Source organism: Sapajus apella, unplaced genomic scaffold (assembly GCF_009761245.1).
Source record: "Sapajus apella isolate SASKATOON/1434 unplaced genomic scaffold, GSC_monkey_1.0 scaffold6, whole genome shotgun sequence".
NCBI lineage: Eukaryota > Metazoa > Chordata > Mammalia > Primates > Cebidae > Sapajus > Sapajus apella.
The window spans coordinates 70939510-71011598 of NW_022436946.1; the positions used below are offsets into that span (position 1 = coordinate 70939510).

The 72089-nt window shown below is 37.0% G+C and overlaps 1 protein-coding gene and 1 long non-coding RNA gene across 2 annotated transcripts; both read right to left on the reverse strand.

The window, feature by feature from the left end:
• Positions 1-34496: 34496 nt before the first annotated feature.
• MEI4 (meiotic double-stranded break formation protein 4) lies at positions 34497-38392 on the reverse strand. The gene is made up of 3 exons (XM_032274476.1): positions 38389-38392; positions 34672-35207; positions 34497-34544 (listed from the first exon to the last, which is right to left on the reverse strand). The coding sequence occupies exons 1-3, from the start codon at positions 38390-38392 to the stop codon at positions 34497-34499; spliced, it is 588 nt and encodes a 195-aa protein (XP_032130367.1).
• A 3291-nt stretch (positions 38393-41683) lies between these two features.
• Positions 41684-51381, reverse strand: LOC116549703. The gene is made up of 3 exons (XR_004268017.1): positions 51367-51381; positions 46449-46453; positions 41684-41759 (listed from the first exon to the last, which is right to left on the reverse strand). It is a non-coding gene; the product is annotated as an uncharacterized LOC116549703 (long non-coding RNA).
• Between the last annotated feature and the right edge of the window lie 20708 nt (positions 51382-72089).

Genomic DNA, 72089 nt, shown 5'->3' on the forward strand with positions numbered 1-72089 from the left:
AACAAATATTTCACAAGTATTTAATTATTTGAATAATCAAAATGTTAGGATTTAGACCTGCCATTTTGCTTTTTTCTCATTTATTTTTTATTCCACTTTTCCTTCTTTACTACCTTCTTTGCATCAAATGTATACATTTTATGTTAACCTGTTGATTTTTTAGTTATAAAGTTTAACTTTAATGGTTGCAATGAGTATTACAATATGAATCTTAAGACTTAAAATAATCTCCTTCAAGTAAGTACTACCTTATTGTCAGTAAAACAAAGCAAACTTCTTCCAGTTTAATTACCCCCACCTTTTGTTATTAGTTATATTATAAACCCAATAGTGTAATATTTCAGACATACATATGCTTGTGTGTGTGAGATTCTTACTTTACTAAGTGTGATGATTAATATTAGGTGTCAACTTGATGGAAGGATGCCTAAATAGCTGGTAAAGTATTGTTTCTGGGTGTGTCTGTGAGGGTGCTGCCAAAGGAGATTAACATTCCAGTCAGTGGACTAGGAGAGGAAGACCCATCCTTCATGCAGGTGGGCACCATCTGATCCGCTAACAATGTGGCTAGAACAAAGGAAGTGTAAGCAGATGGGATAAGTTGCTTGCTAAGTCTTCCGTCTTTCAACTTTCTCCTATGCTGGATGCTTCCATCCATCATTCCTCCTGCTCTTGGACATCAGACTCCAGATTCTTCCATCTTTGGATTCCTGGATTTATATCAGTGGTTTGCCGGGGGCTCTTGGGCCTTTGGCTACAAACTGAAGGCTGTTGGCTTCCCTACTTTTGAGGCTCTGGACTCACACTGAGCCACTACTGGCTTCCTTCTTCCTCAGCTTGCAGATGGCCCATCATGGAACTTTGCCTTGTGATCGTGTAAGCCAATTTGCCTTAATAAATTCCCTCCCATATATACATATATACTATTAGTTCTGTCCCTCTGAAGAAACCTAACACACTAAAGATTATTTTTTAAAAAATAATTAATAGAAGAAAAAAGAGAACAAAATATTTTTCGTATATTTGCCACTTCCAGCATTCTTCATTACTCCTTTGGATCCAGGTTACATTTGTAGCCATTTCCTTTCAGCCTAAAGAATTTCCTTTAGTATTTCACGAAGTGCTGGCCTGCTGACAACAAATTGTCCTCATTTTTCTTTATCTAGAATGCCTTATTTTACCATCATTTTAGAGTGGATCTGCTGGATACAGAATTTTTGTCAGTTTCTGTTTCTTTCAATGCTTTGAATAATCTAGACAAGTGCCTTCTTGTCTCAACTGTTTTGATGAGAAGCCAAATATTCTTACTATGATGCCTTTCTGTTGTCTATGTGTGTTGCTACTTGTGTATATCCTATTTATGGTTCACTGATCTGCATGAATGCATAGGTTTATGTTTCTTCATCAAATTTAGGCTTATTTTCTGCAGAGAAGAGTTGTTTGCCTTTCTTTAGCCACCATTACCAGGAGTAGGCTTTAGCTTCCAACTTTTTAACTGGTATTATTTATAAATTTATTAAACTAAATTCATAGAACACAAATGGTTAATTGATATAACTTAGATATATAGTTTATATATATAAATTATAAATGTTAAAATGTTAATACTCTAGAACGAGCAATTTAAAGAATGACAGTTCTAAAATAACTGTAACAGCTAAAGATTTGTTAATATGGCAATGAGGTATATCACTATCAGCTGGTGGAAAGGCTCTTTCCCAACATTGGATATATTATGTAAGGTCCAAGCAACTGGTCTAGCATTCAAGGACTAGTATCTAAACATCAGGGCAATAACAAAGACAAATTTAAAAAGAGCCCCTTTGAGCCAAAGACAGTGGTATAGGAACGTAATAAATAGGCATTACAATTGAAACAGATTTGGGAATAACAGAAGAGGGGGTGGGTAAAAAAAAGTCATAAAGAAGTTAAAACCTTTGTTGATCCTGAAAATTCTACCTTTTTGTATAATCATCAATACTACAAAGTAAGAATAAAACACCAAAGACATGACTGCCGCTGAATCTAACTCTGCAGATTAGTTGCCTCAGAAAACTACCTCATAGATCATACTACTTTTACTACTATATTATCACTTTGGCAAGGGAAACAAACTCTAACAGAGAAAATACACGAAAAGAAAATGTTCGAACAAATGCATTGCCTTCAATAAAGCCAGAAAAGCTGTGTTAATTTGAGAGAAAATGCAATAAAGGACATGTTTTGCTACTAAAATATAAGAATTTATTATTCAGCAATAAATATCAAAATGTAGAAAATGTATATAATACAATCTTAACTACAAACTTTTGTAGACAAAGTCTTGCCATGATGCAGTAAAATTCTCAACTTGTCCTTCAGCATTGATTGCGTATTCTTGGCTATTTGTTTTTCTACAAAAATGTTAGGATCAGCTCTAAAATCACTCTCCCATGCCCCAAAATGGAAAAGCTACTCTGTTTGAATTGCTTGAAGTAATGGATCAATCTAGAAAAAACTGACATACTTACTACTCTTTTCCTTATTTCAAACTATGTATTTGATAAATAAAAATTGTATATATTCATACTGTACAATGTGATTATTATACATATAGATTCTATACTGACTACCGCTCAAATTAATTAACACATCCATCCCCAAATATAGTTACCAAGATGTGTGGGGAATGATTGTGAAGAAGCTTAAAGACTGCTCTCATAAAATTTCAAGTAAATAATACGTAATATTAACTCTCTAGTCACATGCTGTACATTATATCCAGATAATTTATTTTGTAGCTGAAATTTTATACCTTTTGACCAACATCTCTCCATTTCCCCCATCTCCAGGCCCCAACAACCACCAGTTTACTCTCTCCTTTTATCATTTATATTATTTTAGATTCCATATATAAAATCATACAATATTTATCTTTATTTCCAGTCTGCCCTATACCACATGCAATTATGTCTTCCAGGTTTATCCATGTTTCAGAAAATGACAAGATTTTCTTCTTTCTTATAGCTGAAAAATACTCTGTGTGTGTGTGTGTGTGTGTGTGTGTGTGTGTGTGTGTGTGTGTGTGTGTGTTGACATTCCATTTACGCATTCATATCTTGGCTATTGTGAATTAGGCTGCAATGAACATGGGGGTGCACATACCTCTCTAAGATACTGATTTCATTCTGTTGGATACATGCCCAAGAAAATAAATTGTTGGATTATATTGTAGTTCTATTTTTTTACTTTTCAAGTAATTTCCATACAATTTTCCATAATGATTATATCAATTTATTTTCCCCAAAACAGTGTACAAATGTCCCCCTTCCTCCATATCCTCACAAACATTTGTTACCTCCTGTATTTTAGATAATAATCGTAACCGTTGTGAAATAATAACTTATTATTTTGATTTGTGTTTCCCTCATGACTAGTGAAATTGAGCACCTTTATATATATATCTGTTGGTCATTTATATATCATCTTCTTTTGAGGAATGTCTATTCAGGTCCATTGCCCAAATAACGCAGGTTATTTGGTTTTGTTTTTTTGCTATTAAGTTGTATGAGTTACCTTATCAGATATGTGTTAGTTCCCTTATCATATATATATACTTTTCAGATGAACAGTTTGCAAATTTTTTCCTCATTTTAAAAGGTGCCTTTTCGCTCTATTGATTGTCTCCCTGGCTGTGCAAAAACACTTTAGGTTGATGCGGTCCCACTTGTTTCTGTTTCCGTTTTTATTGTCTGTGCTTTGGTATCATATCCAAAAAATTTACTGTCAGGAAAAATGTCAAAGAACTTTTCCCCTATGCTTTCTTATACAAGTTTTGTTGTTTCAGTTCTTAAAAGTCTTTAAAACTTTTGGAGTTAATTTATGAGTATGGTATGAGATAAGAATCCAATTTCATTATTTTACATGTGGATATCCAATTTCCCCAACACCGTTTATTAAAGAGACTATTCTTTAACTATTTTGTTTTCTTGGCCTCCTGATAAAAAAATCAGTTAATCATACACGTGTGAGTTTATTTTGGGGATATCTATTCTGTTCTATTGGTCTACATGTCTGTTTTTAGCAAGTATTATCCTGTTTATATTACTATAGCTTTTTATAATATGGGTTTCAAAACAGGAAATGTAAATGCTTAAGCTTTGAGATTCATTATTCAGATTGTTTCTGCTACTTGGGGTCTTTTGAGGTGCCATAGAGGTTTTAGCATTTCTTTTATATTTCAGTGAACACAGCCTTTGGAATTTTAATGGGGATGGCGCTAAATCTGTAGATCACTTTGGTGGTATGGACAACACAAATTATTGCAATTCATAAACAAGAGATATGTTTAAATTCTTGTCTTTCAGTTTCTTTCACAAACATCTTATAGTATTCATTGCACAGATTTTACACCTCCTTCATCAAACTTATTCCTATTTTTGATGCTATTATAAACGGGATTGCTTCCTTGATTTATTTTTCAGATAGTTTGCTGTTAGTGTGTAGAAGCACAACTGAGTTTTTAAATGTTGATTTTGCAATCTGCTACTTTACTGAATTCATTTACTAATTATAACAGTTTTCTGATGGCATTTTTAGGGTGTTCTATATACAATTATATCACCTGTGAACAGAAATAAAGTCACTAACTCCTTTCCAATTTGAATATTTTATTTCTTTTTCTTGCCTAATTGCTCTAGCTAGAACCTCCACTGATAAGGTGAATAGAACTGTTCTGAGTGAACACCCTTGTTAAGTTCCTGATGTAGAGGGAAACCTTCAACTTTTCACCACTGAGTATGATGTTAGCTGTGGATCTGTTATACATGGTCTTTATAATGTTGAAGTCCATTCCTTCTAAATCTAATTTGTTGAAAGATGTTATCATAAAAGAATATTGAATTTTCTCAAATGGTTTTCTGCACGTGTTCAATCATAATTTTTACCCTTCATTCTGTTAATGTGGTTATGATGAAAGTATGATTAGCATACTTTACACCTAAAAGTATGATTCATCCATATGATAAATCCTACCCTATCATAGCATAAGATCCTTTTAATATGCTGCTGAAATTGGTTTGCTATTATTTTGTTGTACACTTTACATATATGTTCATCAGGGATATTGACCAGTAACTTACTTTTCTTGTACTATCCTTGTCTGGCTTTGGTATCAGAGTAATGCTGTCCTCTTAAAATGAGAGTTTGGAAGTGTTCCCTTCTCTTCAAATTTTGGAAAAACAACTGGAATTAATTTGACTTTAAATGTTTGGTAGAATTCACCTATAAAGCCATCTGGGCCTCAGTTTTTATTTGTGGCAGTTGGTTTTGTTTGTCTTTTCTGATGTAATCTCTTTTTTCATTGTTGCCATATTAACATTTTCCATATCTTCAGGATTCAGTCTTGGTAGGTTGTATATTTCTAAGAACTTATCCATTTCTTCTAGGTTATCCAATATGTTGGCATATAACTAACTGTTCACAGTAGTCTCTTACGATATTTTGCATTTTTGTGGTACCAATAGTAATGTCTCCTCTTTCTTTATAATACTATTTATATGAATCTCTGTCTTTTGTTACTATTCTAGCTGAAGGCTTGTCAATTTTGTTTATCTTTTCAAAAAAACAACTCTTAGTTTTGTTTACCTTTTCTACTGTCGTGTGTGAGAGAGAGAGAGAGTGTGTGTGTGTGTGTGTGTGTGTGTCTGTTTTCTAAGCTAGGTCAAGAGTAGGTAGAACAAAAGGATTGTATTCTGCTGTGAGTGTATGCATGCCTATAGTTAGACTGCCTCTAACAGAAGAAAAAGCATGTCTTTTTAATAATTTTGGATCTCTAAACTCCATGAAGCATAACCAAGGAGTAAGATTGCTGGTAACAGCGAAGTCAGGGAATTGTTGTATTTAAGTCTATCATCTTTCTAGTTTCATTTATTTCTTTCATTTATTTCTAATTATTATTTCCTTTATTATGCTGCCTTTGGGCTTATTCTTCTTTTTCTAGTTCTTTTAGATGTAAAGTTAGGTTGTTTAAGGTCTTTCATTTTTGAGGTAGTCATTTACTGCTATGAACTTCAGCCTTAAAAGTGTTTTCACTACAACCCATAAGTTACGCTATGTTGTGTTTCTATTTTTCTTCATCTTAATACATTTTTTATTTCCATTTTTATTTCTTCTTTCATCCACTGGTTGTTCAAAATGCATATCCTTGTGAATTTTACAAGATTCCTCCAGGAATTGATTTCAGCTTTATACTGTTGTGGTCAAACTATGTATACATGAGATGATTTCAACGTTCTTAAATTTGTTAAGTCTTACTTTGTGGACCAACGTATAACTTATCCTGAAGAAAGCTCTCTAAGGACTTGAAAAAAATGTGTATTCTGCTGCTGTTAGATAAAATGTTATGTGTATGTCTGTTTGGGTCATTTAAACTACAATGTTATTCAAGTACAGTATTTTTTTTCTGTCTGGATGATCTAACTATTGTTAAAAGTGGGGTTCTGATGTCCCTTACTATTATTAAATGGTATCTTTCTCTTCAGTTCTGTTAATATTTGTACCTAAAACAGGTACTTTGATGTTGGGTTCATAGATGTTAACAACTATCATTTCCTTTTGGAGGAACTAACCTCTTTAATATTATACAGTGACATTTTTGCATCTATGACAGTTTCTGAATAAAATACTATTTTGTCTGATATAGGTATAGCCCTCCTGCACTCCTTTACTTACTATATGAATGGAACATCTTTTCCTATCCCTTCACTTTCATCTCAGCTGTGTTGTTAACACTGAAGTGAGCTCTTTGTAGGCATCCATGTGGTTAAATATTCTTCTCGTTATTTTATTTTAATCTATTCATCTACTCTGTGTCTTTTGATTGAAAAATTTAATCCATTTACTTTTAAAGTAATTATTGACAGGTAAGGGTTTACTACTTCTATTTTGTTAATTATTTTCTGACTGTTTTGTAATTCCTTTTTAACTATCTTCTTCTCTTGCCGTGTTCCTTTTTGAGTCATTAATCTCTTCTTGTGGTATGCTTTCATTTTTTTCTCTTAATCTTTTCTGTATCAATGAGAGGCTTTTTCTTTGCGGATATCAAGAGCTTACATAAAGCATCTTATTTATAACATTCTAGTTGAATCTAATAACTTTAATCATACACAAAAATTACACTTTAACTTCTAACCTCTTCTTTCTCCCTTCCGTCAATAACATGCTTTTGATATCCTACTTTACATTATTTCATACTGTGTATCCATTAACACATTATTGTAGCTATAATTGTATTTAAAAATTTTGTCTTTTAATTTTTATAACAGAGTTAAAATGACTTAGAATTTTCTGATCTTCACTTTATATTTACCTTTTCCAGTGAGTTTTATTATTTCCTGTATTTTCATGTTGTTATTTAGTGTCCTTTCATTTCAACTCAAAGAACTCCCTATAGCATTTCTTGTAAGACAGGTCTTGTTATGAAGTACCTCAGCTTTTCTTCAGGAATATCTTTATCTCTTACTCATTTATGAAGGGCAGCTTTGCTGGATAGAGTATTCCTGGTTGCCTTTCTTTCTTTCAGCACTTGGAACATATACTACTACTCCTTTGCGGCTTGTAAGATTTCTATTGTGAAATATACTGATAACCTTATGGAGGGTTACTTCTATGTCATCAGTCTCCTTTTCCTTACCACTTTCAAGAGTCTCTCTTTAATAGCAAGCTCAGAAAAAAAAATCCATGCACTATGGTCAACTAATTTTCAATAAAGTTGCCATGAACACACACTGGGGAAAAAACATTCTCTTCAATGAATAGTGTTGAGAAAACTGGATATATATATATATGCAAAACAATAAAATTAGATCCTTACACCATATACAAAAATCAACTCAAAATTATTTAAAGACTTAAGTATAAGACAAAAAAAAATTCTAAAACTACTAGCAGAAAACATAGGAGAAATGTTCCATAGCATTAATCCAAGCAATATTTTTTGTATATTGTCCAAAAGGACAGGCAATAAAAGCAAAAATGAACTAGTAGAATTATGTTGAACTGAAAAGGTTATGCATAGCCAAGGAAATTATGAAAAGAGTTAAAAGACAATCTCTGGGATGGAAGAAAATATTTGCAAGCCCTGTATAAGATGAGGGATAAAATCCAAAATACATAAGTACTTAAATGATAGAAAGAAAACAAATGATATGATTTACAAATGAGCAAAAATATGAATAGAAATTACTCAAAAGATGACACATTAATGGCCACCAGGCATGAACAAAAATCTGCTCAAAATCACTATTAGAGAAATGCAAATCAAAACCACAATGAGATATCGCCTCATATCTTTTAGAATGGTTACCATCAAAAAAACAAAAGATAAGTGGTGGCAAGAATTTGCAGGAAAAGAAACTCTTATACACTGCTGGCGTGAGTGTAAATCAGTGCTTTCATTATGGAAAACATTATAAAGGTTCCTTAAAAAAGTAAAAATACAACTATCACATGATCTAGACATTCCACACCTGGGAATATATCCAAAATAAATAAATATTTTGAAAAAACATATATTCTTCCATGTTTGCTGCAAGCCTACTCACTCACAATAGCTAAGATATAGAATCAACCCAAGTGTGCATCAACACTCTCTTTATCTGAATAAAGAAAATGTGGTGGGTACCTGGAAAGATGGCCCAATAGAAACAACTCTGGTCTGCAGCTCCCAGCAAGATCAATGCAGAGGGCAGGCGATTTCTGCATTTCCAACTGAGGTACCCGGTTCATCTCATTGGCACTGGTTAGACAGTGGGTACAGCCCATGGAGGGTAAGGTAAAGCAGAGTGGGCCATCGCATCACCCGGGAAGCACAAGGGGTCAGGGAACCCTCTCCCCTAGCCAAAGGAAGCCGCAAGGGACAGTACCATGAGGAATGGTGCACTCCAGGCCAGATACTATGCTTTTCCCACGGTCTTCACAATCTGTAGACCAGAAGATCACCTCGGATGCCTATGCCACCAGGGTCCTGGATTTCAAACACAAAACTGGGTGGCCATTTGGGCAGACACCAAACTAGTGGCAGAAGCTTTTTTTTTTTCATACCCCCGTGGCACTTGGAATGCCAGGGAGACAGAACCATTCAGTCCCCTGGAAAAGGGTCTGAAGCCAAAGAGCTGAATGGGTTTACCTCGTGGATCCCACTCCCAGGGAACCCAGCAAGCTAATATCTACTGGCTTGAAATTCTCACTGCCAGCACTGCAGTCTGAAGTCAACCTGGCACACTCAAGCTTGAGTGGGGTGTCCGCCATTACTGAGGCTTGGGAGGCGGTTTTCCCCTCACAATGTAAACAAAGATGTGGGAAATCCCAACTAGGCAGAGCCCTCCACAGCTCAATAAAGCCACTGTAGCCAGGCTGCCTCTCTAGATTCCTCCTCTCTGGGCAGGGCATCTCTGAAAATAAGGCAGCAACCCCAGTCAGGAGCTTATAGATAAAACTCCCATCTTTCTGGCACAGAGCATCTGGGGAAAGGGGTGACTATGGGCACAGCTTCAGCAGACTTAAACATCTCTGCCTGCTGGTTCTGTGCAGCAGATCTCCCAGCACAGTGTTTGAGCTCTGCTAAGGGTCAGAATGCCTCCTCAAGTGGGTCCGTGACCCCCATGTCTCCTGACTGGGAGACACCTCCCAGCAGAGGCTGACAGACACCTCATACAGGAGAGCTTCAGCTGATACCTGGTGGGTGCCTCTCTGGGATGAAAGTTCCAAAGGAGGGAATAGGCAGCAATCTTTGCTGTTCTGCAGCAAAGACAATAAAGCATGAAGACAAGATTAGAGAAAAAAGAAAAGGAATGAACAAAGCCTCCAAGAAATATGAGAATATGTGAAAATACCAAACCTACATTTCATTGGTGTACCTGAAAGTGATGGGGAGAATGGAACCAAGTTGGAAACAGTCTTCAGTATATTATCCAGGAGAACTTCCCAAACTAGCAAGATAGGCTAACATTCAAATAAAGGAAATACAGAGAATACCACAAAGAAACTCCTTGAGAAAAGCAACCCCAAGAAACATAATCGTCATATTCACCAAGGTTGAAATTAAGAAAAAAGTGTTAAGGGTAACCAGAGAGGAAGGTCGGGTTATACCCACAAAGGGAAGCCCATCAGACTAAGTGTATCTCTCTGCAGAAACCTTATAAGCTAGAAGAGTGTGGGGGCCAAGATTCAACATTCTTAAAGAAAATAATTTTCAACCCAGAATTTCATGTCCAAACTAAGCTTCATAAGTGAAGGAGAAATAAAATCTTTTACAGAAAAGCAAATGCTAGAGATTTTGTCACCACCAGGCCTGCCTTATAAGAGGTCCTAAAGAAAGCACTAAACATGGAAAAAAACAACTGATAACAGCCACTGCAAAACATACCAAATTGTAAAGACCATCCATCAACAGTAGGAAGAAACTGCATCAATTAATGCACAAATAAATAGCATCATAATGACAAGATCAAATTCACACATAACAATTTTATCCTTAAATGTAAATGAGCTAAATGACCCAATTAAAATATAGAGACAGCAAGTTGGGTAAGCAGTCAAAAGTCATTGGTGTGCTGTATTCAGGAGACCCATTTCATAAGCAAAAACACACAAAGGCTCAAAATAAAGGGATGGAGCAATATTTAGCTATGGAAAGCAAAGCAGGGGTTGTAATCCTAGTCTCTGATAAAACAGACTTTAAATCAACAATGCTTAAAAGAGACAACGAAGGTCATTACATAATGGTAAGGAAATCAATGTAATAAGAAGAGCTAACTATCCTAAATACATATGCACCTAATAAAGAAGCATCCAGATTCATAAAGCAAGCTCTTAGAGACATACAAAGAGACTTACACTCTCACATAGTAATAGTGGTCCCTCCGCCCTCCACCGATGCCTTTATAGGGCTCAGCCTGCCTGCACCCAGCTGAAAAAACAGCCATGTTGCTCACAAAAAGCCTGGTTGGGATTCTCTTCATTCAGAGCACACATTCCCAGGTTCTGGCACCAAATGTTAAAATGCACGATCTGAATGAAACCCCTCCTCCAACAGGCTTTGTGTGAGCAACATGGCTGTTTATTTACCTGGACGCAGGGCTGGCTGAGGCTTAAAAGGGCATCAGTGGAGGGCAGAGAGATAGGAGTTCATTTTACAGGTTTGGGGTAAACAGTGAAAAGTTACAGAAGTTACAGTTGGCGGTTTTTTGCAAGTTGGGAGGGGTTCATAGGTGGCAAGCTGGGGGCGGGGAGGTTGTAGTATGTAGACTCATGAGGTTGGTCAAGCTGGGAGGGGATTGTAGGGTGTGGAGTCACAAGGTTGGCCAAGGTCGGTTACAAAATCCAATGGCCTTGTCAATAGAGGCCAGAATAAGAAACAATAGAAGAATGTCTCAGGTTAGTTAGGCATTGCAAGTGTTGATCATTTCTTCCAGCAACTCATCTGGGGTGTACATGCAGGTCAGAGAGATTTCCATGCCGTTTCATGGTGAGGTCAGATCTGAGAAGTGGGAGACTTTAACACCCCAGGGTCAATATTAGACAGATCAACAGACAGAAAATTAACAAGGATATTGAAGACTTGAACTCAGCTCTGGACCAAGCAGACCTAACAGACATCTACAGAACTCTCCACCCCAACTCAACAGAATACACATTCTTCTCAGCACTACATCACACTTATTCTAAAATTTACCACATAATTGGAAGTAAAACAATCCTCAGCAAATGCAAAAGATAGAAATCATAACAACCCATCTCTCAGACCACAGTGCAATCAAATTAGAACTCAGGATTAAGACTGACTCAAAACCACTCAACTACATAGAAACTGAACAACCTGCTCCTGAATGACTACTAGGTAAATAACGAAATGAATGCAGAAATAAGTAAGTTCTTTGAAACCAGTGAAAACAAAGACAAAATGTACCAGAATCTCTGGGACACAGCTAAAGCACTGTTTAGAGGGAAATTTATAGCACTAAATGCTCATAAGAGAAAGGAAAAAAAAAAAAAAAGACTAAAATCGACACATTAACATCACAATTAAAAGAACTAGAGAAGCAAGAGCAACAAATTCAAAAGCCAGAAGACAAGAAATAATTAAGATCAGAGCAGAACTGAAGGAAACAGAGACATGAAAAACCCTTCAAAAAAATCAATAAATCCAGGAGCTGATTTTTTGGAAAAGATCAGCAAAATAGATAGACTGCTAGCCATACTACTAAAGAAGAAAAGAGAGACGAATCAAACAGATTAAATTAAAAAAATGTTAAACAGGATATCACCACTGATCCCACAGAAACATATACTACCTTTGGAGAGTACTATAAACACCTCTATACAAATAAAGTAGAAAATCCATAAGAAGTGGTAAATTTCTAGAAACATACAACCTCCCAAGTCTAAACCAGAAAGAAATCAAATCCCTGAATAGACCAATAATAAGTTCTGAAACTGAGGCAATAATTAATAGCCTACCAACCAAAAAAAGTCCAGGACCAGATGGATTCACAGCCGAATTGTACCAGAGGTACAAAGAGGAGCTAGCACCATTCCTTCTGAAACTATTCCAAACAATAGAAAAAGAGGGAATCCTCCCTAACTCATTTGATGACGCCAGCATCATCATAATACCAAAACCTGGCAGAGACACAACTAAAGAAGACAATTGCAGGCCAATATCCCTGATGAACACTGACGCAAAAATCCTCAATAAAATACTGGCAAACCAAATACAGCAGCACATCGAAAAGCTTATCCATCAAGATCAAGTCGGCTTTATCCCTGGGATGCAGGCCTAGTTCAACATATGCAAATCAACAAACATAATCCGTCACATAAACAAAACCAATGACAAAAACCACAACTGTCCCAATAGATGCAGAAAGCACCCTGGATAAAATTCAACACCCCTTCATGCTAAACACTCTCAATAAACAAGGTATTGATGGAACATATCTCAAAATAATAAGAGCTATTTATGACAAATACACAGCCAATATCATATTGAATGGACAAAAACTGGAAGCATTCCCTTTGAAAACCCGTACAATACAAGGATGCCCTCTATCACCACTTCTATTCAACACAGTACTCAAAGTTCTGCCCAGGGATGCCCTCTCTCAACACTCCTATGTAACACAGTATTGAAAGTTCTTCCCAGGGCAATCTGGCAAGAGAAAGAAATAAAGGGTATTCAAACAAGAAGAGAAGTCAAATTGTCTCTGTTTGCAGATAACATGATTATATATTTAGAAAACCCCAGCGTCTCACTCCAAAGCTTCCTTAATCTGATAAGCAACTTCAGCAAAGTCTCAGGACACAAAATCAATGTGCAGAAATCACAAGTATTCCTAAACACCAATAACAGACAAACAGAGAGCCCAATCATGAGCGAACTCCCATTCACAATTGCTACAAAGAAAATAATATACCTGGGAATACAACTTACAAGGGATGTGAAGGACCTCTTCAAGGAAAACTACAAACCACTACTCAAGAAAATAAGAGAGAACACAAACAAATGAAAAACATTCCATGTTCATAGGCAGGAAGATTCAATATCATGAATATGGCCATACTGCCCAAAGCAATTTTTAGTTTCAGTGCTATCCTCATCAAGCTACCACTGGCTTTATTCACAGAATGAGAAAAAAACACTTTAAATTTCATGTGGAACCCATATAGCCACGACAACCCTACAATCCTAACCAAAAACAACAAAGCTGGAGGCATCATGCTACCTGACTTCAAGCTATACTACAAGGCTACAGTAACCTAAACAGCAAGGTACTGGTACCAAAACAGATATACAGACCAATGGAACACAACAGAGGTCTCAGAAATAACACCACAAATATAGAACCATCTGATCTTTGACAAATCTGACAAAAACAAGCCATGGGGAAAGGACTCCCTATTTAATAAATGGTGTTGGGAAAACTGGCTAGCCATATGCAAAAAACTGAAACTGGACCCCTTCCTTACACCTTATACAAAAATTAACTCAAGATGGATTAAAGACTTAAACATAAGGCCTAAAACCATAAAAACCCTAGAAGAAAACCTGGGCAATACCAAAGACAAAAACTTCATGACTAGAAAAAGCAATGGCAAAAAAAGCCAAAATTGAAAAATTGGATCTAATTAATCTAAAGAGTCTCTGCACAGCAAAGGAAACCATCATCAGAGTGAACAGGCAACCTACAGAATGGGAAAGAATTTTTCAATACACCCATCTGACAAAGGGCTAATATCCACAATCTGTAAAGAACTTAAACAAATTTACAAAAAAAAAATCAAAAAGTGGGTGAACGATAAGAACAGACATTTCTCAAAAGGAGACATTCATGCAGCCAACAAACGTATTTTAAAAAGCTCATAATCACTGGTCATTAGAGAAAGGCAAATCAAAACCACAACGAGATACCATCTCACACGAGTTAGAATGGCAATCATTAAAAAGTCCGGAAGGGAGACGGTCCAAGATGGCCGTTTAGGAACAGCTCAGGATTGCAGCTCCCAGTGAAAGTGCAGAGGGTGAGTGGACGCCGCGTTTTTATTGCCCACAAACTAGGAAATTCCCGGGCAGAGGAGCTCCACGGTCGCCAGCGCGGCTGTTTCGGCCAGCGTGGCTGTGCCGGCCAGCGCGGCTGCTTGGCCCCACGCGGCTGCTTTGTCGGCGCCCCGGAGCCGCGGTTCTCCATACAAAATACACCAGTCCGGGGGCCCTTTAGGCTGGCGACTGGAGCCACGGGAAGTCGCCCATACGCCGGTTCAAAAAGGGGACTGAGCAGAGAACCAGGACAGTAGATTCCAGGGCAAAAAAAGACAAAAAAGCGCCACAAACCTCAGTGCCGCTGTTTAAGCCAGCGCAGTGAGTGGCCGCAGGGGAAAACAAACAGACCCTGGCGCCTCTTCAACAGGCGACTGGAAAACCAACTTTAAAAAGGCTCTGAGGCTGGGAGCCAGGCGATCAGGATCGGCTGGCCCCACCCCCGCAAAAGAACAGCAACCAGAAACTCTGGATTGAGACTTTCACAGCAAGCGCAGCTGAACCCAGGACGGTCCAGCTCTGTGGGGGAGGGGCGTCCGCCATTACCGAGGCAGCCCGCCGTTCCCAAGGCAACCCGCCATTGCTGAGGCAGCCCGCCATTGCCAAGGCAACCCGCCACAGCAGAGACTCCGCCCCAACAGAGGCAGGCCACCATCGCCAAAGCAGTTCTAACTACACCCATATAAACAGGACTGCAGGGAAGTTCACTCCGCAGCGGGGCGGAGCCCACAGCAGCTCAGCAAAGATGCTATAGGCCGACAGTGACTAGGCTGCCTCCTTGCTGGGCTGGGCAGGTCTGAAGGAAAAAAAAAAAAAAAAAAAAAGAAGGCGGCAGCATAACGGAAACTCATAAATAAAGCCCTAAATCCCTGGGACAGATCACCTGGGAACAAAAAGCAGTTTATGAGTTCTGCTGCAGCAGACCTAAAAGTACCTGCCCAGCAGCTCTGAATGAACAACAACAGAGCTCACAGCTCACCATTTGAGCTCCTATAAAGAAGAGACCGTCACCTCAAGCAGCTCCCTGACCCCTATATATCCAAAAAGACCCCTCATAAAAGAGAGATCAGATTGACACTAGGCGGGTATCCTTCTGGGACAAAGATAGCAGAAGAAGAAAACTGGTAACAACCCTTGCTGTTCAGCAGCTGCTGCAGGTGAACCCCAGGCAAGCAGGGCCTGGAGTGAACCTCAGCAGACCTACAGCAGAGGGGCCAGACTGTCAGAAGGAAAACCAAGAAACAGAAATAACCTCATCATCAACAAACAGAACGTCAATCTGAAAGATTTGAGACCCAATCTGAAAGCCAGCAACTACAAAGTCGACAGGTGGATAAATCCTTAAAGATGGGAAGAAACCAGCGCAAAAAGGATGAAAACACCCGAAACCAGAACACCTCTCCTCCTAAAAGGGATCGCAACTACTCACCAGCAAGGGAACAAGGTTGGAAGGAGAACGAGTGTGATGAAATGACAGAATCAGACTTCAGAAGGTGGGTAGTAAGAAACTTCTGTGAACTTAAAGAACATGTTCTAACCAAATGCAAAGAAACTAAGAACCTTAAAAAAGATTTGACGAAATGCTAACAAGAATGGACAAAATAGAAAGGAATATAAGTGAATTGATGGAGCTGAAAAACGCAACACGAGAACTTCGTGAAGCATGCACAAGTATCAACAGCCGAATTGACCAAGCAGAAGAAAGGATATCAGAGGTCGAAGATCAACTCAATGAAATAAAACGGGAAGGCAAGTCTGGAGAAAAAAGGGTAAAAAGGAATGAACAAAGTCTCCAAGAAATGTGGGACTATGTGAAAAGACCTAATCTACGTTTGATAGGCATACATGAATGCGACAAAGAGAATGAATCCAAGCTGGAAAATACTCTTCAGGATATTATCCAGGAAAACTTCCTCAACCTAGCAAGGCAGGCAAACGTTCAAGTCCAGGAAATACAGAGAACACCACAAAGATATTCGTCAAGAAGAGCAACCCCAAGGCATATAATCGTCAGATTCACCAGGGTCAAAATGAAGGAGAAAATACTAAGGGCAGCCAGAGACAAAGGTCGGGTTACCCATAAAGGGAAGCCCATCAGACTCACAGCAGATCTCTCAGCAGAAACCCTACAAGCCAGAAGAGAATGGGGGCCAATATTCAACATCCTTAAAGAAAAGAATTTTCAACCCAGAATCTCCTATCCAGCCAAACTAAGCTTCATAAGTGAAGGAAAAATAAAATCCTTTGGGAACATGCAAGTACTCAGAGATTTCGTCACCACCAGGCCAGCTCTACAAGAGCTCCTGAAAGAGGCTCTACACATATAAAGGAACAACAAGTACCAGCTCAACCAAAGGGCAAAACAGCCAGTTAGCACCAAAATGGCAGTATCAAATTCACACATAACAATATTAACCCTAAATGTAAATGGACTAAATGCCCCAATCAAAAGACACAGACTGGCAAATTGGATAAAAAGACAAAACCCATCGGTGTGCTGTATTCAGGAAACCCATCTCACATGCAAGGATACACAAAGGCTCAAAATAAAGGGATGGAGGAAGATTTACCAAGCAAATGGAGAGCAAAAAAAAGCAGGAGTTGCAATTCTCATCTCTGATAAATTAGACTTTAAAGCAACAAAGATCATAAGAGACAAAGAGGGACATTACATAATGGTAAAAGGATCAATGCAACAAGAAGAGCTAACGATCCTAAATATATACGCACCCAATACAGGAGCACCCAGATACATAAGGCAAGTTCTTAATGACTTACAAAGGGACTTAGACTCCCACACAATAATAGTGGGAGACCTTAACACCCCATTGTCAACATTAGACAGATCAACCAGACAGAAAATTAACAAGGATATCCAGGACTTGAACTCAGACCTGGACCAAGCAAACCTAATAGACATTTACAGAACTCTCCACCCCAAAGCCACAGAATATACATTCTTCTCAGCACCACATCACACCTACTCTAAAATTGACCACATCATTGGGAGTAAATCACTCCTCAGCAAATGCAAAAGAACGGAAATTGTAACAAACAGTCTCTCAGACCATAGTGCAATCAAGTTAGAACTCAGAATTCAAAAACTAACTCAGAACCGCACAGCTTCATGGAAACTGAACAACTTGCTCCTGAATGTTGACTGGATAAACAATGAAATGAAGGCAGAAATAAAGATGTTCTTCGAAACCAACGAGAATGAAGACACAACATACCAGAATCTCTGGGACACATTTAAAGCAGTCTCTAGAGGAAAATATATAGCAATAAGTGCCCACATGAGAAGCAAGGAGAGATCAAAAATTGACACCCTATCGTCAAAACTGAATGAGTTAGAGGAGCAAGATCAAAAAAACTCAAAGTCTAGCAGAAGACAAGAAATAGCTAAGATCAGAGCAGAACTGAAGGAGATAGAGACACAAAAAACCCTTAAAAAAATCAATAAATCCAGGAGCTGGTTTTTTGAAAAGATCAACAAAATAGACCACTAGCCAGATTAATAAAAAAGAAAAGAGAGAATAAACAAATTGATGCAATAAAAAACAATAAAGGGGATATCACCACAGATTCCACAGAAATTCAAACCATCATCAGAGATTATTACAAACAACTCTATGCACACAAACTAATATACCTGGAAGAAATGGATAAATTCCTGGACACTTGCCTCCTGCCAAGCCTAAACCAGGAAGAAGCCGAAACCCTGAACAGACCCATAACAAGGTCTGAAGTTGAGGCAGCAATTAAGAGCTTACCACCCAAAAAAAGCCCAGGTCCAGATGGGTTCACAGCTGAATTCTACCAGACGTACAAAGAGGAGCTGGTACCATTTCTTCTGAAACTATTCCAAACAATACAAAAAGAGGGAATTCTTCCCAAATCATTTTATGACACCAACATCATCCTGATTCCAAAACCCCCCAGAGACTCAACAAGAAAAGAAAACTACAGGCCAATATCCATGATGAACATAGATGCAAAAATCTTCAATAAAATACTGACAAGCCGATTGCAACAGCACATCAAAAAGCTTATCCACCATGATCAAGTAGGCTTCATCCCGGGGATGCAAGGCTGGTTCAACATACGCAAGTCTATAAATGTAATTCACCACATAAACAGAACCAAAGACAAAAACCACATGATTATCTCAACTGATGCAGAGAAGGCCTTTGACAAAATTCAACAGCCCTTTATGCTAAAAACACTCAATAAGCTAGGTATCAATGGAACGTATCTCAAAATAATAAAAGCTATTTATGACAAACCAACAGCCAATATTATACTGAATGGGCAAAAACTGAAAGCATTCCCCTTGAAATGTGGCACCAGACAAGGATGCCCACTCTCACCACTGCTATTCAATATAGTATTAGAAGTTCTAGCCAGAGCAATCAGGCAAGAAAAAGAAATAAAGGGCATTCAAATAGGAAAGGAGGAAGTCAAAGTGTCTCTATTTGCAGACGACATGATTGTATATCTAGAAGACCCCATTGTCTCAGCCCCAAATCTCCTGAAACTGATAAGCAAGTTCAGCAAAGTCTCAGGATATAAAAATCAATGTGCAAAAATCACATGCATTCCTATACACCAATAACAGACTTAAAGAGAGCCAAATCAAGAACAAACTTCCATTCACAATTGCCACAAAGAGAATAAAATACCTAGGAATACAACTAACAAGGAATGTAAAGGACCTCTTCAAGGAGAACTACAAGCCACTGCTCAACGAAATAAGAGAGAACACAAACAGATGGAGAAACATTCCATGTTCATGGTTAGGAAGAATCAATATCGTGAAAATGGCCAAACTGCCCAAAGTAATTTACAGATTCAATGCTATCCACATCAAGCTACCAATGACCTTCTTTGCAGAAATGGAAAAAACCACCTTAAACTTCATATGGAACCAAAAGAGAGCCCGCATAGCCAAGTCAATTCTAAGCAAAAAGAACAAAGTGGGGGGCATCACACTACCAGACTTCAAACTATACTACAAGGCTACGGTAATCAAAACAGCATGGTACTGGTACCAAAACAGAGATATAGACCAATGGAACAGAACAGAGGTCTCGGAGGCAACACAGCATATCTACAACCATCTGATCTTTGACAAACGAGACAAAAACAAGCAATGGGAAAAGGATTCCCTGTTCAATAAATGGTGTTGGGAAAGCTGGCTAGCCATGTGCAGAAAGCAGAAACTGGACCCCTTCCTGACACCTTACACTAAAATTAACTCCAGATGGATTAAAGACTTAAACATAAGACCTAACACCATAAAAACCCTAGAAGAAAATCTAGGCAAGACCATTCAGGACGTAGGTGTAGGCAAGGACTTCATGACCAAAACACCAGAAGCATTGACAACAAAAGCCAAAATAGACAAATGGGACCTGATCAAACTCCAGAGCTTCTGCACAGCAAAGGAAACAATCATTAGAGTGAATCAGCAACCAACCGATTGGGAAAAAATTTTTGCAGTTTACCCGTCTGACAAAGGGCTGATAATCCAAAATTTACAAAGAACTAAAGCAGATTTACAAGAAAAAAACTAACAAGCCCATTCAAAAGTGGGCAAAGGATATGAACAGACACTTTACAAAAGAAGACATACGTGAGGCCAACAAACATATGAAAAAATGGTCATCATCACTGGTCATCAGAGAAATGCAAATCAAAACAACATTGAGATACCATCTCACGCCAGTAAGAATGGCGAACATTAAAAAATCTGGAGACAACAGATGCTGGAGAGGATGTGGAGAAATAGGAACACTTTTGCACTGTTGGTGGGAGTGTAAATTAGTTCAACCATTGTGGAAGACAGTGTGGCGATTCCTCAAGGACACAGAAATAGAAATTCCATTTGACCCAGCAATCCCATTACTGGGTATATATCCAAAGGATTACAAATCGTTCTACTATAAGGACACGTGTACACGAATGTTCATTGCAGCACTGTTTACAATAGCAAAGACTTGGAACCAACCCAAATGCCCATCGACGATAGACTGGATAGGGAAAATGTGGCACATATACACCATGGAATATTATGCAGCCATCAGAAACGATGAGTTTGGGTCCTTTGTAGGGACATGGATGAACCTGGAAACCATCATTCTCAGCAAACTGACAGAAGAGCAGAAGATCAAACACCGCATGTTCTCACTCATAGGCGGGTGTTGAACGATGAGAACACATGGACACAGGGAGGGGAGCACTACACACTGGGGTCAGTTGGGGGAAATAGGGGAGGGACGGTGGGTGGTGGGAAGCTGGGGAGAGATAGCAAGGGGAGAAATGCCAGATGTAGGTGATGGGGAGGAAGGCAGCAAATCACACTGCCACGTGTGTTCCTATGCAACAATTTTGCATGTTCTTCACATGTACCCCAAAACCTAAAATGCAATAAAATAAATGGGAAAAAAAAATAAAATAAAACTAAGTATGTGACGGGTACCATCCAAGACTGTAATACTATAAATTTGATGGGAGCAATCTAGGTTATTTTATTATCCAGGGAGGACTGGGGGCTCTGATCAAGCCAACAAAGCTGATGAGTATTTATATCCAATTGCAGTTAAAAAAAAAATGGCAGTTCCTTCCTCAATTTCCTGCTATCTAGCTCTCAAAGTAAGAGCTTGCAGCCAAAAGCTCTCTAACAAAGAAATGTAAATTTAAATCTCTACTCATCTCTACTCTTCCCAAATTAAGTACTAGTAATTTCTCCCACCTTCTCATGAAAATAAACTAGCAAATTGGCATGTGTGCATGCACGCGTGCACACACACACACACACACACACACACACACACACAGTATCCTTACTTTGCTTTTTCATTCTTGGTAACTGCTTTGCAGAATCGTATTCTAGAGTCAAATAGAATTGAAGGAAAAAGTAGTGAGACATGAGAAATGTCTAGTCTGTGTCCTACCATTGCCTTCACTGAAGGCCCTCCCTCTTACTCTTCCTGCTATGTCTTTCTCTGTTCCAAAGAGTTTACTGCAAATATGGAAAATATGATACTTCTAGATACCAAATTAGGCCTTTTATCTCCAAGTACTAATATATACTTGAGAACTGCTTGAAACAAATATTTGCAAGGATGTTAATGATAAATATGGCCTTTATGGATCATCTGTTACTCCAGAGAGCTGCATTTAACAATAAAATAATAGTATTTGCATAAAGTTTTACAAATTTACAGAGTACCTCCACAAGTATCATTTTATCCTCCTCCAATCCATTTTCAAAAGATAAAATGCAGTATCAGAGAAGGCATATAGATTTCTAATAAGTGAAAAACTCTGATTTCCCAATCCAAATCCCCAGTAATTTCCTGAATTCTATACTATATTAGCTCCAATGATTAGCTGATGGAGAAATTTCAGTGTATTATGTCATAAAGGTAAGTAGGATAGGAGTAGGGCATATGGGCAACTTCTAACCAGCCTCAGTCCTTGAATATGCTTTGCTCTTTGCAACTGAGTTCTTGGAAACTTTGGACAAGTAGCTCTTTATAAAGTGAGGAGGAGATATAAAAGGATTAATACAAGTTGCCTAGGATGGTAAGTGAACAGGACTCAGATGGCCAATTATATTTTTTCTCCCATTTATCATGGGGTGTAAAAGGAGAAATTATTCCATCAAATATGGTATTCTGAAAAATCAACTCAGGGCAAGTCAATTTAATTTGACATTTACATTTAACAATGCTCAGCATGCAGTCGTTTGCTGCTATTACTTACCAGACTGCAAATTTCTAAAAGTGATTCTCAATAACCCCTGTGATTGAGTTGTTGTTCTGCCAGCTTTAATTGACACTCTTGCACCTAAGAATGTACAGTTTCTTCAGTATTAATTCCCTTGGTATTAAATTAATTCATAAGAAATGAAGTCTCATGTTCATAGACTTGAAATGCATCAAAGAGACAAATTAATCTATTTTATATAGCTTTTGTTGATGAGCAGAAAGTCTCTTCCAGTTGCTGAGTCAGCTTATGTCAACCCAACATTTGCCAAAACAGCTAGCATGTGATGCCTGCTCAACTCACAGTGTCTACTTAGTAACAGCTGAAGTTAGAAAACACATAGCATCATATTGGGAGACTGGTGTTCACTGCAGCATATGAAAACTTCAGTAGTACCCATAACAAATCATCAAAAAAAAATTTGTTCTTTCAGTTATGTAGTGGTATGTGTGTATATTCTGAAATTAGTTGTCTCTATAGCATAGTAGTTCTCCATGAACACTGAGCATTAGCATTGCCTGTGAAACTTAGAAACTTCACATTCCCAAAGATTCAGTGGGTCTGGCTGGGATTCATGCATCACTATTTTTAAAAATAGGCTAAAGACTCCTGCTAATTTTCTGTCAGTTAGTAGAAAAATTCGAAGAAATGCACACTAGAGTTCTCTTTAACTGTTTAACTTGATTTCTCTTAATTCAATTATTTAAGATTAGATTGCTATAAAAAGAAGTTTCAATATTATTCTCTAAGGAATGTATCTTCTGGAAAATATAGAAACTAAACAACCGTAAACACCTATTGATAAGTGGACATACACAAATCTTGTTTAAATGTAGCATGAATTAGTGTTCAAATATTCTGATTTGAGTTCTTTGGATTTTACTTTCAAATCATGCAAAGATCAGACTAACAACATTTAATTCCTAACATTTTGTTCTACTTGATGTTCTTTCTCATAAAAAATGCTTACCATAAAAAAAAGGAGATATTCATGGAAATTAATAAAATGAAAAAGAGGCCTCTTACTTTGGACTAAAATTGATCTTATATGTTAGAATAACTTGGTTTAACAACACAAAATAAAACTCTGTATGAAGTAAACTAAGACAAATTTCCGAGCCTGTTCTGGTTTCAAGTACTTAACAAAGCCAAGAAAAAAAAAATACATACTTTTGTTATATTTTCTATAGTTTCTAACATCTGAAATTATTACAGTCATGTAGAGCTATCAGCTTCATCTGATTTTTCATGGAAATAAATTTGAACACATATGTAAAGTAAAACAATCTTTTCATCATAAAGGAAGGTATATTTTTAAGTTATTCTGCCATTTGTCCTTTTTATATACTGAGGTATATGCCTACCACAGGGTAAACACATATTGCTATATATATTCTCACTTGTATCCCTGGATTCATCCAATTGACTCGTTCCTCTTAGATAAACCTAAAGTCATCAGATTTGTGACTGCCAGGAAATAGAAAGGCAGAAAAGTCCCATATTTCAAATAATGATCACTGCAAAATGTAGGTAAAACTCAATTATTCTGTTTCCCAGATAAAAATGTCACCATGATTTCCCTTGAGCATGCAGAGGGATAAACAAAGCTGCAGCTGGTCACAAACATAAACAGTGGAAAAAAACAACAGATTTTCAAAAATTATAATGACCCTTTCATATTTTCAGGCAAAAACGCTAAGGAGAAATAAAGTTAATTTAAATGGTTGCTAATTACTATACGTGTTACATTTACTCAGTCATAGACTGCTACAGATTCGAAGTTGCTAGGTCTTTGATTGAAAACAATAAACAATTTTACATATATCCATTAAGTTATTCATTCAAAACTTACATTAAAATCTTATTGTTATGTGTAAAATGTGTGTCAGCAATGGCTATTTTTCCATTTCAATCAAAGCTACACATAAGAACCTATAGATAACAGTAAGCAGATTAAACTGTGAGATTAGAGAAGTGGCCTCAATATTCTCATTGCTATCTAAGTTGCATCCTTTTTCCCCTTGAAAGCAACCTGTACTCTCCTCTTCCAGACCTTTTCCCTCATGAAAAAATAAAAAGACTCAATTTCGTCTGGCCAAAATCTCAACGATACTGGAATAAAGTCTCTAAAATACTTTCATTTTAGTATTCTGTGATGTAAAATGGGAAAGAATTTCAGACAAAACTGAGTAAATGAAAATTTATCGAATGCTGTATCTTAAGTATGTATAATTTATTATATAACAATAATAATTCAATAAAACTACTTTAAAAGCTTTGAGTAAAAGAAGATTTTTTTAGAGACAGAGGTCCTTTTCCTTATTTTAAAATCACATGTCTTAGGCTGACAGTGAAGATTCATCTACTTTCATTGTTTTAGGGTACCTAGCCAAAATGGACTCAAGTTCTCCTCTTCTCTCATCCCTCCCTTAATCCTAACCAACAGTTTAACTTTTATTTCCTACAGAAATTCTAAATGCCAGAATTCAAGCTGCACTTACAACATTCCATGACATTCCCCTCTCTCCATTCTGAGTCCCAGTGACCTGTGACTTCTCAGAGCAGAAGATACAGGAAAAAGTCAATTCTTCTGTTTCCCAGACAAAACATCACCATGATTTCTCTTGAGAGTGTAGAGGGCTAAACAAAGCACACAATCCATGTATTTGGCCCTGAAACCCAGTGGGTAACCATTGCAGAGATGGTTCTCATCAAAGATTTACTTATAGACTAAAAGGAGGAAGAGTTCTCTGAGCTTACAGTACAGGACCTTAGGCTCTCAGGAGCTAGAAGTAAGGAAACCATAGCTTTGGTAAGGCAGCAACTGTCCTGTTTAAGAACAGAGCCTCTTAAGTAGGCCTGCCTGGGTCTCTTTATGCCTCAGTTTCCTCATCTGTAAAAAGAGATAATGAAATACCTTTGCTGGGTTGCTATAAAGAGGAAATAAAATGATACTTGCAAAACACATAGAACTCAATAATGTGAGACCATAATGACTAATTAGAATCAAAATATTTTCAAAATTTAGTGTGTATGTGAATTAGCTGGGGATATTATTAAAAATGGAGAATTATATTCCATAGATCTGGGATGGGGCTTGATATTCTGCATTTCTAATAATCTCTCAGGTGATACCAACATGGCTGGTTTATGGACCACATTTTGAATAGCAAATTTTTAATGTATATTAACATTCTGTGGAGGAAAATAATGCACAATTTCTGGGAAATCTGACTGCACTGACATAGATCATAAGCATTGGACTAATAAAAAGAGATATCCATTTAACTCTACAAAAGCAATCCCTAATTATCATGTGATACAGAATCAGTAAACAAATTAGTGTCAGATTAATATTATACTTCATTTTAAAAGTAATTCTGGCCAGGTATGGTAACTTAAACCTATAATTCCAGCACATCAGGAGGCTAAGGAACCACATCAGGAGGATTGATTGAAGCCAGGATTTCAAGTCGAGCCTGGGTAGCAAAGCAAGACCCTGTCTTTACCAAAAAAAAAAAAAAAAAAAAAAAGTTTTTAAAATTAGCTGAGCATGGCTCTGTGCACATGCAGTCTCAGCTACTAGAGAGGCTGAGGTCAGAAGATCACTTGAGCCCAGGAGTTTTATGCTGCAATGAGCTATGATCACACCACTACACCTCAGCCTAGGTAGCAGCATGACCCCATCTTTTTTAAAAAAGAGTGAATTCTATATATAAATATTAATATTCATATGTGTGGCTTATTGGAGCATATGATTTTAGCATGATGATCCTGACACACACTTTTAACAGAAGAAACATTAGCTACTCATCAATTCAACTATTTCAATAAGATAATATTAGAATTAGAATTACTTAATTCAATTGGACTATAATATGTTAAGGACTGTGCTAGGTATTTTTGTTTCAAATATGGGGGAACCAAAAGGTCATGATATAGAAAGGCAAGAGTATATTAATTAATAAAGTACCACATATATAATTTGAACAGGGAAACCACAAGAAGGTCAAAGAAAGAAGCCTGTGCCCACAGCTGCAGGTAGTCAGCCTGCAAGCAGGTCTGCAGTGATCCTTGGGATACTCTGCTTTTTCTTAAGTTGACCTGAGGAAGTCTCCATTCTTTACAAACTCTCTACAATACCTATTATTTTCCAGTACCCATCTGGTTTAGTTAACTACTGACTAAAATTCTGACTTTCAGACATTCCCAAGAATTTCAACTGCCTATCATGTCATGTTCAGAGAGTCACAGATATTTTCTCATCAGGATAGTGTTTGTTTTAAAGTGTTAATTCTCAAAATGAACATGAACAACCACAGCGATCTGCATATCATGCTCCTCTGCTGTCTGTTTCTAAGAGTTTCCAAACTAAAGTAGAATTAAGGGGGAATGAAAATAGCATTTTGACAGAGATAACTGGGAGATGAAAACCTGGGTAACAGGCAAATTATTAACAACAAAAAAAAACAGCTATGGTAAAATGGCATAAAATAGTCACAGTCACTAGTTACAGAAACAGCAATCAAAAGGCACATGGGTCTTAAGTAAGCTCAGCAAAAATGATATGCAAATATGATCACTTTTATAAATATATAGTTTTAAATTATTTTGGATTATTTATACTATTCTTCCCCAGCATTAGCTCAGAAAATTAAGCTGCTTATATGCAAGTAATAATAAGACTGCCAGAACATTCAGATTTGAGAATATCTTCAGCAAATATATGACAATATTACTGAATTATCTAGCATCACAGTTACATATTAATCATATGACAAGCTTAGAACATCCTTCAGTTCTCAACCTTATTAAGCTTCTGAGTAGCATGCAGCAAGGCTGACTATTCTCTTCTTTTTGAAATACTCTTCTGTTGGCTTCTATGACAATACTTTCCTAATTTTTCTCCTATTGCTTTAGTCGTCTAATTCTTTAACTTTTTTGCCGGCTTGTTCATCTCTACATGACCACTAAATGTTGGCACTCCTCTAGGCTCAGTACTAGTTCCTCCTCTCTTTCTATTCCTGATTTGTTTTCCCACATCCTTAAAAAACCTCTATATTCTGACAAAGACTAAATTTATTTCCAGGCCAGTTCCTTCCTTTAAGCTCCAGATTGATAAGGCCACTGCCTTGCTTTGCAGTCATCTGTCTTACAGTCATCCTACAATCATCATTAAACTCAGTGTATCTGAAAGGGGACTTGGGCTCCTCTCCCTTCCCCAAGTCTATGCTCCCAGGCCTTCTTATAACTGTAAATGGCACATCTATGCACCCAGTTGTTAATTATCAGAAACTAATACTGTTGTCTATTTTTCCATATCAAATCCTTTACATTCTCCCCTTAATACTTAGTGGGTTTTGGTATGTATGTATGTATGTATATTTTGTTTGAGACAGGGTCTCACTCTGTCACACAAGCTGGAGTGCAGTGGTATGATCACAACTCACAGCGGCCTTGACTTCCTGGGCTTAAGGATTCTCCCACCTTAGCCTCCCACGTAGCTGAGACTACAGGTGCTTGCCACCCTGCCCAGCTATCTTTTTTTTTTTTTTTTTTTTTTTTTTTTGTATTTTTAGTAGAGACAGGGTTTCTTCATGTTGTCCAGAGTAGTCTTCAACTCCCAGGTTCAGACAATTCACCTGCCTTGGCTTCCCAAAGTGCTGGAATTACAAGCATAAGCCACCATAACTGGCCTAGTTTTTACTTGTATTAAAGTTGTTCAGATATATGCTATAAGACAGTTTTATAACATTTACTCCACAGCAAGTAACACCCTACTCCTTTCCACCATCACTTCTATTTGCAACTCTTCCAGTTGATTGTTTTTTATTTACCTCTGTTATCCTCAGTGACATAAAAAATACTGATTTTCTACTATGGATGCTTATGATTTGACTTACTTTGCCCTGTACTTAATCTCCTTTGTCTCCCTCTCTCCCTCCTTCCCTTCTTTTCTCTCTCTCTCTCTCTTTCTCTCCCTCTCTCTTGCCTACTCTCTCCAATATACACACACTTTTCCTCAACAATCTTGATATATCACTACTAAACGTTTAGATTATTTTAACTACATAAATATTACACACAGCCAAGCCATGTAAAATACTATATATATTTTTCATTTTAGTACATTTTCCCTATTGTTAATAATTACCTTGTTTTATTCATTGGACTAATTTGTATGTACCAAACCTTCCAAATCTTTATTAATTTATATGTTTTCATAATCATATTTTTTAAATTTAAAGGTTTTATTTCCCTGAAAATTTTAAAACACCATTTTCCTTTTTTCATGGTTATATCCTTCCCTCTTCCATACCTCTTTCCTTAACGTGATGTTAAAACAGGTACTATTACAGCTCACCTGATTTCTGGTTCTTATGAAGGTCCTTTCTTGTGTGAACAGTTGTTCACTATAGTGTTCCTGTGCAGGCAAAGGGGGTGCAGTGATTGCTAGAGGCTTGTATTCAGGCATCTTGCTCTGCCTCCTTTGACAGTTTTATTTTTATGTACACACAAGCAAAACCATGTAACTTACTTATAGCCAATAAAAAAAGAACAAAAAACAGGTGATCCTCTATTGAACCACAGAAAAGGATTCTCCTTTTGCTGTCCATAAACACATTTCTTTTTTTTTTTTTTTTTTTTTTTTTTTTTGAGACGGAATCTGGCTTGTGACCCTGGCTAGAGTGGAAGGGCACAATCTTATCTTGGCTCATTGCAACCTCCGCCTCCCAGGTTCAAGCGATTCTCCTGCCTCAGCCTCCCAGGTAGCTGGGACTATAGGCGCCTGCCACCACACCCAGCTAATTTTTGTATTTTTAGTAGAGATGGGATTTTGCCATGTTGGCCCAGCTGGTCTTGAACTCCTGACCTCAGGTGATCTACCCACCTCAGCCTTCCAAAGTGCTGGGATTACAGGTGTGAGCCACCATGCCTGGCCCCATAAACATAAATGTTTACACATAATATAATTCAGCAATTTACCCAAAGCAATGTAAATATTGTCTTTATAAAATTTAGAGAAACAGCACTAAGGTCTTTCATTACCAATGAATCTTTTCTTTAACCCATAAACAAAAGTCAGTTTATTTCTTTTGTACTCAGGAAAAAAAGGTAGAAAACTATAAAAATTCATGATGGAAATATGACATAATAGCAAGAGGAAAATATTTGCAATCATATACCTGAACATGAGACTTAAGTCTTCTACTACTGGTTATTTACTTCCACTGAGTCCATTAACCTGCCTGACCTCAATTTTTTCAGCCATAAACTGAAGAAAGAAATAACAATCATGACACAGAGTTGTTGTCTGAACAGATAATAAGCTCCAAAGGAAAGTGCTTTATAAACTATAAAGCATCATAGGCAAGAAGACTGCTATTAATTATTTTAGTAAGAGGTATTTAAATGTATAGTATACTTCGAAAGTAAAATGAAGAAAGTTCTGTTCTGTCTCTTTTTCCTTCCTCTGCATGAGCAATGTAAGTTAAACACTGCTTTAAAAATTCAGAAAATGTTTGATTTATATATTGATGCAGTCATCAAAAGAAGTATTAAGATTTTGGTTTATTATACAACTGTTTCAGTAAATGTTCATCTAATTCAAGTAAAATTGCAGGAACATCAACCCAAGATTTTTCCTTTTTTTTTTTTTTTTTTTTTTTATGACAGCTTCTTGCTCTGTTGCCCAGATTAGAGTGCTGTCATGTGATCTGTACTCACTGCAGCCTCTGCCTCCTGGGCTCAAGCAATCCTCCCACCTCAGACTCATGAGTAGCTGGGACTACAGGCATCCATGACCATGTCTGGCTATTATTATTCTTTTTTTTACTTTCTGTAGAGACAGAGTCTTGCCATGTTGCCCAGGCTGGTCTCAAACTCCTAGGTTCAAGTGACCTGCCCGCCCCAGCTGCCCAAACTACTGGGCATACAGGGGTGAGCCCCCATGCCTTGACTGGCTTTTCCTTTTTTAAAAAAAATACAACTATGCCCAAGGATGAAATGAGCCTTAACCTTAGACTTCCTTCATACTTCCCAAGAAATATTCTCAAACAAAGCAGACTGGTTAAGTAACTGGTTAATAGTTATGACTATAAAAAATCAAAAACCCAGAGGATCAGACTGTTGGAAAGTTAGCAACGGAAGAAAAGCCTGTTACTACTGAAACAATGTCCTAACTTGCAACAGAGACACATATAACAAATATTGCTATACTTACTCTTTCCACTGGTCCCTTCCTATAGAGCTGTGCTATGTTGCATCTCTGATACAGGATTTTGAATTTGGTGAGTCCCTCCTAGACTGTCATTTTTTCTTCAATCACAGTGATTTTTGCTTAGATCATTTTGGGCAGTTTATGGATAAATCTGAAGATATGGTTCATGAAATTAATAAAATTAACTGAGCAGAATCAAATCAAAAAGTCAACATATTTTACTGGTCAATACAATTACAGCATGGGTAAATTTCAAGAAACAACTAAGGAATACACACTAGTAAAAAAAAAAAAAAATCTGATTTCACGAACCATATCTTCAGATTTATCTATAAACTGCCTGAAATGATCTAAGCAAAAATCACTGTGATTGAAGAAAAAATGACAGTCTAGGAGGGACTCACCAAATTCAAAATCCTGTATCAGAGATGCAACATAGCACAGCTCTATAGGAAGGGACCAGTGGGAAAGTAAGCAAAACCATAACATGCAAATAGTTAAATTTACAGAGGATTTTCCATGATTAAAACAGAAAGGAAAATATCCACTATGCTCTACTAAGATCATCGGTCAATTGGAAGCTGTGGCTGGGGAAAATAGTGAGACAAAAAGATGATATCCAACTTCCTAATGCATATGGAAGTACTTGATGTTAGTAAGCGCTGCTGCTTAGAAAATCAGCTGATGGCATTTAAGTGTGTGAGCGTATACAAACTATAAGTTGACACTTCTTTTCATTACCTTATTTTCAATTCAAAAATTACCTCATGTTGCTGCTACAACAAACTCAGCATTGTCTTGGGCATAGTGGAGAAAATAAGATATCACTTTCTCAAGAGAAAAGTAACAAAAAGAAACATTTATTAAGTTCTTATATGATGTCAGATATTATGCTAAGTATTTAGCTCTGTGAAGTGATCACATTTATTACCTACATTTTACAGATGTAGAACTTGGAGATTAGTAAACTTGTCTAAAATCAAAGCTAGTGAATAAAAGTTTCAAAATTCTAATTCAAGCTATTGATCTCAGTGCTAAAAATGATTGAAAACTTGTTCATTTAGATTTCTTATTTTTTGATGTAGGCATTTACCCTTATAAATTTCCTTATTACTATTTTTGCTGCATCCCATGGGTTTTGGTAAATTATGTTCTCATTTTTGTCTTGAGATACTTTGAATTTCCCTTTGATTTATTCTTTGACCAAAGTTTGTTCAAAATTATACTGTTTAGTTTCTACATTCTTGTAAATTTTACCATTTTACTTATTGTTGTTGAATTCTTATCTCATTATATTGTGGTCAGAAACATCTAGAAATATTTTGACTTTCTAAGATGGTTAAGACTTGTTTGTGACCTAAACTTTGATTTATCCTAGAGAATATTCTGTATGCACTTGAGAAAAAATGTATATTCTTCTGCTGCTGAGTGGAAAGTTCCATATATGTCAGTTAAACCCATCTACTCTACAGTGTTGTTCAAGTCAGCTGTTTCTTTATTGATTTTTCTGTCTGGATCTTCCATCCATTATTGTAATTGAGGTATTAAAGTTCACTACAAACAATAAACTAAGCCCAAAATAAGCAGAGAAAAAAAGAGAATAATAAACATTAGAGCAAAAAATTGTGAATAAGGAAACAGTTTAAAAATTTAAAAATCTAAGAGTTTGCTTTTTAAAAATATAAAATAACTTAAAAACCCTTAGCTAGAGTAAGAAAAGAAAAAGAAGACAAAAAAAATCAGAAGTCAAAAAGGAGACATTATAATGGATGCCTGAGACATAAAATGGGTCATAAGGGAATTGTTTTGAACAATTACATGCCAACAATCTGGATGGCTTATAAGAAATGGGTAAATTCCTAAATACATACAACTTACCTAACCTTAGTCAGGAAGAAACAAAAAGCCACAACAGACCAGTAACAAATCAGGGGACTGAGTCAGTAATCAAAAGTCTCCCAACCAATGATCTGATGACTACACAGGTGAATCCTACCAAATACTCAAAGAGGAAATAAGACCAATCTTTATTAAACTCTTCCTGAAAATAAAAAAGGAACCACCTCCAAACACATTTTATGAAGTCAGGATTATCTTGATACCACAACCAGGAAGGCTCTACAAGAAATGAAAACTAGAGCTTTCATTTCAAACTTGTGATAGTATAGATGGTTCTATAGATGAAGTATGTATTTCCTATGTCACTTGCCATTGTGTCAGCCATTGCTGAACAATTGGTCTACAGTTGAAGAACAAGTGAATGAATGGCTTTCTTGCAGGGGTAACTGCTGTAGTTGGAACCTGAGTTTTGGCAAGCCCTGCCACCATGGGCTAAATTATTCTGGGGTTCTAAATAAACATTAAAAGTAACCTCGACCACAAGGATTGCAATTCCTGCACAAGTCCTGGTGCTGTGCTGGGCTCGGAGCCAGGGAACTTGGAGTGCATGAAACCTAGTGAGATACCAGCTGAGGCAACTAAGAAAGTGCTTCTGTCACCCCCTCCACCAACCCTAGGCAGCACAGCTTATACCTCCAAGACCCCTTCCATCTGCTTGAGGAAGGTGGAAGAAGGAGTAAAGAGGACTTTCATTCACAAGTTTATGTGTAGTTTATTCTACACATTCTCCTCCTTCAATTCCCAAGGCTATTCTGTTGTAGGTGTAAGTCATAAAAACCTCCAATACATATATGAAGGAAAGACTAGACTGGAAAAATATTTTCATCATCCAGGAACTCTGACGTGGAATATAAATGTCAGCATCTTCAAGGTTCCAAGTTACATAAAGACTGCTTAAAGTAGTTTTTAAAAAGAAAGCAAAAATATATTAAGAAGTTTAAGGAATATTAAGTATTTAAGATATTTTGATGGCTTAGAAATGGATTTTATACCCCAGATGCAACTATGGCAAATCTGATATTTAATTCCTGATTGATCATGTCAAAAAGAAAAAGATTTCCATTTTCTAGACAGAAAATTCAATATCTTTCACAAATGCCAAAAGCTTAATCATAAAATTTTCTAAAATATTGATCAAATCATACCTTAATAGAGAAGGAAAGAACAGCTGTCCATGCAACAAATTGGTTTATCAGTGCAAATTTTATCAAAATTTTGAAAACTCAGATGAAGCCCCACTGTACAAAAACACTAAATGTTGGATCATAACACTGAGGCAAATATTTAACAATGATGTATCCAAACAAACAAGGTCCAATAACCTTCTTCCTACAGTAAAATACAGCAAATAAGTTAGACAGACATTTTAGTTTTCTCTATTATATTTTTGGTAGTCAATTAAAGAGGATTAAAATGTGAAGCCATTTGCAGTTCCACAGAAAAGGATCAGACAGCAAAGATGGCAGAAATAATATGAAAGAGAAACTCTCTACCATGTCTCAAGGGCCAAACAATGAAACAATTTCAGGTTATCTCAATGTCACTTGTTAAAAAAAAAAATCCCTGAGTACATCTTTCTAACCCATGTTATCCCTTTCTAACCCATGTTATGTTAAATAAGTAAGAAGAAAAATATAATAAAGCTTTATATAATGGGCTCCTTAGCCAATTCACCCACATCTTCAGTGTCCATGGGGCATTTGCCACTTATAAGGGAAAGACCAAAAGAAGAGAAAAATATTCTTCAACCTCAAGACATCTGCTAGTCAATGTCAGAAAAAGAGTAAATTCAATACAGTACAGACAATCCATCATGAGGAATTTAACACTCATAGAAGTTTGGGTTTTTTAGTGGCTATTCTCAAAAGTTTTGCGACTTTTTGAACAACAGGAAGTAGAAACAGACAAGGGAAAACATAAGAAAAAAAGAATCCAAGGGTGCTGATAATAAAGCAGAGAAAGTAATTAAAAGTAGAGAAGAACAAGATTGAAGCAAAGGCATCTTTTCAGAAAACTATTCTGTAGCAATTAGAAGCCAGAGGTGGAGACATCATGACAAACAAGAGCTGCGGACAGCTGCAAAAAAGAAGATCCAATAAGGGACTCTTTGAGCCGCAAGGCTAAGGCACAACAACAGACATTACCCAAAGGGATGTTTAAATTTCTAGCATCTTTATGAATAAAAGAGGGCTTTATTACTTACCCGATTTGTATGATTGTTTCCTAAAATAGCACGTAGCAGAGTTTTCTCAAATTCTTCCAACTTCTTTGAACACTCTTTAAGAATATGATTAGATAAGTTATTGTCACTGATCAGGCTAGCTAAAGTACCAACAGCTTCTGTCCAAAATCTTGAAAAAGGAAGTTTGGGATTATGGTAAAAAGTGATCAGGCCATCCAGCAACTGAAAAACAGAATCAGAGACTGTGGAATAGTCTTTTTCAAAGCGGGTTAAGTCTCTTTTAAGACTACCTGATTCTGTCAAATTCTTCAGTTCAAGTAGATATTGCAAGAATTGCATGTGAGAAGACAAAGGATTTTTTAGGATAGCACAAGGTTTTTTCACAAGAGGAAGTTGTGGAAAGTGAGTAGAGGTACAGCTTTCCACAAAGTGCTGGGACAGGTTTGAAGGTTCAGTTCTCTGCTCACTTGACAAATCACACCCAGAATCTTCCATCGAAGTTAATGTACTTTCAGAACTCTTAGGTTCCTGAGCCTCCAACTGGTAAGACAGGTTTCCTGAAAAAGAAAGGAATGGAAGGATTATCTTCATGCAACTAAAATTTCTTCATGTAAAACCAGCCATTGATGTTTACCTTAAAATAAGAAACAAAGTAAATACGCATTAAACATTTAACAAGCAGTAGTGTAAAAACTGAGTAAAGAAAAAACTGTAAAAGAAATTGTATAGACTGTAGAATGAGATGGGTACAAAGCAAAGGTGATTCATTCATGTATTTTCAGGTCATTATCTTTCACTCAATTATAATGCCAAGCTTAAAAGTCGCAAAGGAGAAAGCCACAACACCTGAAGGAGATCACAGTCTGGTAGTGAATCCAATAGGTAACTACAAAGCAGTAGGGTATACCCAGACATAGAGATTTGTTTAGGGAACTATAAAATCAGGAGGACCATTGAACAGCCCACCTTGTTAGATTAGTATATCCTGGAAGAGGTCATGATGGAACTACTTATAAAGTAGCAGTTCAAAGCTAAAGTTAGGAGAAGAGAGACGGCAAGAGAATTCCATACACCTAAGGGATAAGTGTAACAGCACAATACAACAGGAAAAATAATGGCATTTGTGTATGTGAGGACCCACAAGTAATCTGAGTCATTCCCACAGAAAGCATAAGGTAAGAGACTTAAGATAAATAACGTAGAGGCCAGATCATTAAAGATAATATAAGACATACTAAGAACGTTACAATTAATCCTGTAAAGTGTAGAGTGAATTTCCAACTTCTATAGTGTAAGAACCCTTTGGAAAATGTATGCACATACACACATATCTGATATACAAATATAAATATATACAGATAATATCTACATATCTCTGTATATGTATATCACATATATGTGTGTGTATATATATACACATGTGTATGTACATATGTGTGTATATATGGTATAGATCCATGAAATTATCTCTATAACCTCTAGAATGTCCTCATCTTGACTGAAAAACAGTGCATTTAGAGCTAAGTCTAATAACTTTAGGTCACTCTTTGACAGACATGCCATCATAAACACAAACAAAGTGGTGGTTGTTTTTAAAATGATTACCAGTAAAATGCACAAACCAAATTGAAAACTTCTCATTGAATATTCTAAAGCACACACACATATCCATGAAACTAAGTATGAGAAATATGGCTGTCAGCAATGGGAACAGGAATGAGGCACTGAAATTTGTAATGCAGAAAAATGAAAGGATCTTATTTTAATTTCATCACTCTGTTGGTTATAGAAAGGGCTTATTTGAGGAGAACATAGAAAAACATTGAGAGATTAACTGAAAAGCACCTCTGTAAGTCCCAACATCGGGTGAAGAGTGGAATGAATTAAGCAGCTGCAGTGGAAGAGAAAGAAAAGGATTTACTGGGAAAATAAACACAAAATATCAACATATAATCTGGAGATCGGCTTACTGACTGAATATAAGCAATGAAGTGGAAGTAGGAATAAATGCATCCCATGGTTCTGACTTAGATTACTAGGTAGATTATTGTGCTACCAACTGAAATAGTAAAATGATAGAAGAACTGGCTTGGGGGAGACTATAAAAAGTACAGGTTTAGTCATGTAAATTCTGAAGCAGCTGGAGAAAATCCAGTCACAGATGATCCTCTAGATGTTGGTCACATAAGCCTAAGACTGGGTAGAAAGTCTAGACTGAAAATGTATTTTAGGAGTCATCCGTGTGTAGGTGGCAGAATGGTTACAATCACTCAGAGAATACGGGCAGTGAGTAAACAGAGGATCAGAAAAAGGACCCTGAATGGGATCAATATTTGAAGGCTAGACAGAGGCATAACAGTCATTAAGAAAACAGCGAAGGAACAATTTAAAAGGTACAAGAGAAGATGACTGTGTCATACAAGTCAAGGAAATAGTTTCAGGAAGAGTTACATATATGAAGCAAAAAGGTCCACCGAAACAATGAGTTGAAAAAATATCTGTTGGAATTGCTAGTTAAAACAAACAAACAAAAAAACACCAGTTACCTCATCCATAGCAGCTTTATCCAGAGCAGTTTTGGCCAACTGGACAGGGTGGCAGGCAGAGAACTTATTGCAAAAGACTAAAGAGTAGATGAGAAGAAAGTCAGTGAAGACTGGAAGTCAGCAGAGAAAGTAAGTGAAAAACACTTCTGAGAACTTAGATCAGAAAAGCATAAAATGGATAGCAACTGCAGACAAATGTAACATGACAAATTGAGTGAAACAAGCAAATATATATTTTTTAAAAGCAGATAAGCAAAGGTTGGAGATAATGAGTGAAAAAGAATGGCAGGTGAGACATGGCCCTGGATAAGAGACTGAGTCAAGGACCCCAGTAGATGGGCTGGGATCTGTAAAGCCAAAGTAAACACTTTTATTTAAGGCTGAAGGAAAGAGGATAAGAAAGTTTAGGATTGTACAGAACTATTACTGGCATGTAGGAAGTTAAAGGAGATTTCACCCTACAGTCATATTTTCTTAAAGTTTGAGAAAGGGGGACAGTAGCTGAACAGTGCACAAGAATAATGGTAAATGTGACACCTTCCACATTATCCACCATATATTCATAAATCTGATTTGTTGCTCTGGTCCTTCAGAAAAATCAGAAGCTGATGAAGTAGAATTGGAGGATTGAGCTTTAACTTAGAGTTCATTCATTTAACAAGTATCTATCATAACCATTAAAAATGTGCAGATAAATGCTTGCTAATTATCACTACAACTTCTATATGCCATGCTTACAATGATAATGCAGAAAGTTCAAAAAGTAGGAGTAACAAGAACAATGATCTATCATTTCTATACTAAGCCAGATAGACTGATTATTTTAAGTGAATAGACACTAAAAATGACTTCTCAACACGTCAACTTCATTCTTCACATAAATAAAGGGAAATATAGACTACAGTAATCAAGAAAATTATATTTTTCTTTCATGGAAGTTAAAATGGTTCAAAAAAAGAAAAGAACAATTGCATTAACTTACACAAATTTCCATAAAAGTAAGCTTAACTTCATGTGTAATGATTTTAAGAAAAACTCACAAAATGAATACTTCAATGGATAAATTGGGAAGCAAAAAGGCAATTGCTAGTTTTTCTCTTTACTCCTCACTGCCATGCCTTTTGGCAAGCCACATGCACTCCATCTCATCCCCTTCAGGCAGGACAAGTACAAATTTGAGGAGTATTTCTACCCATGTACGCTATGGGGACAGTAATACACAAAATTCACCACCATTCTTACTGGCTACGTTATTTCTATACCATCAGAAAAATGTCATCAGAGCATATGTTAGAAATGCTAATATGGAAAAACAAAGAAGAATCTCCTTTCAGTGCTCTAAAGGAATGCTTTAACACCACCACACAGGACTATGTGGGATTTTACACAATATGGCTTCCAGTGTTAAAGTCCAGATGAGCAGATCACGAGGTCAGGAGTTCAAGACCAGCCTGGCCAACATGGTGAAACCTCGTCTCTACTAAAAATACAAAAATTAGCCAGGTGTGGTGGCATGCACCTGTAATTCCAGCAACTTGAGAGGCTGAGGCAGGAGAATTGCTTGAACATGGGAGGTGGAGGTTGCAGTGAACAGTTATCACGCCACTGCACTCCAGCCTGGGTGACAGAGCAAGACTTCATCTTAGGAAAAAAAAAAGTTATAATAAACAAAACCTAAAGAGTCCATCTACGACATTCTAAGTCCCTCTTACACACTGGATCCTATAGACTTTCTATTTCATTTTGCTGAACGCTTAACCCTTCCATTTTATTTCCGTTTTTAAGGTTCACCTTGATCCCATTTACCATTTTAGAGTGGATGTCAAGTATACTCAACAAAATAGAGATGGGATCCACCTGTCATACATCATGCCCTAGAAATACCCACACCAAGATCAACAGTAAATCTGTGTATTTTGAGCTGCCCTCAAAATTATTCACATTCACATCAGCAGTTTGTTTTTGTTTTTTTATAACATGTTGTCTCATTTGTTGCCCAGGCTCATCTCAAATCCAGATTCTTGCCCTAAAGGGATCCTTCCACTTCAGTCTCCCCAGTAGCTGAAATTACAGGTGACACCCACTGTGGCCAGTCACATGAATTCTTGATCCCTTTTCCTACTTATTTCTACATTCCCTTCCTCACCCATAAAATTATACCTATTGATATGCTTTGGTTCTGTGTCCGCACTTAAATCTCATCTAAAGTGTAATTCCCAGGTATCAAGGGAGGTACCTGGTGGGAGGTGATTGGATCATTGGGGTGATTACCCCCATGTTGTTTTCTCTCTCTCTCTCTCTCCCCCTCACCTGCTGCATGTAACACATGCCTGCTTCTCCTTCCACCATGATTGTGGGTTCCCTGAGGCCTCCCCAGCCATGTGGAAATGTTAGTAAATTGAACCTCCTTTCTTTGTAAATTACCCAGTCTTGGGAAGTTCTTTATAGCAGTGTGAAAACTAACTAATACAGGAAATTGGTACTGCAGAGAGTGGGGCACTGCTATAAAGATAACCTGAAAATCTGGAAGCAACTTTGGAACTGGGTAACAGGCAGAGACTGAAAATGTTTTAAGAGCTCAGAAGAAGACAGGAAGATGTTGGAAAGTTTGGATCTTCCTTAAGACCTGTTAAATGATTTTGACCAAAATGCTGATAGTGGTGTGGACAGTAAAGTCCAGGCTGAAGTGGTCTCAGGTGGAGATGAGGAATTTATTGGGAAATGGAGTAAAAGTCACCCTTGCTATGCTTTAACAAAGAGACTGGCGGCACTTTGCCCCTGCCCTAGAGATCTGTGGAACTTTGAACTTCAGAGAGGTGATTTAGGGAATCCAGAGGAAGAAATTTCTAAGCAGCAAAGCATTCAAGAGGTGACAGAGCATAAAAGTTAAGAAAATTTGCAGCCTGACCATGTCTTAGAAAAGAAAAACCTATTGTCTTGGGAGAAATTCAAGCCAACTGCAAAAATTTGCATAAATGATCAGGAGTCCAATGTTAATTTTCATGACAATAGGGAAATGTCTCCAGGGATGTCAGAGACCATAAAGGCAGAACCTCCCATCCAGGTCCCCAGGCCTAATAGGATAAAATGGCTTCTTGGGTTGGGCCCAGGACCACATGCCTGCTCTGTGAAGCCTAGGGACTTGGTGCCCTACATCCCAGCCACTGTAGCTCCAGTTGTGGCTGAAAGAGGCCAAGGTAAAGCTTGGGCTCTTGCTTCAGAGGGAGCAAGCCCCAAGCAGCTTTCATATGGCATTGAGCCTGGGAGTGCACGGATCAAGAATTAAGGTTTGGAAACCACTGCCTACATTTTAGAGGATATACAGAAATGCCTGGATGTCCAGGCAGAAGTCAGCTACAGGGGCACAGCCCTCATGGAGAACCACTGCTATGGCAATGCAGAAGGGAAATGTGGGGTTGGAGCCAAAGCACAGAGTCCCCACTGGGGCAATGCCTAGTGGAGCTGAGAGAAAAAGGCTACTGTTGTCCAGACCTCAGAATAGTAGATCCACCAAGGGCTTCCACTGTGTGCCTGGAAAAGCCATAGGCACTCAATGCCAGCCCATGAAGGAGCTGCCGAAGGCCATGGCACCCCTTGCATCAGCAGATGCAAGACATGGAGTCAAAGGAGACCATCTCAGAGGTTCAGGATTTGACTGCCCCACTGCATTGTGGACTTGCATGGGGCTTGTAGCCCCCTTTGATTTGGCCAATTTCTCCCATTTGGAACAAGAACATTTACCCAATGCCTGTACCCCCATTGTATCTTGGAAGTAACTAACCTGCTTTTGATTTTACAGGTTCATAAGTGAAAGGAATTTGCCTTCTCTCAGATGAGACACTGGACTACGAACTTTTGAGTTAATGCTGAAATGGGTTAAGACTCTGGGGGCTGTTAGAAGGGCATGATTGTATTTTGAAATGTGAGAAGGCTATGAGATTTGAGAGGGACCGGGGTGGAATAATATGGATTGGCTCTGTGTCCCACCCAAATCTCATCTTGAACTGTAATCTCCATGTGTCAAGGGAGGGACCTGGTAGGAGGTGATTGGATCATAGGGGTGGTTTCCTCCAAGCTGTTCTCATGGTAGTGAGTTCTCTTGAGATCTGATGGTTTTATAAGAGGCACATCCCCCTTTGCTCTCTCACCTGCTGCCATGTAAGACAAGCCTACATCCCTTTCTGCCATGATGGTGGGTTTCCTGAGGGCTCCCTAGACATGTGGAACTATGAGTCAATTAAACTTCTTTTCTTTATAAATTACCCAGTCTCCAGGCAGTCCTTTGTTTCTGAGATGGAATCTTCAGTCTTACTCTGTCTCCCAGGCTGAAGTGTGCAGTGGCACAATCTCGGCTCACTACAACTTCTGCCTGCTGGGTTCAAGTGTTTCTCCTGCCTCAACCTCCCTAATAGCTGGGATTGCAGGTGTGTGCCACCATGCCCAACTCATTTTTATATTTTTAGTAAAGATGAAGTTTCACCAGGAGTTCGAATTCCTGACATCATGTGATCTCATTTGCCTTGGACTCCCATAATGCTGGGATTACAGGTGTGAGCCACCATACTCAGCCTCAGGCAGTTCTTTATAACAGTGTGAAAAACACTCATAGAACCAAATGTCACAAGGGTAATTTTTTCTGAACTCTCTACAAGCCCATAAACTTTATAGAACTGAACAAATCATCTTCATGCATTGCACATAAAAACATACAATTTATGTTTGCCCTTCAAGTTGTACATTTCAGCGAATATTGTGATCCCTCCTACCAACAGGCCCAGAGTAAAAAACCATCCTTGGCTCCTTTCTCTCTTCTACCCTCCACATACAATGAAAGCACTATGTTACGCTGATTATAACTTCTACGCGTGTATTACGGATTTTCAGAGAAACTGAAATATATATATTCACACACACACACCACACACACACACACACACACACACACACACACACACACAAGCAAATGCCATATACGTTAAGAAACTGACTTGAACAATTGGCTGAAGCAATTGTAGAGGCTGAGAAGTACCAAGATCTGTAGTGAGCAAGCTGGAGGCCCAGAGTACCACTTCTAGTCCAAAAACCAGCAGACTTAAGACCTAAGAGCCGATGTTGCAGTTTGAGTGTGAAAGCAGGATAAAACCCATGTCCCAGCTCAAGGCATTCAAGCAAGAGGAGCTCCCCCTTACTTATGGAAGGGTTAACTTTTTCTTTTCTACTCAGGGTTTCAACTTGTTGGATGAGGCCAGCCTACATCTGGGAAGTAATCTGCTTTACTCAGTCTACCAGTTCAAATAGTCTTATCCAAAAACACGTTTTCAAACACACAGAATGATGTTTGATCAAGTATCTGGATACTCCATGACCCATCAAGTGGACACATAAAATTAACTGTCATAACATATATATCTGAATCTGTCCTTCCCTAGTCCCTTCCACCACTTTAATCCATACTATTATGATTTCTTGAACTGATTAACACAATTACCTCACCTAGCTGATTACTGGCTTCTGGTTCTGTCCTCCTCTAGGCCACACTCTAGACCAATCTCAGAGTCACCCTGCTAAAATACCACTTTGATAATAGAAATTCTGTCCTTAAAATCTCCCAGAGGCTACCCATACCTTACAAAACACAATCTTCCATGTCCCTCAGTTTTGCCAACAAAGCCTTTCACTGTGTGGCCCCTTCCTTCTTCTCCAACCTTACCTCTACTCTCATCCTTATTTACATGCAAGCAACTTTAAACTCCTTACAGTTCACCAAAACACGCCAAACTAATCAACGTAACTATTTACATCATTTTTTTCCCATCTGGTATGTTCTTATACCATAATCTAGAGATGTAATGATTTTTCAAACCCTGCTTCAAATTTTCTGTGAAACCATCCCTGCTCTCTCCAGGCACAGAATATATCTCCCCTGTCTATGCTGTCCTGTACCTACTTGCACATAATTCTATTACTATACTCATTAATCTGTTTTAAGGGAATTAGTGACTCCCTATTGTAAAGAGGAGGTTCTTAATGGCAGACACAGAGTTTATTTGGTGGGTATTACTGTTGTTTGATGCCTTGTCTCCTACATAATTGGTAGTCTGAATACACATATATATCTATTTTTTCAACATATACATGTTCAATATTATATATAAACAGGTATATATGTGTATGGATATACACATAAACAAAGGTTGAAATCAAATAAAATATCTTCAAATGCACTGAAATAACATCACAGGCATACATAATTTGTTAGTACCATCTATGATTTCCCAGCATTAATAATAATCACTCACATGTACAGATGCTTTAAATTGGACAATTTGAAAGTAATGTTTATGCCACCTGGTGGTCAAACAGGAAATGCTATTTTAAAATATTTCATAATTCATAATTTGATATGACAGGGTTTCAGCTTAAAGAAATTGACTTCTGCCTCTAGAAGGATATATTTCAGCACATTGCAAAGCATTTTTGAGAAATCGTGACAAAAGGCTTCAACTGCAATAACACTGGGAGACTTCAACACCTCACTGATAGTATTACACAGATCATTAAAGCAAAAATTAACAAAGATATGGAGGACCCAAACTAAGCACTGGATCAAATTGATCTGATAGACATCTATAGAACTCTCTACCCAAACACAACAGAATATACATTCTTTTCATCACTACATGGCATATACTCTAAAATCGATCACATAATCAAACATAAAACACTCCTTGGCAAATGCAAAAGAACTGAAATCATAACAGCCACTCTCTCAGACCACAGTGCAATTAAAGTAGAATTTAAGAATAAGAAAAAAACTCAAAACCATACAATTACTTGAAAACTGAATAACCTGCTCCTGAATGACTCTGGGGTAAATAGTGTGATTAAGGTAGAAATCAAAAAATTCTTTAATACTAATGAGAACAAAGATACAACATACCAGGATCTCTGGGAAACAGCTAAGGCAGTGTTAGGAGGGAAAATTATAGCACTAAACATCAACATCAAAAAGTTAGAAAGATCTCAGTTTAATAACCTAACATCGCAACTAGCAGAATTAGAGAACCAACAGCAAACCAATCCCAAAGCTAGCAGAAGACAAGAAATAACCAAAATCAAAGCTGAACTAATAGAGACTGAGACAAAAAAAAATTCAAAAGATAAATAAATCCAGGAGTCGGTATTTTGAAAAAAATTTTTTTAAATTTTAAGTTCTTGGATAGATGTGCAGAACATGCAGGTTTGTCACATAAGTATACATGTGCCATGGTGGTTTGCTGTACCTCTCAAACCATCATCTAGGTTTCAAGCATGCATTAAGTATTTGTCCTAATGCTCTTCCTCCCCTTGCCCTCTACCCCCTCACAGGCCCCAGTGTGTGATGTTCCCCTTCCTGTGTCCATGTGTTCTCATTGTTCAATTTCCACTTATAAGTGAGAACACACAGTATTTGGTTTTCTGTTCCTGTGTTAGTTTGCTAAGAATGATGGCTTCCAGTTTTATCCATGTCCCTACAAAGAACATGAAGTCATTCTATTTTATGGCTGCACAGTATACCATAGTGTATATCTTCCAACAAGCAATTGGGAAAGGCTTCCATATTTAATAAATGGTGCTGAGAAAACTGACTAGCCATATGCAGAAACCTGAAACTGGACCTCTTCCTTACACCTTACACAAAAAAATTAGATCAATATCAATAAAAGACTTAAAACCCAAAACCATAAAACCCTAGAAGAAAACCTAGGCAATACAATTCAGGACATAGGCATGGGTGAACACTTCATGACCAAAACACCAAAAGCAACTGCAACAAAAACCAAAATTGACAAACAGGATCTAATTGAACTAAAGAGCTTCTGCACAGCAAAAGACACTATCATCATTATGAACAATCTACAGAATGGGAGAAAATTTTTGCAATCTATCAATCTGACAAAGGTCTAACATCCAGAGTCTACGAGGAACTTACATTTACAAGAAAAAAACAACCCCATCAAAAAGTGGGCAAATGATATGAACAGATAATTATCAAAAGAATACATTTATGCAGCCAACAAACATATGAAAAAAAGCGTATTATCACTGGTCATTAGAGAAATGCAAAGCAAAACCACAATGCAATACCATCTCACTCCAGTTAGAAAGGCAATCATTAAAAAGTCAGGAAAAGTAAACAAACATATGAGAAAAAAGCTTATTATCACTGGTCATTAGAGAAATCCAAATCAAAACCATAATGAGATACCATTGCATACCAGTTAGAATAGTGATTATTAAAAAGTCAGGAAACAACAGTTGCTGGAGAGGATGTGGAGAAACAGGAACACTTTTACACCGTTGGTGGGAATATAAATTAGTTCAATCATTGTGGAAGACAGTGTGGCAATTCCTTAAGGATCTAGAACCAGAAATACCATTTGACCCAGCAGTCCCATTACTGGGTATACACCCAAAGGATTATAAATCATTCTACTATAAAGACACATGCACACCTATGTAATTGCAGCACTACTCACAATAGCAAAGACTTGGAACCACCCCAGTTGCCCATCAATGACAGGCTGGATAAAGAAAATACTGCTAAAATAGATACAGTACTAGCTAGACTAAAAGAGAGAAGAGCCAAATAAAAATCAGTTCATTTATTCCATTCTAGCAATTTGCATCATTCTTCCAACTTTGAATATACCAAAAGAGATAGCACGCTCAAATGCATAAAATTATAAACTAATGAGATGGTTTGTTTTAGCTGAATTGTCTTCACTGCCTGAGCTTCAAAAAAACAACACAGCATGTTTGTGGGTCAGCTGGGCACAAAACTATTTGACCATACAATTCCCCTTGCCTTTAGGTGTTCAACTCTCTACTTTCCTGGTTGTCCTTTCTCTCTAAACCATCCTTTAGCTCTCCAACACAAACCTTTCTCCTTGCTATGCTTTTGGTACTAGCCCTCATTCCAGCTTTGTGGATGTCCCCATTTTCCCACTGTCTCAAATAATTTCTTTAGGCAAATGACTCTCTTAACTGTTATCTGTATTCCTAATCCTGACACCTCTCTCAAGTTCAAGTCACCAGGTTTCCTTGCTTGCTTCTATCTCACTATGACTTGACTTTCAGGTCTCACTATGACCTGAAACCTCATTTGTTCAAAAAAAAAAAAATCACCATTTCCACTTACACTTGGTACAAACTTCCTGCTAGTACCGCTACTACCCTCCAGTCTCCAGGGTTTGAAGCCTGAGAGTCAACCTTGACTTATTCCTTGACACCCATATACATTCCACTGACAGATGATATTGACCCTATCTCCTCCTTCTTTCCTTGTTCCCATTTGGGGCCTTTGCATTAATCCTTCCCTCTGCCTGGGATCCTCTCCTCACTCCCACCCCAGTAGTCTCAAGACTTATTCCTGGCTGTCATTCAAGCATCTCTTTCAATGTCCCTTCTTCAGAAAGGTCTCTCTGGTCACCTAATCTCTATCACATCATCCAGTTTTAATTCTCTAAATATTACTACCACTTTCTGATCATTTGCTAATGGTATATTCTGTCCATGCCCTTAGGAATGTGCACTCCTTAAGTGTCCTGGACTCTCTGATTTATTGCTACATCCCAGAGCCTTTATTGTTGAGTAAGAGCTCAATATTTCTCAACAACTAAAAATAGCAGCACCTGTTTTATTTTCATGCCAAAGTAATTACATGTAAAACCTGAGCTGTACCAGTGATATCTGTGTTTCCAATCTCTTCCCTCTCCCAAACAATTATAAACAGTGATGCCTAATTACTCCTCCTAAATAACCTTATCCTTCAGATAACCTAAAGAAATCACTTATGGAAAGTATACTGTCTTAGACATTCATAGCACATACTCAACAAATGTTGTTTCCCCTTTATTTTCCTGCTGAAAAATCCTTAAAAGTCCACTCACTGCCTACAGAATGTGGCATGTTTTCCACTGGCTGTCACACCTTTTCTTAATAGGCTCTAACCTAGTTTGCCATCTTATTTTCTAGAACACCTCTTTATGCTCTGTTTACCACAGTCAAATTACACCTTTTGCCAGTATATTCCTCTATCTATACTTTACATTGTTCCCACTTGCTTAAATAGCCTCGTACCCACAGCTCTCTAAGCAACTTCCTTCAAAAAGACTTTTAAAAATCCTGTTCTCTAAGACAAAATAATTACTTTCTCTCTCTCCTCTGAACACTAGTATCTTTCTTTGGATTACCCAGTCTCATTGGGTTTAATTAATGACGTGGTCTTCCTCTCACTAGAATGTGTGATGCTATGGGCAGGACTTAAACTTTATCTTTCTGTATTTTCTACAGTTTTGTACCTTACAAACACTGAATTAAAAGGGACTGAATAAATGACCAAAATAATTGCTCTGAAAGAAAAGAGTTAGTAGAGAAACACTAGGAACTGATAAGAGGAACCATCTCTCTTTGGATTCCATTAATGGTCAAAAACTTGCAGTATAGTAAAAAGTAAAAAGCATAGTCCTAATTCCATTTCCTAACAAACAGGAAGTGTCAAGATGAGAGAAGGCAAACACTTAATATTGTGATGTCAATATCACACACAGCCCTACTGAATAAGGCCAAAGCCATGATGAAACAATCTGCTACAAAGCGAAACAATGATTCCACCTGCATAATTTCCATTCATCAATGCATGAATGCTACCATGAGGAATTGGTACAAACAATAAAATTACTTAAGTCAGCAATACACCCAACTCAGTGCCCCTCATACACTGTGCATGCCAAACCACACAGCTCTCTCCACAATCTAGCCCCAATTACCTTTCCTCTTGAAATCTCGCAAAACTCGTATCTCTCCTTGAACAAGCCTTTCTCCTAGAGAATTTGCCTGATTTTGTTTCCCACCAAGACCCTTCTTTGACCTCAGCTTTGGGCCACAGAGTTCCAATTGCTCATATCTACCTTTCTGGGATGTTACCTTTAAGCTAAGTTGGTCCCCTGAGCCTCCCTTGATAGGCAACTCAGGTTGATATTTGTTTCTACCATGTGTCTACCTCACTCTCTTTACTGAAAATCAGATGCACTGAGATCTTATACCCAATGCAATGTTTCCTTAACTTACATTATCGTAAGAAGAAAAATACTAAAATTAATTATTTCTAAGCATAGGCATTCAGAGTTTCCTAGGGAAGGTTTCAGAAAACTGTCTTTTAAGTAAATATTCAGGAATTATCACAACTGTATGTTCTCTACATTGTTTGTACCCTATAAATGCTGAATAAAAATGGGGTAAATAATTGAAGAAGTCCCTGAAGTATCTCTTTGCTCTACTCCCAAACTCATGCACTCAGTCTGCATTACCTGTTTATTGCTGGATTCGAGGCCGCTAAGTCATTATAATGAGAGATCTTACATCTCTGGTTTTCATTCTTGCCTGCACATTGGAGTGACTTAGGGTTTTTTTTTTTTTTTTTTTTTTGAAAACACCAATACTAGCCCACACCCTATGCCAAATACATCAGAATCTCTGGGTGTAAAATACAGATACTACTATCTTTTAACGCTCCTAGATGATTTCAGTGTGAGACACATTATCTTATATTAACCCATTTTTATGCCTGAGGTCGCAACTTTTTGAATCTTGAAGACCTTGGCAATGACCTCGAGCAGTAGGATATACCTAACTCCCACCTGCTTAGCATTCCAATAAGGGAACACTAGACATAAATGGGCTGTGTTTATACTACTATTCTTTAGCAGAGAATTGGGATATGTCCCATTTCTGCCATTTTCACTCTCACCTTTGTGACTCCCAGAATGTCTTCCTACTTCCTCTCTCGGAGTCCATGTTAATTTCTTTTTAATCTTTCAAAGTTCAGCTGGAGCTCTGCTCTCTTTTCAGGGCTTCTCTTCACTTATTTTCTGTTTTGCAAAAGTAGAGCCTTATATGTTCTAACAGTCCCATCCCACCTTATGCTAATCCATTATCACTACCCTTATGGGCACAGTCCTATTATATCCACTCTCAGTGCCATCCCATTCTCCATACAGCAGCCAGAGCAAGAAGTTTAAAGCTCCTCATTAATGTCCTACCCCCTGGAACAAGCCTTGCCTCCGCCCCCTCTTTGGCCTCATCACTCACCCTATATTCCTTACTCTGTGCTCCACAGCCACATTGGCCCGTTCCTGCTCAATGAACTTTCTGCCTCAGGCCAACTTGGATGGCTCCACTCCTTCAGAAGTCAACTCAAACATTCCCTTCTGAATAAGGGCTTCCTGATGATCCAGTCTAAATTAGTAGCCCTGCTCTATCTCCAGGTACTCCATGACTTCAACCTGGCTTATTTTATTAACACCTTTTAAAACCCAGTTTTCTTGCTTATGAGTTTACTTTTTAAAGTATATATCCTCCATGTAAATATAAATCATATCACTTTTGTCTTGTTCCTGGTAAACTTGCAGAAACGAAGAGTTTTGGTTGAATAAAGAAATGAATCAATTAACCAATGAACAAATGAACATGAATCTAATTCAAGACAAAATTATATGCATCATGTGTACTATCTCTACACGTGACTACTTTAGGAGAGCATACCTTTCTAACCACACCATAAGTTCCTAATGAGTAACAAGCAGACGCTTTCTTCTTTTCCAATCTTTAGAACTGGGCCAGTATCATACACTTAAGTACCTATTAATTATTTTGGCTATTTTAGAACAGCCTCATCATTGTATTGAAAAATATTTTTTAACTTTCAGTTACCTATATAATCATCCAACCAATAAATATCTCCCTAAATTGAATGTTTACTATATCATGCCTGAACAAGTACAACAAGTCTGCAATTTTAATTCACCTTCCAATTCTTCCATCTTTCACTTCCACTCTCTGAATCACATTCATTTTACTAGGTACTACACAACTTATAAATCTTAAAATTACAGGCTCTGCCTGTATGTGGCCATTGATTTGTCCAATAGGGAGCCAAGCATATTTTTCTCTAACTAATGTACATCTGTTGAGATAAAAGAGACAGATATCTCAATCAGGAAACTTCGGTGAGGATGCTGCAAGTCTGAGCTGCTTCTCTAGGGATAAGGCCTTACTGTGACCAGAAAATTTTTTAAAGCTGGCCTTATATAGGATTATGGTTTACGGATTATGGTTTCAAAATTTAATTGTTTTTTTTTTTACATCTGACACATCAAAACCCATCCAGGAAATGCAGGCTTTGTTTAAAAGCTATCAGAAAGTTCACAGTGAAAAACCAGAATCAGGTATTTTCTAAAACTTTACTGACAATCACAGATACCAATGAAATTGCTTTCTATAAGACAAGAAAGCACAAACTTCAGAAAATTACAGTAATTACTATATTTTGCTTGCATTACTTAAAATATAATCGTGGTGGGCAATACTATCTACCAACACCTTCTTCTTATTTATTTTGGCATCAATAGTGCAGACTGCCCATGGGAACTGCTAAACATATATCTTCAAATAACTTAGCCATCTCCAAAGAAATAATCCCATTAGTCCTAGAATACATAAAACATTCATAAAATCCCCTTTAATCTTCATATGTGATGATTATTGATAGTGTTTCCCCCAAATGCTTAAGATTATAATATAGGCCATAATATGCAACAGTCATCCTATTAGCGCTTTTCAAGGTCTTGATGTATTTACCTGCTGTTCCCCCAGGGGACAGGGAGTCCCCATAAATTCTGTTCATCCAAGTAGGCGGACTCTGCTCTGACCTTCACTAACCCTGGAGGGCCCAAAATCACCACTCACATCTGAGAGACCCTCTCCCTTTTATGTGGAGGTATCACCCCAAAAGAAGTCTAACAATGGAAATTGCAGGTACCAAAATAATTATAATTTTTGGCTCATTAAACACGTCACCTTTCCCTCCCAAGAGTACTTTTAGTCCTTATAAACAACAAAGTAATTCAATAGCATATACATACATCATTGTTGGATGAAGTTTTTTTCTTTAAAGCACTAGTTTCAAAATCTTGAATCCCTTTTGAGCACTAATTTTTATTCTTTCCTACAGCTAGTCAGTTATTAAATAAGCCGCATAATTTTCTTCTGTTACAAAATGCACCACACTGAAACCTTTACCCTTGCTGGCATCCTAGTCCATTCTCTTCTCATCATGCTTAGAATACACCCATCTTCTCCTACTAGACTTTTCTGCTTTAGTTCATCTCTCCTACAACCCATACACAGCTGCTGTAGATTTTACATCAATTGTATTACACAGTCCTTTAATGTCTCCCCTCTGTTTAATGTCTTAGGGCAAACGTCATAAGAACAATCATATTTTCTGCCCTGGACATACTAAATCCAAACCTCAGGATGTTCTTCCCTTCCTGGTTGTATAAACCCCTTCTTATTGATGCTCTATGTTTCCTTGTTTACCTGCTGTCTCTTCTCTGAAAATTCCTAACCATATGTCCACAGTTTTCTTTCCATTAATATTCTATGAAACTCATTGATAGTCTCAGGTGTTTAGATCTTCCATATATATGCTACTTCTTTCAACAAAGATGTGAGTAAGCAAGTGACCTCCTGGTCACTTTGATGGACAGTCATCAGTTTCTACCTTGCTTGACATCTCATCTATTTCCTCATTCTGAAAATATTCTCATTGTTCAACTTCCACTTATGAGTGAGAACATGCAGTGTTTGGTTTTCTGTTCCAGAACTTAAAGTAAAATAAAATAAAATAAAATAAAATTCTCTTCACTTGGTTTATATGAACCTCCCTTTCTCAAAATTATCCTACTAATTCACCTTTTCTAGTTACATTTTGCCAACTTTTATTCTCACCATTGTTTACCATTCCAACTGAATTCTACCCTTGCCCAAGTTACTCCCTTTTCTTGCCAATGCCAGGGCAATGAATTTTTTTTTTTTTTTTTTTTTTTTGTATTTTTGTAGAGATGGAGTTTCACCATGTTGGCCAGGATGGTCTCGATCTCCAGATCTCTTGATCCACCCACTTCAGCCTCCCAAAGTGCTGGGATTACAGGCATGAGCCACCATGCCCAGTCTCTTGAATTCCTAACCGGTCTCTACACATTCAGTCTCGCCCCTGGCAAATTTGTCTCAGGATGGAGTCCAGTGAGTGGTCTTTTCAATTGCAAATCTAATTGTGTCACTCATCTGCTGAAAATACTACAATAAAAACTGCATTTTTTCAAGCACACAGGTAATTCTAATGTGCAGTGAAGTTTGAGAACAACTCCTCTAACCATATGCACTTCCAAATCTTGTGGTATTCTTTAATCCAGAATACTTTCTCACCTTTCAAAACTCAGCTATCCTGAATATTATTCAATCTTCAGATTTTATTTTAAATGCTTCTCCTCAAGAAGGCTGTCTCTGATATTCTATATCAGATCTGATTCCCCTGTAATTGGTTCCCATGAAACCTGTTAATATATGTTAACTATCTGTTTTCTTCCTTTGACTCTAAACTCCAAAGAGGAAGTACCATATCTGTTCTCCCAGTGTATTGCAAGTACTTAACATGGTGCCAGGCACAAAGTGGATGCTCAGCAGTTTCTACTAAATGAATCTTATAGCAATATTCTTTTTAAAAAGTATTATAAAAGCTCAGAGGTAAAAAGGATTATGTCACTGTAAAAAGGAATCACATAAATTATTCTTCTCTTAAAAACTTACAAGTGTTTGAAAATATATAACCCCAGACAACCCAGAAAAAAAAAAAAAAAAAAAAAAAAACCTGTAACTGGTCAATTTTCAACCTAGAAATTAAATGCCTTTAATTTCATCATTAAATGAAATATTTGAAGGATGACATAGTAACTCATCACATACCATAAGTATATGAACTAATTATAGGCTTGTTATGAAGACAAGAATTATTTACACACTGAAGTTTGGAGATGCATGTGATTCCATAGCTAACACTCTTTTTAAGTATAGTCTATCCGCTAATAAAGCCCAAATGACAATTCTGTAAGCACATTAGGAATATGGCCAAAAGCCGTATGCTTGATTCTGCAGACTCTGTTCTCTAGCATAGGAAGAAAAAACAAAAATATGCCTAATTCTAAAAAAGAAGCACAGCCAAAGAAAGCTGACTAGTCAATCATTACATTGCCCAATATGATTAAAACAGTAAAATCACAATTACTTTGGCACCAACCTAATATATTCTAGTGATTAGTAAAATGGAGAGCTCAAAGTCCATTTTCTGTAGATACCTAATTCAAGCAGAACACATTTTCACTGATTTTTACTATTGTGTTGGTCATAAAAATAAAGTCCATTCTCAGGGGTTTTACAGTTTTTATAACTAGTTAAAAACTAGTAAAACATCACAGCTTTAGTATTATGGTTCATCCATCCATCACTCATTATAAAATCAGTGGTCTAGGAAATTAAATACACTTGACCAAAAAAGCAGAATAATCTCTTACCATTAAGAATTAAAATTAACACACATTTTTTTTCAGAAGAGAATAAACCAAACTAAATAGGTTCTGCATTACCAGAATAAATGATTTCACACAACTCACACTGCATTCTGTTTAATTCATCAAATCTATATTGGGTGTTACAATGGAAGGGCACTGACAAAAGGCTAAAAAGACTCAAATGATAAATAAAGGGTGGCTTCCTACCATCAGAAAACTCAGAAAACACAGGGCAACAACTGACTCTACTATACGGCAAAAAGGCATTTCTGTTAAATAGAGGTCTGGTGATATGCTAGAGGGTCACAGACAAATTAGTTCAAACTAGGGAAGAACCAAAAAGATTTGATATTGTATGAGTGTTGAGAGATCAAGGAGCATTTGGGGGGGGGGCAGTCTTTCATACCAGGAAGAAGCACAGATAAGGGCACACAGGCAGCGGCACAAGTAATGGTGCGGAGAAAGGAGAGCTGGAGAAGAGGTAATGCAGAGATAGAGATGTGGGGCTGAAAAAAGATTCTGGGTGTACAACAGAGAGGGCCTTGAATGCAATCAGCTCCTAGATCATGTAAAACCATTCACTGTTTAAAACGTGATCTTAATTAACACATGATTTTTTAAAATTCACTGAAGCTCCTTCTAATTTTGCAGACTAGATGCTACCTAGTTTATGAATTGTAAATAAAAAGCCAATTATATCTTTGAAATTAAACTTGTGGAAATGTTTTTCACAGTGACAATCATAAATTGTTGAAGAAAGAACAAAATGATATTACAGTGTGTGAAATTTATGGGAAACTTCCCAAATTAGAGAGTATTCATTGTTTCAAATGTTTATATTATAAAGAAATAATAAAAATAATTCAGAATCAAATATCAGAGTATATTAAAAAGAACTGACATGTTATAGACTATGTTGTTATTTGCTTTACTTTTTAACTTTTAAGTTCAAGTGCAGCTTTGTTACATAAGTAAACTTGGGTCATGGAGTTTGCTGTATAATTTCATCACAGGAGCAAAGACATGGAATCAATATAAATGGCCCTCAATGATAAACTAGATAAAGAAAATGTGGTACATATACACCATGGACTACTGTGCAGCCATACAAAAGAAGGAGATCATGTCTTTTGTAGGGACATGGATGGAGCTAGAAGCCATTATCCTTAGCACACTAAGACAGGAAGAGAAAACCAATACCACATACTCTTACTTCTAAGTAGGAGCTAAATGGCAAGAACACATAAGACATAATCTTAACTACGTGAGAAAAAAAATTATAGAGGCAAAAGGGTGGCAGACAACCTTTTATGGGGGCTCCTGAAACAGCCAAGTAGACATGATGTTTAACAGATGACAGAAAACACAAAGCTCATTGTGGGAGGGAAATAACACTGAAAATTATATAATTGGTAAATCAGAACAAAAGAATAGCAATCATATTAGAGCTTTTTATAACAATGTAGCCACGGAAAAGAGAATGAAAATCAAGTTCCATTAATGTCACTTAGAGAATAACTGAACACAATAACAAGTGAATTCCTACATTTTCTGAACAATTTATTCCTAAGAAAAGCAGACCACCAGACCTGTAACACACTGTAAAAATCTTTCACTTTTGATTCTGGACTAAAATTAGACAATATGGCCATGATGCCCATCATTCTTACTGAAAAAAAATACTCACACAACACTCTTAAATATTTGTCCTACCCTCTTCCACGACCTAATCCACCTAATAGCTATAGATTCAGTTGTTTGTAAGACAGAATTAAACAATTCTCAATTCCTAAAAAAAAAAAAAAAAAAAAAAATTATTAGGTTCTTCTGCTGCCAAGGAATTAATGAACTTCCCATCAGATTATCAAGGCCAAGGGGAAAGAAAACTAGTATTTCTTTGTTGCCTGTGTGACAGGAAGCAGTGTGTGAAGCATTCCTCATTAATCCTTCATCATAAGCTCCTCATTACCCAAATCACTGTCTTCCTCATTTTTCAGAGTAGGAGAGTGAGTATCATGGAGGGTAAGCAACTTGCTCAAAAGAAGTTAGCTAACATTGGCAGAGCTAATATTCAAGTTCAGACACATCTGACTCTAAAAGCCATGCTCCTTCCAATAAGCACTCTGTCTCTAAGAATTTGTCTTTAGCAGCCTTTCTGTTCCATCAATAATGCTTCTTCTCTCTGCTCGTTCTTTCTTCATTAATTTATACAAGCTCATTCCTAAATTAATTACTGAGCACCTACTGGATGCTAAATGTTGACTATGATCATTCATTAGTGTCTATAAGTGTTTTATATTAAGCATGGCATTGTAAGCCTTGCCCTTTTCCTTATTCAAATCTATTGTCAGAATGGTTGTTACAATCACACCACTTCTATTTATTTCCAAGATGCATTCTAGTAAACATATAAATCCATGATACTCATGCCATAAAAATTATGTATGTACTACCTTCTGTAAATATAAAAATCCTCATTAGTTGGGGGAAAAAAGCATGTACTACAGAACTATCTAAAAGATAATATCCTAATTAAATAAATTTAACATCTGGGAACTGTTGGAAAAGTTGTTTATTAACAGTATTAATATTAAAATTTGTGAATTAAGACAATGCTGCCACAAGATTTTCGAGTAATTTTAACTAAAAACTATGCAGTTATGTTCATCTGTGTGAATCTATAAATAAACTAAGTATCCTTTAATTAAACATTTACTTGTAAATCCTGCAATAAAAAGCACCTCTACATCAATTGATACAGGGTTTCTTGCAAAAGTTCAGCATAGTACCAATAATATTTCATAGCCAGATTAACTAAGAAGTCATCTACAAGGTGTATCAATGGAAGTAATGACACTTACCCCTTTCTGAAAAGGCATTTTAACTAATCATGGGCTTCTGTGTATTCCTACTAATTTAAGGACACTTAACACCATAGAAATCATGGAACTATCATAAAGAGTTTCATTTCGAAAGTATACCCCAAATGCTCAATAACCTACATATGATAACAAGAGGTAATACTGAAGGAAAAGCATAAATGCAACTATTTCTAAATTTTAAAATATGTATCTTATAATACTACTTTTAGGGTAACAGAAACTGTCTACTTCTACTAGTTACCTTTACAAATGAAAAAAAAAAAAGGTTAGAATCAATGCTAGCCTCATTTTACAGTTGCTCAGTATTCACCCAAGGGAATTGGAAATTCCCTCCAAGAGCCCAACTCCAAATGCAGCCATGCCAGCAGCACTTCCCAATATGCACAGAGACAACTCCAGCTGCCCACAGAACCACCACCCCATTCACCATTGTCATTCATGCTCTCAAATCTCTCGGATTCATGTAGGAAAATATAGTCAGATGCATCCCCCAAAAAGGTCCATGTCAGAAAAGTCCACATCAATTCCTTCCATTCTTTCTTTCTTTCTGGCTTTATAAAGTACAAGTGACAAATACACACTATATGTATTTTCAGCGTATAAGGTCACACTTCTAATACTACTTTTGAGGGTAGAAGAAACTGTCTATTTCTACTAGTTACCTTCACACAAATAAAGGTTGGGGGGGGGGTTTGGAATCAATGCTAGCTTTCATTTTACAGTTGCTCAGTGTTCACTCAAGAGAGTTGGAGATTCCCTCCAAGAGCCTGACTTCAACCCAGCAATGCCAACAGCACTTCCAAATGTGCACAGAGGCAAGCCCATGTAGGCTGTGATATTCAAATACACCTTGTGAAATAATTAAATCAAGCCGATTAACATATATATCATCTTAAATACTTAGCATTTTCTGTGGTAAGGCCATTCAATATCTACTCTTTGCAATTTTCATGGATATGGAACATTATAACTAACTACAGTTACTATACTGCACAATAGATCACCAGAATTTCTTCATCCTAACTGAAACCCTTTGACCCTTTGAACAATCTCTATTCTCCCCCAACTATCAGCTCCTGAAAGACAAATATGGCATCATCTTGCTTATATGTGGAATCTAAAAAAGCTGACTTCATAGAAGTAGAAAATAGAATGGTGGTTCCATTCTTTCTAATAAATAACTGTAGTGCACTTCAGAGAGTATCCCAGTAAAACAGAGTGACTAAAATTAGGTGATATTAATAATAAAAACTGCCAATGAGGGCATTTAGGTTGACTATAGAAAAACTAAAATTTTACCCCAAACCAGTGGTTCTCAATCTCAGTTGTATTTTGAAATAACCTAAGGACTGTGAAAGAATGATATGTCAGTCCAAACTCCAGATATTCTGATGTAATTGGTCTTGGGTACAACTCAGGTATCAAGACATATAACAGTTCCCCAGATGACTGTAATATAGAGCTAGGGTTTGGAGTCACTGCCTAGAACTCTACCCTTAAGTCTACCAATACAAAAGAGGCAAAGGCTTTCAGAAAGTCTTTTAAATAACAAAAATAATTTTTTTAAACTAATGTTATAAATCAAATTAATGACACTTTATTGTTCATGCCTATGGAAGCTCCTCAGCACCACTATAGGCCTGCAGGAATCCAGGTACAAAAGGCCTGGACTCACAGTATTTACTGTTAAAAAGGTTAAATGAACAACTAAGTTTGCTGTCACTGTGTTCACCATCACAGAAAACTGTACATGGGCAAGGCACTTCTTTAAAAAGAAGTTTCAGAGGGACGAGAAAAGTACATATCACCAAGGCACACATCTTCAGGTCCAGCCCCCACTGTATCTCTCACCCTAGCAGACAACAGAGATTTGCACAGCCACACAAAGCATGGACTCGGCCTACTTTGAACTGATTTCTGCTCAGAAGACAAATGGGATAAGATGCCCTATGGTTCACAGAATAAAAAATAAACAGATGAGAATAAACACTCCCTGAAAACACACAGGTGTAAATAACACTGGAGTTATTAAAAACACAGTTATTAATGCATTTAGGTATTAAAATGTGCAAAATGCTATATAATTTGTATAAACTGGGAAAAGGTCATTCTGTCAAAAATACTATTTTACAGAAAGAAATGAATTATGCTAATTCCAGGGTAAAAGATATTTGTTAATGGAATATCAAAGGATGAGAGGGAGGTAGCCTAAATTCTGCATATTCTGTTTATTGATAAATTAGAAAATTTCAAGTACTATAAAAAGCATGCATAAGGATCAGAAGCATTATTTTTACCAGTTACCTCTTCACCAACTGGTATTTGTTAAACTGATGGAAAATGTAATTTATAATTAACATAGAAAATTATGTTAGGACATAATATCATGTAACTATAAACGTAATTTATAATTAACATGGAAAAACTTGCCTTACTTCATGAAAGTAATTTCTGCTGCTTTATATTTACAAGCCTAGTCAGAGATGATCATTTTAAATTTCAAGCCCAGAAACATCTTTGAGAAACTACTGGGATCTCATGGAATCCAGCACCACAAGAGAATACAAAGGTAACATAATCTTTGTTCTTCAAATGATGCACTAATTTTTAAAAGTAATGAGGAATTTTTAGAGCTCAGCTTTTGAAAACATAAGAAACAGCTTTCTCTGGATGCAATCCTTTCTTGTGGACTTTGAAGCACAAATATTAGCTTACATGGTCTGAATGCATTAATGTATAATACATTAATGTATTATAATAATGTATAAATGAGAGAAATGAATATTTCTCTCCTAATATGAGAAAATAGAGAAAGCCCAAAAATAAGAAAAAATATTTATTACCAAATAATTAAGGATTCTATAAGGGCAGAAAAGGTGTCATATCTTTCCTCACCCTTTATAAGGGTCATGATCAATAGTCCTGTACCAAAAGATAGGTGTATTAGTCTGTTTGTGTTGCTATAAAGAAATACCTGAAACAGGATAATTTATAAAGAAAATAGGCTTACTTGGCTCATGTTTCTGCAGGTTACATAAGAAACACAGTGCTGGAATCTGCTTCTGTTGAGGGCCTTAGCAAGTTTACAGTCATGGTAGCAGGCGAAAGAGAGGCAGAGTGTCATGCGCCAAGAACAGGAGCAAGAGAGAGGCAAGGTGTCACACTCTTTTAAACAACCAAATTTCACATGAACTCAGAGCAAGAACTCATTCTTCATTGAGAGAAGGACATAATATCATTCATGAGGGATCTGCTACCATGACCCAGGCACCTCCCACTAGGCCCCACCTTCAACACTGGGAAACACATTTCAACATGAAATAGCCTGTATAAGCATGGTGCCAGCATCTGCCTAGCTTCTGGTGAGGCCTCAGGAAGCTTATAATCATGGCAGAAAGCAGGGAGCCAGTGTGTCACATGATGAGTCAGGGAGCAAGAGAGAGAGAAGTGCCAGTTTCTTTTACACATCCAGATCTCACATGAACTCATAGAGAACTCACTCATTACCATCAGGACAGCACCAAATTATTCTTGATGGATCCATTCCGATGACCCAAACATCTACCACTAGGCCCATCTCCAACACTGAAGGACACATTTTAACATAAGATTTGAAGGTGGTGAAACATCCAAAACATATCAACAGGTTAATAGAAGAAAAAGATAACATTTATTTAATCAAAGTTTTACATGATATGGAATTGACAACCGAAATATTCATGGAAAATTGTCTGTTTTATGCATAGGTTTGGGGTAGAAGGGACAGCCATATAAAAATGTAATTGAACAAAAATGATATGACTTAATGGTAATAGTCAAAGAGGGGAAACCCTGCAAGGCCTGTCTGTTTGGATACTTCTTGGCCTCTCTGTATGTCATTCATTCCTTGTGGGCACAGGGCAGGACCTCTTCTGAAAAAAGTGTCTTATAATCTACTTTCAGACAAGGTAGGGGAGAGAATTTCCTATGGTCAGCTCTTACACAGAAAGGCAGAAAAAGGTTAATGTTTCTAGGTTTTTAGCTCTAATTTTTGCAGAAAGGGGTTCTAGTTTCTATGACCTGCCTTGGGGAAAAATAATTCTAGTTTCTATGGCCTGCCTTGGGGAGAAAGGGGAATAGGAGAAAGATGGGAAGAAGGTCAGAAAGAGACTTTGCTTCTGAGGCCCTTTGTGTTCCTCAGTTTGAAGTACTCAGCATACCAAAGCACCACACTTTAGGGTATCATTTTCTGAGTCCACAAAAATGTGAAACGATGGATCTGCTCAATGACTGAAAGCAGGTCACAACACCTCAATGTCTACTTCACAGCACACACATTCCTCAACAGTGGTATTCTCTCACATATTTAATTACCAAGTCAATGCTAATAAATGCCCACACACAATTTAAATTTAAAATTCATGTAAACAATGTTTCTGTAACAGGAGATTCATGGGAAAAGACCACCATTGACTTGTAATATAAGAAAAATGTAATAATTCCCCTTCCTGTGATGAGTGGGTGCTACCACCCAAATCACAAATGTGGATCCCACATACACAGTGGGCCTCCTTCTACAGATATTCATTCCCAAGTGTTATACTTCTCTGCTGGTTTTGTACCACTTTTATTGATACATGTGCTTTGTCTGCATATTCTATTGAGGAATTCATTCAAATTCATGTTATATCAAGATTACTATTTTAGCTTTCAGTATGACTCAGCACATAATGCAAGTATGTGTGATATTACTTTTAAACTTTATTTACAAGTAAAAAGTGTGTTGCCTACATATTGGCATTCATTTGTGCAATACATTTCTTTTTAGCTATGTCACTTCATGTACTTTTCTATGGATTGATATTATAATTAGAATTTAAGGTTTTTACTGGTTTCCAGTATACAATGCAGTGAATTCCCTATCCAAAATGTTTCCCCTACACTATGTCTTTAAAATTATTTGAAGTTTCTATAAGAAAAAAGATGTATTCCCCTGCAAAAAAAAAATATTTTACATAACTCACATATGAGTGCTTATTAAGAACAAAGGAAGGCAGTAAGATGAAGAAGAGGGAATGAGTTCTTCAACACCCAATCATTAGATCCCTATTATGTTTACATACTATTGCACTGAACAGTATCAAACATAGTTGTTAGGGTCATTTTAGAACTACTATTTTTCTGTTGTTGTTGGTTCGTTTCCTTTCATATCTGCCACTCCGCTCAATGAGGCTCTTAATAAACATTTATTCTTTGGTGACCAGGAGCCAAATGTCAATTGCTACGGAGAAATCTTTCAAAGCTGGCCTACAAATCCCTCTTAATTTGCTGCACTCAGGTGTTTTGAATAGGGAATGATTACCTTTCTATTGACTCTTTTCTGGTAAAATTCTTTCTTATGCTCCCTGAATATGTTTCACTTGTTTAAACCAGTAATTCTCAAACTCCAGTATTCATCAGAATCACCTGGGGGGAGGGCCTGTTAAGCCACAAACTGCTGAGCCCCACTTAGAGTTTCTGATTCTTAATTGAATCAGAAATCGTGGGCTCTGAGAATTTGCATTTCTAACAACTTCCCACCTGATCCTCATGCAGCTTGTGGTGACCTCACTGATCTAATGAACTACCTTAAAGTACTGAAAGTCATTTTTCTAGAATTCTATAGGAATCTCACTCCATTTACTATATACTTAACCTTTTAGATAACGTATTTTCCTCATTTCCTTATCCATAATCAAGGCAAGAGGTGAAGACGACTACTCAGACAAGAGTTGCAGCAGCATGGAAAGAAATTCAAGAATGAAAATCAAAAGGCAGTTGAAAAAAAAAACAATGGGGGCCAGGAGACAGATTTCTGAATAAAAGGCACTGGGGGAGAAGTGGGAGAAGAAAATAAACTTTAAAGAACAGGCCCTAGAAGACCTGTCAGAAATGAACTCAGCAAAAACGCAGATAAAGGGGCATCTACTCCTACCTTCAGAAAAGTCTCAGAAAAAGAAATGCTGACATATTCTTGAGATCCAGGATGAGTCTTTCCACTTGGGCTCTGCAGTTCTATGTTTAAGACGGTGAGCCACCAATGATTCTTTTGTTATCCTCTTCCTTCTGTATCGTCTACTTTTCTTTCTCTGCTGGTTCCTTCCCAAAGTACCAGCAAGCCGTCCTTCCATCTCTACCAACCTCTTTTTCTTCCCTGCACAGCCAAGCCCCGCCCCTCTCCGCCCCGCTGCGCACCGCGCCGCCTGCACCGCCACGCACGGCCACGCACGGCCACGCAGCTCCACGCACCGCCCAGCACCGCCCAACACCGCCCCACATCGCCTACACACAGTCTCTTGCTAGTCAAATAGTGGTTCTCAGACCAGCAGCATCAATATGACCTGGAATCGTATCTGAGATGCAGAATCTCAGGCTTACCCCATTTATCCCGTTTATCTAATTTCCTTTTCTATTTGACAATGGGATTGATATCATACTTTACATTTTTCCAGCCTAAAGTCCAGAACTATCTACCTGAATTTATTCACTGCATATTAAATTTATACTAAAAAATAAATTTCAAGATTTCTAGGATCCATATTACATCCAGAATCCTCATGGTACATTTGGATTTCTAGCAGAATCTTAACATTCAAAAACAGATAAATAGGACATTTAAAAGACAAAACCTGTCAAAAAAAATAAAAGTAATCCTAAACATAAAGATGATTGCAATTTGCTATAGCATTAAGCTATTGCCAAAAAAAAAAAAAAAAAATCACATTAAGCAAAGACCTAGGAATGCAAAAGTACTTTAAATGGTTTTAGCCTTTTGTTGCACTGATGAGAAGCTAACATTGTCATTCTTCATTTGTCCGGTTCTTATTAAACTACTTATAAACATGTGTGGCTCTCTTAAAGTCAGAAGCCCTAATACCCTCCTTTACTGGGTCTTGTTCCTAAATTCAGGATCTTGCTCTCTGTATTCTACGTCCACTGTTACAGGGGCTTGGCAGATATCTAGAAACTACAGATTAGCAAGGCCATTTTGTTCCTGGTATGAGCACTCACATAGACCATTTCTAAACTTATTTATTCACCAAATAACCACCAACCATGACAGGAACTGTGCTAACTATAGAAATATAGTGCACCTAAAGTAAAATAAATAAATTAAAAATAAAAAATAATAATAAAAGAAATACAGTGGGATGAAAATAGTCTCTGAAGCATATAGTTTGGGTCTCACAGAGAAGACAGACTGCTTAAACAATTAAAATTTAGCTCACATATACTAAAGTATAGAATATTATGGGGACCCACATCAGGAGAACCTAATCTAGCCTAAGGAAATAGTAAAGACAAAAGCAATATTGAAACTGGATCAGAAAACGAAGAATAGTACACAGCCAGACCAAAAGGAGGGGGAGAACATATCCTACAGAGAGAATATGGGTAAAAGCCTGGAGTTGAGCAAGAAGGTCCACTCAAGTAAGTGAAGGAAACTTAGTACGTCTCAGTGTAAAATGTGTAAGATGTGGTGGTGACAGGTTGGGTGGGAGAAGTAAGCACCAAATTCTGGAGAAGTCTGTAGTCCAGTTTAGGGCCTTTGGATTATATCTGAAATAAGATGACTTGAGACTAGACTGCAATTTAGACTAGAAAGGGGCAAAGGCTACAACTAAAGGCATGCCAGTCTCATTGGGATAAATTAATTAAGCCAAGGAAGTGGCATCAGGAATGGAGAGAAATGCAGAGATTCCAGAGATACATAGAAAATAGAGTCTACCTAACTTGAGCATTACCTGGACTTCTAATATACCTTCCTGGAACCCAGTTTAGGCAAAGAAAATGATTGTATAATACGATGAGATTTAGAACCAAGTACTAGGAACAGATTTGGAGGCATAATGATTTATCTTAGGAATGCTACATACTGTAGAATGCCCTAACTTAAGCCCAGCCTCTGAAGCACTGTTGCTTTTTCAGCCCCAGTTTCTCATGCCATTATTTGGCCCTTCTAACTCCTAATCCCTATACATCATCCCTACCAGTGTCAGATCCTGTTATGATAATTAAAATGTTTACATTTATAAAATATTGCCTTGTCATTATTAAAGCCATTTGATATTCTGAGATTTTTAAATTTTTAATTTATTTGTATGTTGACTGTCTCTAATATCCAAAGATTAATTAAATTTTATATAATGAGTAAAACATGTCTAATGTATAATTATAAATTTACTTTAAATTATTATAGAGCCTCTCAGAATCTCTATCAAATTAAAGATACATCTTCTTATGTTTATGTGTATTATTCCTGTATGTTTTAAATCAATTACAATTTTAAACTTCCATCATTATTGTATTAGACAATTTATATTATGAAAGCTTATATGGAAACTGAGAAAGAAATCCTTATGCATTCAATTTTCACACTCTTTCAGCATCTGTAAAACAGTGAATGCCCCAACTTACAAATGCTGAGCTCCACGGTTTTGTCGGTAAGTCAGTTATTTGCAATGTTTCCTCAGTACATGGTCTGGAACAGGGTGAGAAGAACAAAGAGGTGAAGCAGAGGCCAACATGAGTGGGACCAGGAAAACAGTCATCAGAAAACTAAGGCAAGCTCCATCCTGGATCTGTCAGGATGAAGATGGGGCTGCTGCAATATCTGGCCCCTGTTCTGTCCTCTTGTCACCACCAGTCTAGCTAAAAACTGTTTCCTGAATTCATGCGTACACCAGATGAGAAAGTAAGAACTGGGGAGGCAGTAGAGCAGTGAGAATTCAGTCCTCAGGCTATAAGGCAGAAAAGAGAAGTGAGGGGACCAACTTGAGCAATGTGAGCTCGAGGATCAGGAAGCTTCCAAAGCCATCTGGCTGGACTGGTTATTTCTCAGGACCCAAAACTTAGAACTGAATTCAACCATAATTACTTATACTGCTTAGCATACTGCCCTCCACCTCTATTACCCTAAGCTCTCCATACAATTGCCCTGTACTTAATGAACATTTACTAAATATACATTTACATCAATGAATTAACTTAGTTTGATTTTTTCCTACTTTCTTTTCACTCTAGCCAATTGCTCATCCAGTAGCCTATCTATGATTTATGAATGCATTAACTAAAGTTGTAGGCAAAAAGGCACAAACCTGACACTTCATCCATCCACTTCTCTCCTTTGAATATCACATGACCATGTAGTATAATAGCAACTGTCCAGATTCCCCCTGCCCCACCCACAAGCACTCTCAAATTTTAATCCTAAATCTGCCCACGGAAGTTCTATGCTATTTTTCCCATTAACAAAGGCCTGCTCTTGTCATTATAAACCCTTCAATCCTTACTCCAGTTTAGAAATAGCCACTAACATCTTCCTGGTTAGTCTCTGGGCTGTGAATCTTTCTCATCTACCTTTTCAGACCTAGGCTAAATCCTTGACAACATTAAGAGTCCCTTTTTAAAAGGAGGCTGTTGTAGTGTCAATGAAATTAATTTTAAAAAATTGATAAAAATAAATTTAAAAAGAGATTCAATAAAATAAAATATATGTAATCTTTTATAAAGAAAAAGAGCATAACTTTTCACTGTTATTTTTTTCTCCCATAGACCAGGATGATGATTAACTGTGCCTGCCACACATCACCAAAAAGATTTTGAGAAATGTGTCGCTGGATATGTAGAATCCTTTTTCTTCCTTCCTTCCTTCCTTTCTTCCTTCCTTCCTTTCTTCCTTCCTTCCTTCTTTCCTTTCTTTTTTTTCATTCTTTCATTACATAAACTACTAAAGAGCATTTAAGTAAAATGAAAATGTGGCATAATTCAATAATCAAGCTCCATTCATCCCTTGTCTATATAGTCTAATCCCCTAGTAAATATAATAAAGAGGTACACTCATTAAGAAGCTGTAGAAAAAAAAGAATACCAAAATAGTTGAGTTCCTGAAATGCTGTATAAAAAGCATATCATACTTTTTTGTTTGTTTATTTTGCCATTTACACTTTGCTTTATTTAATTTTGGGTTGCTTGGTGGCTTCAATGAATAGTCAATGCTGTAAACTGAGTTCCCCAGCCACACAATCTGTCAAGAATCATTTAATTCAACATTTATTGAGTACCTGCTATCTCTAAACACTCAACAACAGTTGCACATATAAAGCAACTAAAAATTCTAGCAAAAAAAATTTAATAATTTAAATATACCTGTGATATAATTCTGACTTTCAGGTATGGAGTTTTCTTAGAGGAAGGCATGCCACTATTTCATGTCATCCTTACATAGCTGCCACGTTCTTCATTTATTTTCTTGTCACTGTATGCTCCGCTTTTGTATATTTTTTCTCTCCTCTTTAATAATTACTCCATTTATCTAAATCTATTCATGTATTCCTCATTTTCGAAATTTAAGGTAACAGATAGAGAAACAGATTACTTCCAAACATCTGCACAGAAACATTGTACCTGCAACTCCTGCCATGAGTAAAATTGACTTTATATGATTGTTGAAAATTTTTCTCACAGGCACTATAACTGAGAGTGTTCAGCATAAAAGCAAGTTATCATGATTAGGTTCCTCCTAGTAGGCACACCCATGTTACAAAAACATAACATGCACACTATATCAGCATTATGAACAGACCCTTGGTTAGTAAACAAGAGTTGTGATATCATGGATGTTTATGATAGTCATAGTTTAAGATTCCTGGAAATTTTAACATTTGAGACATTATATTAATTGCATAACTCCAAAGGAAATAAATGAAGAAAAATTGACTATGTTTGCCATTCATTCACTGGATACACTCAAAGAGCCCATTACCAAAAGGACTCTACTGGATTTTCATGATAATTCCCAAAACTAAAGTCTCCGATTACCCAGAGCATGTATGTGCGCCCTACACCTGCACACTATTAATGTGAAAACGCCTCATCTTCCTCTGCTACCGCTGGAATATTGGAATCTGCAGGCTTCCAACCCCCAATCATGGCTCTGTTCAGTTTGAGTCTCATCTACACCTATCACTTCACTATTCCTTAAATCCAACAAATCCATCCTAAGTCTGCATCTGTAGTTCCAGCCTGCTCATCATCTCTGACCATATTTCTATCTTCCTTCTAGGTAATCCATATTCCAGGAATTAGCCTACACTCAGACAAACTTGGTATCAACCTTTTATCCTATAAGCTTATTTCTGTGTTCACCATCTGAATTCAAAGTAGCACAATCTAGTTAGTAGACTAGGAGGGAAACCCTATTTAGGTATTTAGGTATTATCCTAAATACTTCTATCCCCCTTAACCAGTCTCTGAAGCCATTCATAAATGTCTACAGAAGTGTCTACTCTGAAATCATTCATACATGTCTGCCCTTTTTGTTCTCACTATCACAAATCTAGTTCAACTCACTATTCCTCATGTGGGCTTTGGTCAAAACTTTAAAAACTAGTCTCCCTGCTTCGAATCACCACTATAGCCAAAACATCCTCTATGTTCCTTCTTCATTGGACGGATATTTGCTGAGTACCTTCTATGTGTGAGACTTTGAGCTGGGCAATAAGTAAAGAGACCTAATAAAATGAAAGGTCTCTCCTCCATGAACTTAAGCTCTAGTTCAGGAGATAAACCTGCAACCAAGTAAATAAACAAATAAGTAAATACTACACAGGAGGTGCTTCTGCAGGGAATAACCAGTGGGAGTCCACTGGAGAGGTCAGGAAATATGTCACTGAGAAGGTGTCACTTAGAATAAGACCTAAGAAAGAGACCAGTCCCAAAGAGTCAAAGAGAAGAACCACGGAAGAGGGGTCCATGGCAATAAAGAGATTTCAAGGGCTGGAAGGAAGGCCATGTTGATTAGAGCCTAGCTCATAATGGTGCGAGTGTGTGAGAAGAGGTGTGAGAGGTGAGTAGAGCTGAAATCACCCACAGCATTTTGGGCCACTCTCAGAAGTCTGAATCTAATGTGAACACTAATTAGAAGCCAGGAAAGAATTTTATGCAAAGGAGTAACACTGCATGATTTATGTTTTTTTGTTTTAACTTGCCAGAATTATGTTTCCCAATCATGAATGTCAATCTTCTCCTTCAAAAAAGCCCAGTGGCTCCTGATTAATGGGGTGACCACATATTCTAGTTTGCTCAAGTAAACCACGTTTGCCCCTGTGTTCCCAGTGTAATTATTAATAGACGCTTCCTTTTCACCCTCACAAGGGTCCTAGTAAAAACCGTAAATTGCATGGTCAACTTACTGATAAGTAATACAGTAAAATATTCCTTAGGTTGACATTCAAGGCCCCTCTGAATCCATTCCCAAACTCCCTCTCTACCTTTCTCCCCCATGACATCTCTGCCTTACAAGTGTTTTGGTCATTCTGAAATGGAATGGTGGCAATATTCTGAATATACTATGTATTTCTCTACTCTTGTGGCTTTGCTCATGCTCCTGCATCTTACTAGATGGTCTGTAACCATTTCACTGACAAGTGGACAGAACTTTGAGACCCGGAAGTAAAAAGCCTTCCCAGAAACTAGGCAGAAGGAATAATTTTCTCCTCTGTATTTTGTCAGTCTCTCTATTACAGTATGTATCACAACAAGGTTAATTATTCATTCGTCTGGTATCTCCGCTAGAATGGAAGATAGTAGCAAGGACAGCACCTCCTTCTATGTGTTTTGGGGTTCTTATCACTCACACATCCCTGGCCCATAGCTGGTATTTCACATTGAACTGCTAGATTAACTACTGAATATAAAAGCAAAATAAAATGTATAGTAAAATAATAAAGTTGAACAATGATATTTTAAAAGACCTTATTACCTTCACATCTATACTATTTCCATTCTCTAACTTCATTCCAAAGGCAAATGTAGCCCCATTCATTTGAAAGTGGCAATAAAATTTTAATGAATGACCAGAAGTTAAAAAAAAGAAAAAAAAATTATAAGGCTAGAAGAAGATGTTAAGCTTTCATGCAAACTAAAAATTTTCATGTTTTGGTAATACATTTCTAAATAATTAGAATAGAATAATTTTTATTATTCTATTCTAATTATTTGAATAATTAGATATTATTGTTAGCTGAAATAAAACAGTTTGACATAGTACCAAAAGGCGATTTTATATACTCACCACTCTTAAAAAATCCTGAACAAATCCTGCTCATAAGAAGTTTTTGACGTAATTGCAAAACTTCAGCTTCCAAGACTTCAACTTTTGATCTCCATTTCAACGACTCTTCTGACAGCAGCATAGCAAGGTGCTCTGTGTATTCTCTGCTGCTTTTGTCTGCTGGTTTTGAGCGGATAATTGCCAAGGCCAGAGCTAGCTTTGAAGTTCTCAAATACCATTTTTGAACATCCATCCTGGCTTTTGTCCCTATCATTTAATAAGAAAAAGGTTATAGAATTCTTTTTAACTTGTGCAGTGCATTTCATTTGCTTAAAATTGATTTTGTAGAGTAACACTAATTAATAAGTTTATAATAAAACTTGACACCAAGTAACAGAAAAAAAATTCAGGGATTGAAAACAGTATGAGAAAATTATGCAGAAGAAAAATGCACACACACATGCATATTAAATATATTAAGATTCAGTAGTAGGTTTAGACAATTTGACAACTTCTTGGGGTGGAAAAAACACACATTAATTCATTTAGTTGTTTCTAACCAGAGACATACATCAGAATCTCTAAGGGAGCTTTTAAAATATATTCCCTCAAAATTCTGACTCAGCAAATCTTGGGCATTATATTTTGAAATATATTTTATATTTTGAAGGCTTTTATATTTTGAAAAGAGTCCAATTAATAACAAGAACCATTAAATTCAATCATCTATGTATAAATTTAAGTCCTTCCTTTCCTCCAACCCATTCTGTTAAATCTTGCATTCTGTGCCTGCTACTCCTGCCTCTAGCCAGCCCTCTCCAATCTATAAGGAGAACAATATTTTTAAATATTTGCATCATTTAAGTTGGGAGTCCATTCTTATTTTTTACTTCCAAAAATTTTCAATCATCACTGTGAGCATACTCTTCCAAACCAATGATGTGTCACAGTCTTAAAATATAAACATACTTATGAAGACCATATGACAGACCACAGCATACACTGGCTTAATACCATCCCTACTGAAGTATAAGCCCCTTGTGGCCTCTGCCAGGCTTTATTAGATTATCATGAGAGTTGTGTACATAAAATGTGCTAAATAAAAATGTTTAATGAAGATCTAAAAGTAAGATGACCCAGAATATTCAGGACTTTCAGTTGCCCCACCTATCCTATCAACACAATTTCAGATTCTTCACCTTACATTTCAAACATTATTTCCTTTCATTTTCCTAGCCTATCTTTCCATTATGGTTGGATCACATTCAACCAAACAGCTACTGCCCAAGTGTACTCCTGTACACATCTCTGCTCATAAATTTTCCACTCCTGTGATGCCCTGACTTTCTTATATAGCTGCCCAAGCCTTGACTGCACACCCTTTAAAGAACAACTCACATACCACCATGTAAAATCCTCTCAGGTCTTTTCCCACCCACAGCAATGTGTAACTATCTGATAGCCTGTAATTTGGCACTGAAAATGTACAATCTAACAAACAGCTTAATGCTATTAAATTATAATTAGCAATGAACACAAAAATCTGTGTAAAATATGTTCATCACAGCATTATTGTTAATACTGAAATTGGACTGACAAATAGTTAAATTAATAACGGTATGACTATACAAATGAATATTAATTAGCCATTAAAATTAGATTTTCAGCAATTTTTTATTAGCCTGTAAAAGTGTTAAGTACAACAAATGAGGACATGAAAATATATGTACAGAAGGACCCTAGTTACATGAAAAATGGGTAATACAAAAAAGTAAATAAAATATATCTCTAACTATAGAATTATTGGTGATTTTTATCCTCTTATCTTCATTTCTTTGCTATTTTTCTAATTTTTTGCAATGAACATACATCACATTATAATTAAAAATTTAAAGAAACTAGATTTCCAAAATCAAAGTACACAGCTTTGTATTTTCACAGCTGTTGACTACTCCAATGACTAGGTACTGTTAAGAAGAACAAACTAATTAGAATTATAGCTCCACTTATTTTAGCTTTCTCAACAACCATTTTACGCCCTGGATCATCCCCCATCTGTTGTCAGTGATGGGAGCAGTAGACTCTGACGTTCATTACTCTCAGAAAAGTACCCTATGTGCACAGCACAAACATATGGTTTTTGAGACCCTCATCAAGAAGTCAGTCTGCTAATGTATAAAATCATACTGATTTTTTAAAAAGTTACTTATTCAAAGATGGTTCATTTAGAAAATAATCTCTTATTCGATATAAATAGTGGGATTCCAGGCCAAAAGAAAAAAAAAAAAAAAAAACTAGAAAAAACAGTTTATTAGCACAAGAGGACAAAGTTCTCTAGATAATAAAAACACAGCAAATTCCCTGTCATCCTGTAGAGATATTTAATTAACTGATTTAAGCAACCTGATTTATTAAATGTTCTAATTTTTAAGTTGCTGCATATGGTTTGTTAATAGTGTTAAAATCAGGCTGAATATCAGCCATCAGAAAG

What these genes read in the sequence shown, in the direction of transcription:
- MEI4 (XM_032274476.1), bottom strand. An exon ending in GAAACAATCATACAAATCGG is followed by an intron (nt 34,545 to 34,671) that starts GTAAGTAATAAA and finishes TCTTTTTTGCAG; the next exon opens with CTGTCCGCAGCTCTTGTTTG.